General features: G+C 40.6%; 1 long non-coding RNA gene across 2 annotated transcripts; it reads right to left on the bottom strand.

The window, feature by feature from the left end:
- Positions 1-5,986: 5,986 nt before the first annotated feature.
- Positions 5,987-54,679, bottom strand: LOC128045789 (uncharacterized). 2 transcript variants are annotated; one of them, XR_008199157.1, is made up of 3 exons: positions 54,542-54,679; positions 51,348-51,425; positions 5,987-6,223 (listed from the first exon to the last, which is right to left on the bottom strand). It is a non-coding gene; the product is annotated as an uncharacterized LOC128045789 (long non-coding RNA). The 2 variants fall into 2 exon arrangements; XR_008199158.1 differs by lacking the exon at positions 5,987-6,223 and adding an exon at positions 21,261-21,319.
- Positions 54,680-68,392: the final 13,713 nt, after the last annotated feature.

Raw genomic sequence — 68,392 nt, forward strand, 5'->3', positions numbered from 1 at the left:
GACAGAGGAGCCTGGTGGGCTACAGTCCATGAGGTCGCAAAGAGTCGGAAAGGACTTACCCACTAAACAACAACATCTAGGTCCACAAGCAGTGGTTAAGATTATGGGCAGAGAGACGTCATTCAAATTCTGACTCTGTCACTTGTTATGAACTATTGACCAAATTATTGAACTTTTCTATGCAGTTTTCTCACCTGTAAATAACAGTAACTATCTCATAGGATTGCCAACTGAACGCAATGAGATAACACATGTGAAATACAAGATATATAATAATGTTCAACGAATGCTGTCTTGCATTTTTCTTTAAAGGATCATAATCAAAGCTTGGCTTTTCATTATGACACAGGTACATCTCCTCCCTCGTCTGCTTATCAATTATTTATTTATTTATTTCTAACCCTCTGAATTAAGTGGATGTCCTAGATTGATGTTGAAAAGTGGTTCAACAAAAGCAGAAAGAAAGTTCCAGTCTTTCCATCCTGAGTGAGGACTATGGCTGGCCATAGCAGAGAGGGCATTTGGGCTGCTGGCACAGAGAGGAGGAAGAGGAAAAGAACAAATAAAGCCCCTGTTCTCAGGAAGTGTAGTTAAAGTTGCTCTGTCGTGTCTGACTCTTTGTGACCCCATGCACTATATAGTCCATGGAATTCTCAAGGCCAGATGAGGAGCCAGGAGTCATGCTTGGAAAAGAGGCTCACCAAAACCGAATTGGCCTAAGAGAAAATGCTGACTATGTAAGTGCTAGAAGGGAAGTTCTTCCTTTACTGCATGTGATGCAGAGATTCGTGTGGCTCAGGGAAGATTTTCTGATGCTCTGCCATCACCCTCACCTGTTCCTTTTACCCCCATGCTATCCCTGCCCACCCTAGCCACCACAGTAATTGCCCTAAAGCATTACTTTATTTTCATCTCTCCTCAACGAAATATCTGTGACACCTACATGATTAAGTATAGACTTCTTCCTTTTTTTTTTTTTTAACATAGACTTCACGTCTCCAATATGAATCCAACTTACCACCATGGCTCCCTGACATGTACCAGATTGCTGACTCCTTGTCCTCTGAACTTATCCTGAGCTCGGCCTCCTCTACATCTTTCTTTATTCTTTCTTCTCTACTCAAGAATGTCCTCTTGTTATTTCCTATCTCAGGGCTGCTTCTTCCTTTGAAACCCTGAAGTGAAGTGAAGTGAAAGTCGCTCAGTCATGTCCGACTCTCTGCAACCCTATGGACTATAGAGTCCATTGAATTCTCCAGGCCAGAATACTGGAGTAGGTAGCCGTTCCCTTCTCCAGGGGATCTTCACAACCCAGGGATTGAACCCAGGTCTCCTGCATTGCAGGTGGATTCCTTACCAGCTGAGCCACAAGGGAAGCACAAGAATATTGGAGTGGGTCAGTCAGTCAGTCCAGTCACTCAGTCATGTCCGACTCTTTGTGACCCCATGAAGTGCACGCCAGGCCTCCCTGTCCATCACCAACGCCTGGAGTTCACTCAAACTCATGTCCATCGAGTCGGTGATGCCATCCAGCCATCTCATCCTCGGTCATCCCCTTCTCCTCCTGCCCCCTATCCCTCCCAGCATCAGAGTCTTTTCCAATGAGTCAACTCTTCGCGTGAGGGGCCAAAATATTGGAGTTTCAGCTTTAGCATCAGTCATTCCAAGGAACACCCAGGGCTGATCTCCTTTAGAGTGGACTTGTTGGATCTCCTTGCAGTCCAAGGGACTCTCAAGAGTCTTCTCCAACACCACAGTTCAAAAGTATCAATTCTTCTGCGCTCACCTTTCTTCACAGTCCAACTCTCACATCCATACATGACCACTGGAAAAACCATAGCCTTGACTAGACAAACCTTAGTCGGCAAAGTAATGTCTCTGCTTTTGAATATGCTATCTAGGTTGGTCATAACTTTTCTTCCAAGGAGTAAGCATCTTCTAATTTCATGGCTGCAATCACCATCTGCAGTGATTTTGGAACCCCCAAATATAAAGTCTGACACTGTTTCCACTGTTTCCCCATCTATTTCCCATGAAGTGATGGGACTGGATGCCATGATCTTCGTTTTCGGAATGTTGAGCTTTAAGCCAACTTTTTTACTCTCCTCTTTCACTTTGATCAAGAGGCTTTTTAGTTCCTCTTCACTTTCTGCCATAAGGGTGGTGTCATCTGCATATCTGAGGTTATTGATATTTCTCCCGGCAATCTTGATTCCAGCTTGTGCTTCTTCCAGCCCAGTGTTTCTCATGATGTACTCTGCATATAAGTTAAATAAGCAGGGTGACAATATACAGCCTTCACGTACTCCTTTTCCTATTTGGAACCAGTCTGCTGTTCCATGTCCAGTTCTAACTGTTGCTTCCTGACCTGCATACAGGTTTCTCAAGAGGCAGGTCAGATGGTCTGGTATTCTGATCTTTTTCAGAATTTTCCAGTTTATTGTGATCCACACAGTCAAAGGCTTTGGCATAATCAATAAAGCAGAAATAGATGTTTTTCTGGAACTCTCTTGCTTTCTCCATGATCCAGTGGATATTGGCAATTTGATCTCTGGTTCCTCTGCCTTTTCTAAAACCAGCTTGAGCATCTGGAAGTTGAATTTTGAGCATTACTTTGCTAGCGTGTGAGATGAGTACAACTGTGCAGTAGTTTGAGCATTCTTTGGCATTGCCTTTCTTTGGGACTGGAATGAAAACTGACCTTTTCCAGTCCTGTGGCCACTGCTGACTTTTCTAAATTTGCTGGCATATTGAGTGCAGCATTTTCACAGCATCATCTTTCAGGATTTGAAATAGCTCCACTGGAATTCTATCACCTCCACTAGCTTTGTTCATAGTGATGCTTCCTAAGGCCCACTTGACTTCACATTCCAGGATGTCTGGCTCTAGGTGAGTGATCACACCATCGTGATTATCTTGGTCATGAAGATCTTTTTTTTTTTTTTTTGAAGATCTTTTTTGTACAGTTCTTCTATGTATTCTTGCCATCTCTTTTTTTTTTTTTTTTGCCACCTCTTCTTAATATCTTCTGCTTCTGTTAGGCCTGTATCATTTCTGTCCTTTATTGAGCCCATCTTTGCCTGAAATATTCCCTGGGTATCTCTCATTTTCTTGAAGAGATCTCTAGTCTTTCCCATTCTGTTGTTTTCCTCTATTTCTTTGCATTGATCGCTGAGGAAGGCTTTCTTATCTCTCTTTGCTATTCTTTGGAACTCTGCATTCAGATGCTTATATCTTTCCTTTTCTCCTTTGCTTTTTGCTTCTCTTCTGTTCACAGCTATTTGTATGGCCTCCCCAGACAGCCATATTGCTTTTTCACATTTCTATTCCATGGGGATGGTCTTGATCCCTGTCTCCTGTACAATGTCACAAACCTCAGTCCATAGTTCATCAGGCACTCTATCTATCAGATCTAGTCCCTTAAATCTATTTTTCCTTTCCACTGTATAATCATAAGGGATTTCATTTAGGTCATACCTGAATGGTCTAGTGGTTTTCCCCACTTTCTTCAATTTAAGTATGAATTTGGCAATAAGGAGTTCATGATCTGAGCCGCAGTCAGCTTCCGGTCTTATTTTTGCTGACTGTTTAGAGCTTTTCTATCTTTGGCTGCAAAGAATATAATCAATCTGATTTTGGTGTTGACCATCTGGTGATGTCCATGTGTAGAGTTTTTTCTTGTGTTGTTGGAAGAGGGTGTTTGCTATGACCAGTGCGTTCTCTTGGCAAACTGTATTAGCCTTTGCCCCACTTCATTCTGCATTCCAAGGCCAAATTTGCCTGTTACCCCAGGTGTTTCTTGACTTCCTACTTTTGCATTCCAGTCCCCTATAATGAAAAGGACATCTTTTTTGGGTGTTAGTTCTAAAAGGTCTTGTGGGTCTTCATAGAACCATTCCACTTCAGCTTTTTCAGTGTTACTGGTTGGGGCATAGTCTTGGATTACTGTGATATCAAATGGTTTGCCTTGGAAACGAACAGAGATCATTCTGTCATTTTTGAGATTGCATCTAAGTACTGAATTTCGGACTCTTTTGTTGACCATGATGGCTACTCCATTTCTTCTAAGGGATTCCTGCCCACAGTAGTAGATGTAATGGTCATCTGAGTTAAATTCACCCATTCCAGTCCATTTTAGTTCTCTGATTCCTAGAATGTCGACATTCACTCTTGCCATCTCCTGTTGAACTACTTCCGGTTTGCCTTGATTCATGGACCTAACATTCCAGGTTCTTATGCAATATTGCTCTTTATTGCATAGGAATAAAGAAGAATATATTGCAGCATCAGACCTTGCTTCTATCAGCAGTCACATCCACAGCTGGGTATTGTTTTTGCTTTGGCTCCATCTCTTCATTCTTTCTGGATTCATTTCTCTACTGATCTCCAGTAGCATATTGGGCACCTACTGACCTGGGGAGTTCCTCTTTCAGTAGCCTATTATTTTGCCTTTTCATACAGTTCATGGGGTTCTCAAGGCAAGAATAGTGAAGTGGTTTGCCATTCCCTTCTCCAGTTGACCACATTCTGTCAGACCTCTCCACCGTGACCTGCCCATCTTGGGTGGCCCCACACGGCATGGTTTAGTTTCACTGAGTTAGACAAGGATGTGGAGTGGGTAGCCTATCCCTTCTCCAGCCAATCTTCCCAACCCAGGAATTGAACCAGGGTCTCCTGCATTGTAGGCAGATTCTTTACCAACTGAGCTATGAGGGTCTTCCCCTAATCCTATTTCCTCAAAATTCCCTTATTTGAAATTTATCATTTGCTGCCTGAGGTTAAGGTTCTTTATCATTTTTCCCCCCATTTTTTAAATTGTTAACTCCTTAAGGGTAGGTGCAATGTTTTACTCTGGATGGTATTCCCTGCGAGCACTTAATAGGTACTTTAGAAAAGATTGTTGAAATAACACATGCTGGAGAAGGTGTGGAAAAAAGTGAGTTCTCTTACACTGTTGGTCAGAATATAAGTTGGTGCTACCACTACGGAGAACAGTATGGAGGTTCCTTAAAAGCTAAAAACAGAGTTCCCATATGATCCAGTAATCTCACTCCTGGGCATATATCTGGACAAAACTATAATTGAAAAAGATACATGAACCACTATGTTCGTAGCAGCAGTATTCACAACAGGCAAGACATAGAAAGAACCTAAATGTCCATTGACAGATGAATGGATAAAGAAGATGGGGTACATATATAAAATGGAACATTACTCAGCCATAAAAGAGAAGGAAATAATGCCATTTGCAGTAACATGGATGGACCTAGAGGTTATCATAGTAAGTGAAGTAAGAAAAACAAATACCATATGATATCATGTGGAATCTAAAATATAGCACAAATGAACTTATCTATGAAACATAAACAGACTCATAGACAGAGAACAGACTTATGATGGCCAAGTGTGTGGGGGGATGGAGCAGGAATTTGGGATTAGCAGATTCAAACTATTATATTAATATATATGATGGAGAAACTACGTCCTACTATATATATAGCACAGAGAACTCTGGTCTGTGATTGGTCTGTGATTGAAAGTGAGCAGGCACAGAGGCCTTTCTGTCTCCCATTTCTTGTAGGCAAGACCCCAGCCTCCACAATCTTCCCTGAGTTGCAAAGGGCAGATTCGAACAGTTGCTAATCAAGTTATTGCTGTTGTTTAGTTCCTAAATTGTAACTGACTCTTTTGCTAAGCCATGGACTGTACCCTGCCAGGCTCCTCTGTGCATGGGATTTCCCAGGCAAGAATACTTGAGTGGGTTGCCATTTACTTCTCAGGGCATCTTCCTGACCCAGGGATTGATTCCATGTCTCCTGCATTGGTGGGTGGATTCTTTACCACTTAGCCATCTGGAAGCCCAACATCAACTGTACTTCAATTTTTAAAGAAAGAAATGATCACTGAATGGAGTCAAAGCTGAATAACCCTTCTTTCCCCACAAGACCTTATTCATATTTATTCTCCAAACAACACCCAAACAGAATTGATTAAAAAGCAGAAAACTGAGGTTTGAAGAATGAAAACTCCCAGAGAGGGTTTCAGGGTGGAGTGGAACAGAAGGAAATCTGGTGGTAATTCTGCTTGTCATTCTATCTGTTTAGTCTCTCTCATCTCAAGGCTATGGTGACAGCCTGGAATGAATTGAATCCTGAATAGCAACTGCAGGTCTGCAGGCCTGGGATGAAGTACCATGTCTCTTTAACTCTTTCTTCAGAGAATTCTAAAAAGGGGGGGAAAGAGAGAAAAAGGAAATTTAGTCCACAGAGAATTGCAATGCCAAGACCACACACAGTTTTAAAATTCAATGCTTTCTTTCTCTGAAGATATCCAGGTCGGTTTGTCTCTGCTGTTTTTCATCATATAAATTACTTTGCTTGAAGGGCAAGTGGGAGTAAATATAGCAGCAGTATCTCTGATGTAACATTTACTGACCTGGCTTTGACACGTCCTTGACATTGTCCTTTAGAAAAGAAAGAGAAAAAGAGAAACTGTCTCTGCTACTGTGTGTAAGAGAAACTCCCATTCTCAGCCATCATCCGAGTATGAGAGACTGATAAATATGAAGAATAAAAATGAAAAAGTGAAAGATGCTGATACTTTGTCAGCTTTCCTGTGTTTGACTGTCCCTGGCAGGTGGGCCAGTGCCAGAGACAGTCAATCAGCAGTATTTACCAAGGTAGGGGTAGCCAGATGCTCATGCTGGAAACCAAGCACAGTTCAAGTTCCCATTCTGAACCTGCATTTTAAAAACATCCTGCCTAAAAAGTTTTGTAGGTTACCGAGTCCCATTTTCCCCTTACTCTTTCCAGTCTCTCTCTCTCTTTTTTTTTTCCTTAAAGCAATGACTTAAGGATATCAATGATGAAACTTTACTTTTTTATAGAGCTGCAATACACATCTAAAAGAGAATTGTGGGATTTCCCTGATGGCTCAGTGGTAAAGAATCCTCCCAATGCAGGAGACTCGGGTTCGATCCCTCTGAGAAGATCCCACATGTCTCAGACCAACTAAGCCCAATAGCCACAGCTATTGAGCCTGTACCCTAGAGCCTAGGAGCCGCAGTTACTGAAGCCTGAGCGCTCTAGGGCTCATGTTCCACAACAAGAGAAGCCACTTCAATGAGAAGCCTGAGCAGCGCAAGTAGACATTAGCTCCTGATTGCCGCCACTAGAGAAAAGCCTGTGCAGGAATGAAGACCTAGAATCGCACCCCCACTCCAAAAAAAATTAAATAATTGTGGCTCTCTCTGAGGAGAGGACTGGATAAGTGGGTGAGTAAGTTCAGGGTTGGGGGTAGGGAGGAGGGCAGAGGGGAGAACAGCCCAGAAGTCTTTTCTCTATGCTTTCTGATTACTTTACAAGGAGAATATTTAGTGAATTACATTTTCTTTTTTTTTGTTCAGGCCACAAAGCCTGTGGGATCTTAGTTCTCCCAGCTGGGATCAAAGAGTCCCCGGCCTTGTTCTCAAACACTGAATCGTCAGATAAGTTCCCCATGTGTAATTTTTTTAAGTAGGGAAAAGGACAGAAAGGATGGATTGGGAAACAGTTCACCTGTGATTTATACATGAAACTTCATTTGGACATATTATGAACTCTCAATTAACCCCAATAAAATATGCTTGGTAGATTAACTGTGATTATCTTACTCCCAATGTCTAGCATACAGTTTCAACTCCTTTTGTTTTTTAATTTTGCACCTAATGTAAAATTTAAATTATGTACCACATGAAAATATGTTATTTATAATAAATACATACATATACGTGCTTCTGTCTATCCATTTATGTTTATTAATTGCTTTCTTTGAAAAAATATATATTTATTTATTTGGTTGCATTGGGTCTTATTGCACCACGTATGGTCTCTTGTGGCGCACTGGCTTAGGACTCTTCCTCGAGACACGTGGGATCTTGGCAACCAGGGATCGAATCCATGTCCTCAACATTGGAAGGCAGAATTTTTAACCACTGAACAGTTACTGACTCCAAACTCCCTCTGCTCATTGCAGGACTGGCCAATGAATGGGAGAGGAGGTGTTGAGGCAAGGTATTCGACTTTATTCAGAAAGCTGGTTGACCAAGAAAACGGCAGACTAACTCTCAAAATAACCATCTTATCTGGACCTGGATGTCAGGTTCTTTTATAGATCGGAGATGGTTGGGGGAGGTGGCCATTAATCTTGGAAATATCTCCTAGAATGGCAAGCCTCAGGCAGGGAATGTGTTAATTTCTTCATTCTTGCCATCTAAAGGGAGGACAGGGTTCTGAACAAAGGCACTTTAGTTTACCAGTCAGGCAGAAGGGCATGATTCTCTGAGACAGACCATTATGTATGATTATAATAACAAAAGCAACAAAAAGCAAGTCAAAGAAACAATTCCAACATGGAGTCAGAATTGGCTTTTCCCTGCAACAGACCACTAGGGAAGTCCCTACTTTCTTGTTTTCTTGATAAGATAGAAATAAGAGAACCTTGTGATGGTACTGCTGGCAATGCATTCCCACTGCCACCCCCATTTTAAGACCACTGGTCAAATTAACAGAACAATGCTGTTCTAGGAGTTAAGGTATACATTAATGTAAACAAAATAGCTCATGCAGTGCCTGGCATAGGCTATTTGCTCTATAAAATATAAAAATTGGGATCCTTTCTTTCTTCCCCCTTGCTCATGGAAAAGGACATGGTTGAAACAAAAGAACTTCACTTTGTAAGCTTCTGGCCTAGGAAAGTCAGAGCTAGGGAGGGTTTGATATTATTTCACCAATCCCCCTCATCTTAAGACAAATATGCTGAGGGCCAGAGAGAGTTGCTGTTTAATAAAGTTTACAAATCCTCTGAGTGGCAATGCCAGGTGTCTTTTTCTTCCTTTTTTCTTTTTTGGCTGCACCTAGCAGTTTGCAGGATCTCAGTTTGCCAGCCAGAGATTGAACCTGGGCCACAGCAATGAAAACCGGAAATCCTAACCACTAGGCCAGCAGGGAACTCCCCCAAGTGTCTCTTTTATTTCTTTATCTTTTCCCTGTCAAGTGTCTTAATGTAGTCTTCTAAACTTCCATGTGTACCTCTGGCTCATTTCTAAACTACATGACTGAGCGACTTTCACTTCACTAATTTTTGGGCTAACTGTCTTCTCTCTTTCCTCATCTTAGTATGGCTAAGTTTAAAACTATGATCTTACACTTTTATGTGCTATAGGAGGAAAACTTCACAAAAGCTAGAAATACAATAAAAGCTTTAAAAATTAATTCAAGTGACTAAGCTCAAGGCATCCTGGCTTCTCCCGTAGCATAGTATGTATACATAGTGAACAGCAGGTAGGGCTTATTATTACTGTCATCATCCTCATCATCCTTATCATCCTCATCAGTTTGGCTTTCCTGTAAGTGTGAATAGGTTTTCAATGATATGTTTCAAAGGTCTAAGCAGCTTCTCTTGTCCTGAGTGAGAGACTGAGCCAGCATCCAGGTGGCTTCTAAGAACAATATCTACCCGACAACTCCGGTGGCTTTGCGTTGCTGAGCCCAGAGAAAATGTTGGGAAGGTCTAGCAGAGGGAGCTCCCAGCCCTCAGCGTGATGCCTGGGGCAAGCTCCTGGAAAAGTTTACCTAATTTCCACCTAGAAAAACAGCTCTCCTCTGGAATTCAAACACAATTTAGAGAGGACAGAGAGATTCACAGCCTGGGGCCCAAGTCTGCCTGGTGCCAAAACAACCACAAAATTCTGCTTCACAGCTTGTGAAGCACTATGAAAGGCAGGGGGCCTGAGTCACAGGCCGGCTTTACAAAGTTCACCAAGTCTCATTTTACCAATTTAAAACAAAACTGGAAATAAGGTAAAGACGAAGGGAAAGACACTAATAGGATTTGAGAGTCCAGTTGTCCTAGACAGCAGGTATATTGACATTTCTTATCTCAGTTTCACAACCTCCCTGGAAAGAAGATTCATCACTATTTTTTTAAAAAAAAACTGAAGCTCATAGGCCAAGCAGCATGCCCAGGTTTACAGAGCAACCAAGTGGGAGAACCAAAAAGTGAGTCTAGGCCCTTTGAGCTCTAACCTTGTGAGTGCACCTTCCTCAGCCCCACATGAAGCAACCAAATTCCAGAGCGTTTTATGAGCACCCTGCTGAAGGTCATGCAGCTAATAGCAGGCAGGGCTGGCGTCTGCCTGTAACTCAGTTGTCAGGCTTCAGGTGGTTAGTCTGTGTTTAGCGAGATGTCTTGTTTGCTGATGGGAAACAAAGATGTGGTGAAAGAAAAGGAGACCAATACATAAGCTGACTTGTTTAGATTAGTTAATTTGGGTTGGAGCTGTGGTTTGCAGGGAGAGGGCCCTAAACTAAAACATCACAGTATGAAATTACAGATCAAATGAAGAAGTAGGAATGAAATGAAGTAAATCCTGGAGCCCATGCTGACCAGAAAACAAAACCAAATTTCTCTTCTCAGTCTTAATCAAGTCTTTTTTTTGAATTGGAGTATAATTGCTTTACAATGTTGTGTTACATTCTGCTATACAACAGCATGAATCAGCTGTATGTATGTACATATCACCTCCCTCTTGAGCCTTCCTCTCACCCCTCCCTTAACCAAGTCTTTAAAACAACTTATATTTTTGAGTGAAATGATATATTTCCATAATAAAAAAAAATCAAGAGATTCAAAATATGAAAAGGTAACATGAAAAGTCACTTTTCCCCCCTCCTCTGAGCCCTTCACCTGCCCGCGCCCCTCCCCCTTTTCTACACAGCTAGCCTGGCCACCACAGAGTATTCAGAGACCTTGACTCAGCCTAAACACAGAGGATTCTAGGTGTTAGAAGAGAATGCTCTTTACAGGGTATCAACTGCAGAAAAATGCACAACCTAAAATTTTTGAGTTGTGATCTTTGGAACATGGAACAGCAGACTGGTTCCAAATAGGAAAAGGAGTACGTCAAGGTTGTATATTGTCACCCTGCTTATTTAACGTCTATGCAGAGTACATCATGAGAAACGCTGGACTGGAGGAAGCACCAGCTGGAATCAAGATTCCAGGGAGAAATATCAATAATCTCGGATATGCAGGTGACACCACTCTTATGGCAGAAAGTGAAGAAGAACTAAAGAGGCTCTTGATGAGAGTGAAAGAGGAGAGTGAAAAAGTTGGCTTAAAGCTCAACATTCAGAAAACGAAGATCATGACATTCGGTCCCATCACTTCATGGCAAACAGATGGGGAAACAGTGGCAACAGTGGCTGACTTTATTTTTCTGGGCTCCAAAATCACTGCAGATGGTGATTGCAGCCATGAAATTAAAAGACACTTACTCCTTGGAAGGAAAGTTATGACCAACCTAGACAAAATATTAATAAGCAGAGACATTACTTTGCCAACAAAGGTCCATCTAGTGAAGGCTATAGTTTTTCCAGTAGTCATGTTTGAATGTGAGAGTTGGACTAAAAAGAAAGCTGAGCGCCAAAGAATTGATGCTTTTGAACTATGGTGTTGGAAAAGACTCTTGAGAGTCTCTTGTACTGCAAGGAGATCCAACCAGTCCATCCTAAAGGAGATCAGTTCTGGGTGTTCATTGGAGGGATTGATGTTGAAGCTGAAACTCCAATACTTTGGCCACCTGATGCGAAGAGCTGACTCATTTGAAAAGACCCTGATGCTGGGAAAGGTTGAGGGCAGCAGGAGAAGGAGACGACAGAAGATGAGACGGTTGGATGACATCACCGACACAATGGATGTGGGTTTGGGTGGACTCTGGGAGTTGGTGATGGACAAGAAGGCCTGGCGTGGTGCGGTTCATGGGATCACAAAGAGTCAGACATGGCTGAGCAACTGAACTGAACTGAACTGAACTGAACTGACTACTACAGCCCGGGAGACAACTTCTCAGAAAACTGAGGAACAGTTCCGGACAGGTCAAGGGAAAGCCAGGGTATATGAGATTTTTATTGTTCTTTTGTTTGTTTGTTTTAGGTTTGTTTTTGGCTGTGTTGGGTCTTCATTGCCGTGCAGGCGTTATTCTAGTTGCAGCAAGCAGGGGGGCTACTGTATAATTTCAGAGCTCAGGCTTCTCATCAAGGGGGCTTTTCTTGCTGTGGAGCAAGGGCTCTAGGGCACATGGGCTTCAGCAGTTGCGGCTCCTGGGTTCTAGAGCACAGGCTCAAGAGTTGTGACACGCCGGCTTAGTTGTATATCCTCCTGCATTTTGCAGGCATATTCTTTACCACTGAACTACCAGGGAAGCCCCTGTTTTTCTGTTTTGTTTTAATATTTATTTGGCTGCACCAGGTCTTAGTTGTAGAACATGGGATCTTTGATCTTCACTGCAGCATGTGGAATCTTTAGTTGTGGCATGTGGGATCTAGTTCCCTGACCAGATATCAAACCCCAGCACTCTGCACTGGGACTACGGAGTCTTAGTCACTGGACCGCCAGTGAAGTCCCAGGGCATATGAGTTTTTTGCTGGAAACATGTAGTCAAACATCAAAAGATTACTGCTAATCACAAAGAACAGATATTACAAATTGATGATTTTAGCAGTCTTCTATTTTGGAAAGATGCAAGGATCTGGCTTCATTGAAAGTACTCCTTAGATATGCATCTTAACTAAGGCCAATATCCAAGGCACAGAATGCTTCCTGTTTTTCTTGATCCTGAATTCCCCTCAGGGCACACCCTCACTGCTGCAGTGGCTGGAACTGGGATGGCTGGAAACACTTCCTATTCAAAATGATGTGATTTGAGGAGTGGGTTAAGGCCCAGTGTTTTGTCCAAAATATATCTTCACTGGCCTGGTACCACATTCCCCTTTAACCCAGCCAGAAATTCCCCCAAGTGAGGGCTAATCCTCATGTTAAGCAAGATGAGGACATTACTTCTAGAACTACCCAAGAATAGGGTAACTCTCAAGCTACATAATTTTGCCTAAGTTATTCCTGTTTATCAACCTAATTTATATTCTCTGGTTATTTTGTTCTCTCTATTTTCTTCTTCAAAAGACTCTCACCAAGGGGACTTCCCTGGCGGTCCAGAGGTTAAGACTCTGTGCTTCCAAAGCAGGGGGTATGGGTTTGATCCCTGGTAGGGGGACCTAAGGTCCTGCATGCTGCATGGCATGGGCAAAAACAAAACAAAAAGACCCTCAGCAAGGCAAATATGAGTTTAGGATTTTAAATATAATAGATCTCCTCACATTTTCCAAGAAGCCAGCTTGACACAAACTCGATTTTGCTTATGGGTGAACCGTGAGGGATTTATGATCAAGGCCTTCCGAGTGCCTGGTTACTGACCTCACAAGAGCATAATTTATGAGGACCTTTTACCTTCACTCCCTTTTTACCAAATAAAACAACAAAAAGAAAAAGGTGAGGACATTGTTTTAGGCTGCTACTGATAGGAGAAATTGAAACAGGCACCACAGTAACCATTTGCATGAGCTATTGTAGGACAGGAGATCCCGGTAAGGACACAGAACTAGCAAGCACCAACGAGAATTCAGGAAAGCTCCAAAGGAGAGACTAGACACCAGTCAAAGTGTCCTCCCAGAATCCTTCTCGCTGGAATCCATCTTGGTTGAGTGATGTGCACACCACCAGGAAGGACCCTGAGTCAGAATGGCTGGCAAGATGCAACCCAGAAAGGAAACTAATTCCATCACCATAAAACCCAAGACTGTGACCCATGTGGCAGAGCAGTCCTCCTGGGTACCCCTTACCCTCCTACTCTCCCCACCCCCAGCGCCCTTCCCAATATTGCTTCTTGCTTTGTCGGCATGCGAGTCTCCTCAGACAACTCATTTCTGAGTGTTAAACAAGAGCCCACTCTTGGGCCCTGGGTGGGGCCCCCCTCCTGCAACACTATCAACCCTCCACTGTTAATCAGGTCTTCTTTAAGCTTATAATCAAAATAGCAAAGGAGGTAGGCCTTACACCTGTTTTGTCTGTGCCTTTCCAAATTGGAACGAAGCCTTTGCCTAACTTTGCTGCTCTTTAAAGAGTCTGTCCTGTTTTTACCACTCTTTGGCAAACTCCTCTAACAAATTATCTGCCTGGCAATTACATTCACCTCTTAACTTGCAATAATTTGGTTTTGACCTCTATTGAAAATGTAATTAGGGGCCATTATCTATTCCTGAATGAGTAGATTCAAATGCCCCTTCTCAGTCTTTACTGAATCCCAGAGTCCCCTGTTGAATTTTGTTATTGCAAACAACACCCTAAAAGATGGTTTTTTTAAAAAAAAAAAAATTAAAATAGCTAATTATAGGGAATTCCCTGGTGGTCCAGTGGTTAACTGCTGAGGGCCTTGGTTCAGTCCCTGTTCTGGGAACTAAGATCCCACAAGTCAAGCGACATGGCAAAAAAAAAAAAAATTATAGAAATAGCATAGATGCTTTAATATTGTTATAAATATAAGGCAGAAAAAGTCACCCACAATGCCACTATACCCCCAAAGACAAGCATTTTTAAGAAGATATGTTTACAGGGCACTAGCTCAATACATTATAGTTCATCTTACAGAATGTTATGCAACATTTGAAAACAATGAAATAAATCCATAGGTATGAAAAAAGAAAACCTTCCATAGTAATTAGTGGAAGTGAAAAATATCATGATGCATTGTACATATCATGCAATACCATTCGTGTATTTTCATAGATGAATAGATGAAATAAAATTATTTTTATTTTAAGGCAGGGCAAGAACTTTTCTTTTAGGACAAGAACATTTTTAAACACAAAATTCTCTCCTGCCTCCAGCTAATTTGGAGATACTTTAGATGCTCCCTGAAGCATCCCAGAGAGAGATTAAAACAATTAGGATTGTTTGGTATGTTGGGTTATATGGGAAGCATTGCCTAGTAGAGTGGAGATAAACCTTCTCAGGTTGCACTGTATGGATAAAATGTCATTAATATAAATATTCTTATAAATTATATAAAATTTCTAAAATTGGATATGTTCTGATATAATGCTACCGGTCATAATTCTAATTATGATCTTAAAATGTTGTACATCATAGAATAACTAAATTTCTTTGTCAATTGCATTGTAATCAGATCTCTAGCTATACCTTTAAAGTCTTTTGTCCTTCTAAGACATAATTCTGATGTCTTTGCAAAAATGCCTCATCTACAGGAAGATTCATAGAATTTTTTTAAGACTTATTTTTAAAGATATTTATTTATTTTTGGCTGTATCAAGTCTTAGTTGTGGCTAACAGGTTCTTTTCAGCATGTGGACTTCTCTCTAGCTGTGGAAGGCAGGCTCAGTAGCTGTGGCGTGTGAGCTTAGTTGCCCCGTGGTATGTGAGACTCTTAGTTCCCTGACCAGGGATAAAATCCATATCCCCTGCATCAGAAGGTGGCTTCTTAACCACTGTCCACCAGAGAAGCCCCTTAACTGAATTATTAAAAGGATATTCTACATTTATTTCTGATGTTTATCACAGTAATCTATTTTTGGATACAGATTGGATGCCTCATGACCTGCAACCAGAAGATTATTCACATTGCAAAAGACATCAGATAAAGGACTGTCCACAGCCTTGTTGGAAGGGGCCATATCAGGCCTTCTCTCTTAAATGCACTGAAACTCCTGTTTCTGACACCCTCTTATACTGAGACCAGCAGTACGAGACCAGGACAAAAAGAAGACGACATCTGAAGTAGACAGCTTCCAAGATGCCGAACTAGACCTGTGTAATAATTACTTTGAGACTTGATCACACTTTCAGTTGTGAACTAAACATTACTTTCTTGAGCTCAGGCTTATGCAAGTGTCAAAAATCAACCCAGTTGCTGGATTTATGGTTGATTACCTATGTCCAGTATTCCTGGGTTACCTTGGTGGATCTCTCCTCTCCAAGGTTCTAATTGGAAGGCCCTTATCAATTTTAGCTTCAGTTCAGTTCAGTCGCTCAGTCATGTCCGACTCTTTGCGACCCCATGAATTGCATTTTAGGTTAGAAGAAAGGAATTCTAGTACCATGCAAGTGACTGATGATATCACTCTTATGAAGTGGGACACTCTTACATTAAACTCTTATGTTTGATCTATCTATAAATATTCCTTTTCACTAGATGTTAAATATATTGAATAGCTCCTAACAGGACCCAATAGATTTATGGAACAAATTTATGGCCTTAGCTATTCCCAGGTTGGTTAGGAAGATAAACAATTGGTTTTCCTTAGGCTCAAGGTCACCTATGGGCAGCCTTGAAAATAGTCCCTGCCAACCTGTCTTTAATTCAGCCTGCTAGTTTCAATTGGGCTACTCAGGTGGTGCTAGTGGTAGAGAACCTGCCTACCAATACAGGAGACTTGAAAGATGGGTTCGATCCCTGGGTTGGGAAGATCCCCTGGAGGAAGGCATGGCAATCCACCCCAGAATTCTTGCCTGGAGAATCCCAGGGACAGCGAGCCTGGTGGGCTACAGTCCATATGATTGCAAAGAGTCGAACACGACTGAAGTAACTTAACATACATACCAGTTCAATTAGTGTTCCAGTGGTATGATTATTTGGTCATGATATTTGTTCCTTCACTTGGAATAGAATATGTCATTATTTATAAAGAGGCATCAACAAAATTCACCCAGGAAGCTTTAAATGGTGCAGTCACCATCTGCAGTGATTTTGGAGCCCCCCAAAATAAAGTCTGACTCTGTTTTCACTGTTTCCCCATCTATTTCCCATGAAATGATGGGACCGGATGCCATAATCTTCGTTTTCTGAATGTTGAGCTTTAAGCCAACTTTTTCACTCTCCACTTTCACTTTTATCAAGAGGCTTTTTAGTTCCTCTTCACTTTCTGCCATAAGGGTGGTGTCATCTGCATATCTGAGGTTATTGATATTTCTCCCAGCAGTCTTGATTCCAGCTTGTGCTTCTTCCAGCCCAGTGTTTCTCATGATGTACTCTGCATAGATGTTAAATAAGCAGGGTGACAGTATACAGCCTTACTCCTTTTCATATCTGCAAACAGTCTGTTGTTCCATGTCCAGTTCTAACTGTTGCTTCCTGACCTGCATATAGGTTTCTCAAGAGGCAGGTCAGGTGGTGTGGTATTCCCATCTCTTTCAGAATTTTCCACAGTTTATTTTGATCCACACAGTCAAAGCCTTTGGCATAGTCAATAAAGCAGAAATAGATTTTTTTTGGAACTCTCTTGCTTTTTTGATGATCCAGTGGATGTTGGCAATTTGGCATCTGGTCCCATCACTTCATGGGAAATAGATGGGGAAACAGTGTCAGACTTTATTTTTTGGGGCTCCAGAATCACTGCAGATGGTGATTGCAGCCATGAAATTAAAAGACACTTACTCCTTGGAAGAAAAGTTATGACCAACCTAGATAGCATATTCAAAAGCAGAGACATCACTTTGCCAACAAAGGTCTGTCTAGTCAAGGCTATGGTTTTTCCAGTGGTCACATATGGATGTGAGAGTTGGACTGTGAAGAAGGCTGAGTGCCGAAGAATTGATGCTTTTGAACTGTGGTGTTGGAGAAGACTCTTGAGAGTCCCTTGGACTGCAAGGAGATCCAACCAGTCCATTCTGAAGGAGATCAGCCCTGGGATTTCTTTGGAGGGAATGATGCTAAAGCTGAAATTCCAGTACTTTGGCCAACTCATGTGAAGAGGTGACTCATTGGAACAGACTCTGATGCTGGGAGGGATTGGGGGCAGGAGGAGAAGGGGACGACCGAGGATGAGATGGCTGGATGGCATCACTGACTCGATGGATGTGAGTCTGAGTGAACTCTGGGAGTTGGTGATGGACAGGGAGGCCTGGCGTGCTGCGATTCATGCGGTTGCAAAGAGTCGGACACGACTGAGCGACTGAGCTGAACTGAACCATCATTGGGCTTCTCAGATGGCTTCCGGCTTGCCAAGCAGATGACGTGGATTCGATCCCTGGGTTGAGAAGATGCCCTGGAGAAGGAAATGACAACCCACACAGGTATTCTTGCTTGGGAATTCTACGGACAGAGGAGCCTGGTGGGCTACAGTTCATGGGGTCGCAAAGACACAAGTTAGCAACTGAGCATGCACCCATGAAACCAAGTCATTAGTTTGCTCAGTTAAGAAGTTTCCATGATGAGGAAAGCAGTCCTACAGGGGCAACTTGCACTATCACACACAGTGAATGTTGTGTTTTTATACCTGATGAGTCTTCTAATGTAACCTGCCTTATGACACATATGAAAAATCAAATTTCCACTCTGAATGGTCCTCTTCCCAGTTTAAGTGAAACGTTAGGAAGATGGTTTGATTCAGGAGGGTGTTGGCTTAAATCTTTGCTAATGATAGTTACTCCTGCATTTTAATAACAGTTCGTGTAACTTAAAAAAATTGATATAGTTTCTTGCCTTTATGTTGTGTATCACCTACTCCCATTTAGAAGATATCCAAACAATTTGAAACTATTAATCACATCTATAGTCTCTATAAAATAATGGACATGCACAGTATACATGCAAGGCAAAATTGGCATAAGTCCTATTGGACCACTTGAAATTAACTATCAGTCCTTGCCAGACATCCTACCAATACAACTCCTCTAAGAGAAAAGAAAGAACTGGGGTATTAGGAACCAGCATTGAGGAACATGGTATACCAGAGGAGGTAAGTGACCATCCTAGCATCAAGGAACTAAATATTTGATCACCTTTTGATTAATTATCAGAAGAGAGAACTGATGAAATAGAGTTATTATTAAGACAGGACAAGAAAAATGTTAAACATAAAATTCTCTCCCTGCCTGTTTGAGCCACTACCCCTTCCCCTTTAGCGTACCTTGTGCACCTGCATTATACATTAACTAGATCCCCTTAGAAGACACAGGAATGCTTATTCACTAAAAAAAGCAATTTCCTCCTGGCACCAACAGGTAACACCTTAGGAGAAAACATTCTTTTCTCAATCCTGTAAGGGGTCACAATAAGCCACTACTCACCTTGTTGGACTATGAAAACTGTCAATATATTACTGTGATGTATAACCCTTTGTCTCAAAAACTTACATATTTATATATGCTTTGACCTTCAAGATGCAGAATAGTCCTCAGAGCTCTCAGAACGCTGCATGTATGCTAAGTTGTTTCAGTTGTGTCTGACTCTTTGTGACCCTATGGACTATAGCCCGTCAGGCTCCTCTGTCCAAGGGATTCTCCAGGCAAGAATATTGGAGCAGGTTGCCATTTCCTTTATCTCCTGGGTAATAATCTGCAGGTTGGCCTGAATAAAATTTTCCATTTCTTTCTTAAATCGACTACTAATTTTTTTCATTGTCATTCTGGGATATGCATGCAAAATTTCTGGAAGGACACACAAGACACTATCAACAGGGATGGCTTCTAGACTCTAGAAAATGGGAATGCCAGCTAGGAAAAAGGATTTTACTTTTTTATTTATAGTTTTCTGGGTTAATTGGTTTTCTGTGAATTTATGTAATGCATTTTAAAATGTATTTATAGTGTATTTAAATATATTTAAAATACTAACATTTAAAACGAAGTTATATGTCTGCACAATTTTTTGAAATGAATAAAATAAATGTCCACACATGTATCATGTGAAGTTTTTCAATTATAAAATTAATCAAAATAAATGCATTATGTTTGAAAGGCATGTGAAGGCTAGATTTTATTTCATTCTACATGAATTCATAAGATTGCATAATTTTTGAGGATTGATAAGCAAACATAAATTAAACATTACTTACTAATAGTTTCAGTTCAGTTCAGCCACTCAGTCACGTCCGACTCTTTGCGACCCCATGGACAACAGCACGCCAGGCCTCCCTGTCCATCACTAACTCCTGGAGTTTACTCAAACCTGTGTCCATTGAGTTGGTGATGCCATCCAACCACTTCATCCTCTGTTGTACCCTGCTCCTCCTGCCTTCAATCTTTCCCAGCATTGGGGTCTTTTCAGATGAGTTGGTTTTTCACATCAGGTGGTCAAAGTATTGGGGTTTGGCTTCAACATCAGTCCTTCCAATGAATATTCAGGACTGATTTCCTTTAGGATGGATTGGTTGGATCTCCTTGCAGTCCAAGGGACTTTCAAAAGTCTTCTCCAACACCACAGTTCAAAAGTATCAATTCTTTGTTTCTCAGTTTTCTTTATAGTCCAACTTTCACATCCATACATTACCACTGGAAAAACCATAGCTTTGACTAGATGGACCTTTGTTGGCAAAGTCATGTCTCTGCTTTTGAATATGCTGTCTAGGTTGGTCACAACTTTCCTTCCACGGACCAAGCGTCTTTTAATTTCACGGCTGCAATCACCATCTACAGTGATTCTGGAGTCCCCCAAAATAAAGTCTGTCACTGTTTCCACTGTTTCCTCATCTGTTTGACATGAAGTGATGGGACCAGATGCCATGATCTTAGTTTTCTGAATGTTGAGTTTTAAGCCAACTTTTTCACTCTCCTCTCTTGCTTTCATAGTAGTTTAAATAATTTCAGAAAAAAATTCTCCAAAATTTTGTCAAAATTGTATAGCAAAATTTCATATTTGATTTAGAATATGATATTTTATTTATTTATGACCTTGTGGCTTTCAGGATCTTAGTTCCCTGACCAGGGATAGAACCCATGTTCCCTGCAGTAGAAGCACAGAGTCCTAACCATTGGACTGCCAGGGAATTCCCTGGCATGTGATATTTTAATGTTTACGCGATACTACAAAGGACCTCCAAAGGTAACAATGTCTAGAGTACAAGAGGTTCTTACAAAGGACCTGAGGGTACTTCTCTGATGGTCCAGTGGTTAAGAATTCACCCTCCAATGCAAGTGAGACGGGTTCCATCCTTGGTTGGGGAAGTAAGATCCCACCTGCCACAGGGCAACTAATCCCGTGCACCACCACAAAGACCCAGCACAACCACCATGAACAACAAAGGACCTGTGTAGCATTAACTCCAAACTATATTCAAAAATAATCAATATATATAATAATTTGTATCTAATTCTGCCTATGATATTTGACAGAAGGCCATTTGCTGTGAAATAAAGAATGACTTGCTGTGAGAGGAGATTGTTGAAAGCAGCTCACTCCTTCTTTCCGAATAGACAATCTATGCTTGCACTCTCCTTGTCAGGGTCACCACTGTCCTCCCTCCTTACCTTGACTTTGGAACTCAGGTCCTTTCCCAGGCAAGAGACCACTCCTGAGAAGCAGTCGTATGTCTGCTGGTGAGCCACACAAGGTCTGTTTTCTTTTCACCCTCCTCATCAAGAAAGGTATGTTTTTCAAAAGGTGGATTGTATTGTGAGTTATAGCTCAATTAAAAAGAAAATAATTTTCATGCTGGAAGAGGAAGGACAAACATAGGTAAGAAACTTGAAATACCACCGTGGGGAGCTTATTTGAGATATTTCGCCACTTTGAACAAACTAAAATTTCTAATCCCGATACCAAGAGGTAGTGAAAGAAATAGCTAATATTGCCAAAACCGCAAATAGAAGTATTATAAAAATTGACAATGGAAAAAGTATCAGAGGGTAAAACGGACTGATTTTCGAGAGTGACAAAGGGCTTCTTTTAAAGACAGAGGATACAATCTAGATGTCCATTGACAGATGAATGGATAAAGAAATTGTTGTACATATATACAATGGAATATTGCTCAGCCACAAAAAGGAAAGAATTTGAGTCAGTTGTAATGAGTGGAATGAACCTAAAGTCTGTCATATGGAATGAAGTAAATTAGAAAGAGAAAAACAAATATTGTATATTAACACATATATACAGAATCTAGAAAAATGGTGCTGATGAATCTGTTTCAAGGCAAGAATAGAGATGCAGGCATAGAGAATGGACTTGTGAACCCAGCGGGGGAAGGAGAGGGTGGGATGGACTGAAAGAGTAGCGCTGACATGTATACACTACCATGTGTAAAATACAAAGCTAGTGGGAAGGTGCTGTATAACAGGGAGCTCAGCCTGGTTCTCTGTGACGACCTAAAGAGGTGGGGGCAGGGGGGTGGCTGGAGTAGGCAGGAGGCTCAAGAGAGAGGGGATATATGTATACTTACAGCTGATTCACACTGTTGTACAGCAGAAACTAACACTGGAAAGCAATTATCCTCCAATTAAAAATAAATTTAAAAAAATAATAAAGGATTGACCAGACCTGCTTAGTTTAAAATAGTTGCCTATTTAGAGAGTAAGACTAGGGCATAGAGCAGGTTGATTTGTTTGTCTGTTTTCATTATAAACATTTGGTACTACTTTTAAATTAAATCTATATAATAAATTTTACCCTCCAAAAAAGTTTTTCACATGGGAAAATATGAGACCTTAGAAACTATGATCGTCAAATCTTCAATGACCCCTGGAAGATTTGGGATAGATTATTACAAAATGTTTAATGAGCACTTAAAGGAATTGACCTTAAGTGCCAACTTGGATCCACTATGGACAAGTTTGTTTATTCAATAAACATTTATTGTCTACCTACTTGATCCCAGTCACTGTGCAAGGCACTAGCAAAATGAAGCAGAAAACAAAATAGCACCTTTCTGCATCTTGTGGAATTCCAGTGAAGAAAACAAACAATAACAACAATTACAGCATAATTACAACTTGTGATAAGTGCTATGAAAGAAAACACAGGGATTCGTGTGAGAACATGATTAGAGGAACTAGCTTCATTGCAGAAGAGGGCAGTGCTACAGAAATTCTCTGTGAGCCAGCGGCATGTAATCTGAGCCCACAGTTGAATAGAATTTAGGTAAGAAGTATTGCTACAGAGACAATCTGAAAACCACAAGTGAAAAAGGCATGAGGCAGCAATAAACCTGGCATGCAGAGGAACAGAGGAAAAACTTAGGTGGCCATAGGTCAGAAGGCAGTAGACAGAAGGCAGAGTGCAAGAGCGAGCCTCTCCAGAAACCTAGGGGCTGTATCACACAGGCACTAACTAATGTTGTTTCCTTTTTTGAAGCGATTACTGGGAAGGTAGATTAAAGAAATCCAATTTTGTTTTCAGTGAGACGATTAATCAATATGCTTGGGACAAACCAGTTATCCAACAACCAAAAAACTGAAAAGGTTAACTACTTGGTTGTGTCCAACTTTTTTTGACCCCATGGATGGTAGCCCACCAGGCTCCTGTCCATGGGATTCTCCAGGCAAGAATACTGGAGTGGGTAACAATTCCCTTCTCCAGGGGATCTTTCCGATTCAGGGATTGAAACTGCCTCTCTTGCATCTCCTGCACTGGCAGTCGGATTGTTCACCCCTGCACCACCTGGCTTCCCACGAAGGGTATGTTCTCAAGCAGTGAGGCTCCGCAACAGAAGCAGATCGCGGAAAAGCTGTCAGCTTAAGACTGTTTTCAGACCACACTCTTCACGTCTGGACGTCAAGTCCTTCCTTGAAGAGTGATCTGCATCTCCTTATCCATCTCACCACTGCATTTAGAACACAAAGGCACCAAGAACCTACACAGTTTTGTTCCTGCCCCCCTCTCTTCCACTTGCTTCTATTGAAAATTCGTTTCAGATACACTGCTGCTACTGCTGCTGCTAAGTCGCTTCAGTCGTGTCCAACTCTGTGCGACCCCATAGACAGCAGCCCATCAGGCTCTGCCATCCCTGGGATTCTCCAGGCATGAATGGAGTGGGTTGCCATTTCCTTCTCCAGTGCATGAAAGTGAAAAGTGAAAGTGAAATCGCTCAGTCGTGTCAGAAACACTAGCCACCTTCTTTTTTTTTAATTTTTTAATACAATTTTTAGAGGCTACTTTCCACTTAAGTTATTTAACCTTCCTGTTTGTTGAAGCTTATCCCCTCCTCAGGGCTTTTGTGTTAGCTATTCCTCTTGCCTGAAATGTCACACTTGCCTGAGTTACCTCCTTCTAATGCTACCTGTTAACTTTCCTTATTACTTCCTAACTGGTGGCCCTATTTCACTTTCTCATGCACTTAAGTAAAATTATCTAGATTGCTTGTTTATATCTGTCTCATCAACTAGAACATAAATTCAGCAAGGCTGTGGATCTGATCTGTTTTATTCAATGCTCAATCCCAATTAGTACCTGGAACACAGTAGACCTTCAAGAAATATTTGTTAGTTTGAATCAGACGTGTAGAAATGTAAGTTCAATGATACTATAGATAGCTAGCTATAGTTATAGCTAGTCAAACATTTTTACCCAAATAATACTTATTAGTATATCAAAGTTAACCTGAAGGGAGATCTCTAGTTGGCTGACACAAATCTGTCTGGTCTTGTCAAACAGTTAAAAGTCAATGATTTCTGTAGACACAGATGATGAAATCATCCAAATTTCTGATGACACAAAGCCGAGAGTTCTGAAATCACCTAAGCCACCCCCTCCAGGCTACAGTTCATGGGGTTATAAAGAGCCAGACATGACTGAGCAGCTACCATTTTCAAGCTATCTTTCCAGCCCCCCAGACACACCCCTACCCTCACCACATATAAGGAACAGGCTTGCTCCCCGCCCTTTAGGGAAGCCAGCAAGCAAGGAAACCTCTTGTTTGTTCTCCCTCCTATTGTTTTGGAAGGGCCCAATAAAGCCTTGCTTTTAGAGAAAAAAAAAAAGCTGGGAATATTGGTGGCTGACACACTGGATGACAGGATTCAGGTTCAAAAGCACCTGAAAGTCCATCAAAAAAAGAATGAATAAGCATGTATCTTATACAATGAATTGCTGCACAGCAATGAAAATGAGTGAACTGCTGCTATCTGCAATATGAAAAACTTTACAAAGATGATATCGAGGGAAATAAACCAGACACATAAAGAATATACATTGCATTATTCTATTTCTGTATATTTCAAAACCAAGGGAAACTATTCTATGGTGCTAAAAGTCAGGATTGGTTCTCTTGAGGAAGGAGGAAGGGAGCAACGATGGGGGGAGATGGAGAAGGCTTTTGAGGTGCTGCTAGTGTCTATTTCTTGACCTGGGCAGCGGTTATATGGATGTGCTTATTTTGCAATAACTCACTGATCTGTGTACTTACGATTTGTACATTTTATATGTGTAATGTACATCAGTTTTAAATTGAAGCATAAAAGAGACGTGGGAAATCTTTTTTATTAAAAGCTCAAAGTGCAGTTCCTAATTTTGAATTAAAGGATTTTAATATTTTGCCACTTAGAATTATAATTGGTATTGATTTGCAGTAAATAATCTTTATTATGTTTAGTTTCCTTTGATTTCTTGTTTCACAGAGGTTTTCTTAGAATGGTTGCTGAATAAACTGCAATACCACTGCAGGGATGTGGAGTGAAGAGTATTCTCATGTAGCTGCTATTATAGCCTTTTTGGCAAGCAATAGCTGCAACAGCTATTATTTAAAAAATGTGACTCAGCAATCTCAGTTCTGGGGATCTATCCTACTCAAATAAAACCACTAGTTTCAATAGTTTCAATTGTTTGGTTTTTCCCCCCCCCCCCAGCCATGCCATGCATGGCTTGTGGGATCTTAGTTCCTCCATCAGGGATCAAAACCCATGCCCCATGCAGTGGAAGCACAAGTGCTAACCACTGGACAACCGGGGAATTCCCTCAATAAAACTACTGAAATAAAGACAACGAAGTTCTATGTATGTTCTATGTATGTACAGCAAAGTTCTATGTATGTTCTATGTACGTACAGCGAAGTTCTATGTACAAGGATATTTTGGCGCACTGTTTCAACAGGCAACACACACACACACACATTATAAATATGATGGGGACTTCCCTGGTTGTCCAGTGGTTAAGACTTTGTCTTACAATGCAGGGAGCATGAGTTCGATTTCTGGTAGGGGAGCTGAGATCCCACATGCCTCTTGGCCAGAACATCAAAACATAAAACAGAAGCAATATTGTAACAAATTCAATAAAGACTTTGAAAATGCCCCACATCAAAAAAAAAAAAAAAAAACCTTAAAAAAAAATACTATGCATGCCATCAATAGGGGAAAGGTTGCAAAAATTTTTTACTATATCCACATTCGTTTTTCAAACTTTAAACTTTTTTTGGTGTATAGCTGATTAGCAATGTTGCGGTACTTTCAGTATATCCACATTTTGAAATATCCATTAAAGGACTTCCCTGGTGGTTCAGTGGCTAAGACTCCATACTTCCAAAGCAGGGGGCATGGGTTTGAATCCTGGTTGGAGAACTAAGATCTCACATGCCATTTGTTTCAACCAAAAAACGAACATAAAATAAAAGGTTTGTGTACTTCAAAAAGAGAGAGAGACGCATCCATTAAAAGGGATACATTTGTACTCTGACAATTGATTTAGAGGGATTTTAGATGAGAAACTATTTAAAATAAAAAAAGAAAAAGAGAAATCACTTTTTTAAATGACAAAAAACCTTATATTGAATATGTGTACATTTGTATTTGTCTACATTTAATCATATGAGACTATAGAGAATTGTTAACAATTAGATTGATAAAATGGTTATTTGTGGGGTCAGAATTGATGGGGTGACAAAGGCTGGGCAAAAGGAAGTCAGGGAGAAAAAAAAATTAAGAACCAAATTATTTTTTGGAAAGCTCTATATGAACCAATAATCTCACATCACAGGTGAAAAATCAAATGCAGTCATAGGGACACTAAGAGATTATATTGTGTCCAAATCAAAGAACATAATAATCACAGTGTACTTTATGCTGTTCAGATCAAATCTAACATATTGTATATGTTTCTGTATAAAATACTAAAAGTAAAACAAATATTCCGCCCCCCCCACCCCCGCAAAGAGAACTATATTTTCTTGTTATAAGACAATTGGTTAAGAATCAGGCAAGCGTAGCTTCCAGTTTCTTTTCAGCCACTTACTTAGCTATGTGACCTTGAGCAAATTACTTAATTCCTCTATGCCCTAGTTTCTTCATCTGTACAATGAGGATAATTATAGCTCCTGTCTCTCAGGATTACTGAGGATAATAATATACGCATGCCAGGACCTGGTGTCTAGGTGAAACTCAATAAAAATAATTAATGTTGTCATTGTTATTAGAATAAATATTTATTGTGAAAATTAGAATTTACACATAAGCAAACAGAAAACATAACCATAAGTTGCCTTCCAGAGTTAACTATTGTTAATTTTTGGATATTTATGCATTTATCAACGTGATCTGAAAAATCATCAAATCAAAGGACATAATAATCAATAGCTGGTGATAGCTTAGGACGAATTAGCAGTCACCAAATGTTTAAAGCAGGGTGACAATATACAGCCTTGACTTGCTCCTTTTCCTATTTGGAACCAGTCTGTTGGTCCATGTCCAGTTCTAACTGTTGCTTCCTGACCTGCATACAGATTTCTCAAGAGGCAGGTCAGGTGGTCTGGTATTCCCATCTCTTTCAGAATTTTCCACAGTTGATTGTGATCCACACAGTCAACGGCTTTGGCATAGTCAATAAAGCAGAAATAGATGTTTTTCTGGAACTCTCTTGCTTTTTCCATGATCCAGCGGATGTTGGCAATTTGATCTCTGGTTCCTCTGCCTTTTCTAAAACCAGCTTGAACATCAGGGAGTTCATGGTTCACATATTGCTGAAGCCTGGCTTGGAGAATTTTGAGCATTACTTTACTAGTGTGTGAGATGAGTGCAATTGTGCGGTAGTTTGAGCATTCTTTGGCATTGCCTTTCTTTGGAATTGGAATGAAAACTGACCTTTTCCAGTCCTGTGGCCACTGCTGACTTTTCCAAATTTGCTGGCATATTGAGTGCAGCACTTTCACAGCATCATCGTTCAGGATTTGAAACAGTTCCACTGGAATTCTATCACCTCCACTAGCTTTGTTCGTAGTGATGCTTTCTAAAGCCCACTTGACTTCACATTCCAGGATGTCTGGCTCTAGATTAGTGATCACATCATCCTGATTATCTTGGTCATGAAGATCTTTTTTGTACAGTTCTTCCGTGTATTCTTGCCACCTCTTCTTAATATCTTCTGCTTCTGTGAGGTCCATACCATTTCTGTCCTTTATTGAGCCCATCTTTGCATGAAATGTTCCCTTGGTGTCTCTAATTTTCTTGAAGAGATCTCTAGTCTTTCTCATTCTGTTGTTTTCCTCTATTTCTTTGCATTGATCGCTGAAGAAGGCTTTCTTATCTCTTTTTGCTATTCTCTGGAACTCTGCATTCAGATGCTTATATCTTTCCTTTTCTCCTTTGCTTTTCGCCTCTCTTCTTTTCACAGCTATTTGTAAGGCCTCCCCAGACAGCCATTTTGCTTTTTTGCATTTCTTTTCCAGGGGGATGGTCTTGATCCCTATTTCCTGTACAATGTCACGAACCTCATTCCATAGTTCATCAGGCACTCTATCTATCAGATCTAGTCCCTTAAATCTATTTCTCACTTCCACTGTATAATCATAAGGGATTTGATTTAGGTCATACCTGAATGGTCTAATGGTTTTCCTCACTTTCTTCAATTTGAGTCTGAATTTGGTAATAAGGAGTTCATGATCTGAGCCACAGTCAGCTCCTGGTCTTGTTTTTGCTGACTGTATAGAGCTTCTCCATCTTTGGCTGCAAAGAATATAATCAATCTGATTTCGCAAGTCAGAAAGCAACAGTTAGAACTGGACATGGAACAACAGACTGGTTTCAAATAGGAAAAGGAGTACATCAAGGCTGTATATTGTCACCCTGCTTATTTAACTTATATGCAGAGTACATCATGAGAAATGCTGGACTGGAAGAAACACAAGCTGGAATCAAGATTGCTGGGAAAAATATCAATAACCTCAGATATGCAGATGACACCACCCTTATGGCAGAAAGTGAAGAGGAGCTAAAAAGCCTCTTGATGAAAGTGAAAGAGGAGAGCGAAAAAGTTGGCTTAAAGCTCAACATTCAGAAAATGAAGATCATGGCATCCGGTCCCATCACTTCATGTGAAATAGATGGGGAAACAGTAGAAACAGTGTCAGACTTTATTTTTTTGGGCTCCAAAATCACTGCAGATGGTGACTGCAGCCATGAAATTAAAAGACGCTTACTCCTTGGAAGAAAAGTTATGAGCAACCTAGACAGCATATTCAAAACCAGAGACATTATTTTGCGGACTAAGGTCCGTCTAGTCAAGGCTATGATTTTTCCTGTGGTCATGCATGGATGTGAGAGTTGGACTGTGAAGAAGGCTGAGCGCCGAAGAATTGATGCTTTTGAACTGTGGTGTTGTAGAAGACTCTTGAGAGTCCCTTGGACTGCAAGGAGATCCAACCAGTCCATTCTGAAGGAGATCAGCCCTGGGATTACTTTGGAGGGACTGATGCTAAAGCTGAAGCTCCAGTACTTTGGCCACCTCATGCAAAGAGTTGACTCATTGGAACAGACTCTGATGCTGGGAGGGATTGTGGGCAGGAGGAGAAGGGGATGACCGAGGATGAGATGGCTGGATGGCATCACGGACTCGATGGACGTGAGTCTGAGTGAACTCTGGGAGTTGGTGATGGACAGGGAGGCCTGGCGTGCTGTGATTCATGGGGTCACAAAGAGTCGGACACAACTGAGCGACTGAACTGAACTGAAATGTTTAAAGGGCTTTTTACAGAAGAGGGGTAGACATATTCTATGAGGCTGCAAATAATCACAGCAAGAGGCAAGGGTTACAATGAGAGCTGTCCAGCAACGGAATGGGCTGCCCCACACCATAGGGGAGCTCCTTGTTACAACAAGAATAGTTTTAGCTGGCGACCATTTGTCAGAAAAGTGATGAAAGAGAGGTCAAGCTCAATGGCTTCTAAAACTTTTCCTAACATTTTATGACCAAGAAATACTTGCTGGATGTATACATATGTGATTCACAGCCTACATATGACAATTTGTGTGGTTCTTACTATTTAATACTAGGTGGTAAGAACAGTTCCAAATATATCCCATGAAAGTTAATAGGAAATTCCTAGCATAGGTCAGGTAGTACCTCTCCGTCATAGAAAGCTGAGGACGTGCAATTCCACCAATTAATCCCACTCAATATGGAGAAAGAAATCAAAGGCAAGCCTGGAAGGAGTTTATATCTTATCTTCAGGTACTGTTTGTCTGCTTTCTTAATACTTGGAGTCTCTTCCTGGAAAAAATTTCTGATCTGGCAAAAATTCATAGTAATTATTTAGGGGAAAAGAAAAAGAAGAAATAACAAAAAATAGATTAATGTAGTTGGGAAAAATTTTAAGAACATGGTGTTGATGGGAGAGAAGACTAAATTCCCTATAAGACCCACCCAAGTGCTTTTGATGTCTGACCAATTATTATCTTATTATTCTTCCTGCTATAGATACAGCCACAATTTATGTAACAGGATGTTTAAAAAGATTAAAGAGAAGCTGTAGTAGGGTTCTAAGATGATAAGAGTCCCTAGAAAATGTATTTATGGACGTTTAGAATATAAGTTCCTGTATGTTCTTAGAATAAACCATCTATTTGTTTTTCTTTTTTTAAAGAAACAAGTCAAATTTGTATTTCAATATGGCTGCTTCCTGTCCAGAAGTGATATAGAAATAATAGAGCAAAGAGAGCAAACAAATAATACAGCAAAGAGAGGATGGTGGTATTCCGTAATCCGTGATCTGTGCTGGTTTTTAATCAGGTTTGACTTTTGGGTCCAAAATATTTTATCCCTATATTACATAAATGTTTTAATTCATCTGTATTAAATCTATTCATGGGGAAACAAATTATTCTGAGACTTCCCTGGTGGTCCAGTGGTTAAGACTCCACACTTTCACTGTAGGGGGCACCAGCTCGATCCCTGGTCGAGGATCTAAGATCTTGCGTGCTGCACAATGTAGCCAAAAAAAAAAAAAAAAGAATTATTCTATTGTTCAAGCAGGAGAGCTGTGTGGAGTTTGTGATTCCAGTGACTCAACCTGAACATAATGAAAGTTAAAGAAACAATTTTTGGTAGAGGATTTTGTGAATAGAAGTTGAGATGAATCAAACTGATTTTCTGTTAGAAGAGTGTTACAAAGGTGTCTCAAACATAAAGAATGACTCATTGATATTCAAACCTCTGCCATGTGGGCGCTCTCTTATTTTACAACATAAATTGGCACTGGGTACCCCATAAAAGGGCTTTAGGGAATGTTCTCAGAATTTCTGATAGTAGTCTTATGTAAATTGTTTGCTAATGTCAACTCTTTTTCTTAGGAACCTAGGTCAATACCTTGGGTGGGGCCTTCTCTGGTGGTCCAGTGGTGAAGACGCCGCACTTCCAATGAAGGGGACACAGGTTCGATCCCTGGCCAAGGAAGATCCCACATGCCTCAGAGCAACTAAGACCATGTGCCACGACTACTGAGCCTGTGTGCTGCAACTACTGAAGGCTGAAAGCTCTAGAGCTGTGCTCTGCAACAAGAGAAACCACTGCAATGAGAAGCCCATGTGCTGTAACTAGAGAAAGCCCACATGCAGCAATGAAGACCCAACAATCAAAAATAAATAAATAACTGATTTAAAAAACACCTACTGTGGGCTTGCACACTCTCCCTCTGTACATGTGTATGTATTTACTTATTTATCATTTCTTTCTGAAATTTTTTTCTGTTGTGAGTAAGATATAGACATGATACCATTTTCCTCTAAGTACTTCAGTGTATATTTCCTAAAAACAAGGACAATATCTTTCATAACCACAGTGCAATTATGGAAATTAAGAAGTCAATACTGATTTAATAATATTATCTAATCTATAAATTAATTCAAATTTTGCTCGATTGTTCCAATAATGTCCATTAGAGTAAAAGAAAAATACAGATCATACATTGCATTATGTCAAGTATCTTTCAGTTCAGTTCAGTTCAGTCGCTCAGTCGTGTCCGACTCTTTGCGACCCCATGAATCGCAGCACGCCAGGCCTCCCTGTCCATCACCAACTCCCGGAGTTCACTCAGACTCACGTCCATCGAGTCAGTGATGCCATCCAGCCATCTCATCCTCGGTCATCCCCTTCTCCTGCCCTCAATCCCTCCCAGCATCAGGGTCTTTTCCAATGAGTCAACTCTTCACATCAGGTGGCCAAAGTACTGGAGCTTCAGCTTTAGCATCATTCCTTCCAAAGAACACCCAGGACTGATCTCCTTTAGAATGGACTGGTTGGATCTCCCAAGTATTTTTAGTCTCCTTTAATCCGGAAGAAATTTTCCACATTCTTTCTTTCATGACCTTGAAATATTTGAAGAGTTACACGTCAGTTATTTTGTAGAGAGTTCCTCAACTTGGGTTGATGGATGTTTCCTCATGATTAGCTTTAGGTTATGCATTCTAAGCAGGAATAACACAGAAGTGATGTGATCTGAGTATGTAATATCAGGAGTTGAATTGTTCTTTTTTTAAATCATTTGTTAAGGTACAGCCTGCCAGGTGTCTCTATTCTAAATTACTATTTTTCCTTTAAAGTTAATTATTTCATAGGGAGATACTTTGGGACTACATAAACTTTTTGTTTCTCACCAAACTTTACCCACTAGTTTTAGTTTCCATTGATGACTCTTGCCAGAGTCAGTATTACTATGATTGCCAAATGGTGATTTTTATAATTCTATCATTCCTACTGTATTTTTTAGTTGGCACTCTACCACAAGGAAAAATGTTCTCTTCTCTATGATTTGTTTGCCAATTTATTTATACCATTATGATTCATAGAGTCTTATTTTATTCAGTGGGTATCTGTTATTGACACTATTATGATGCTAAAATTGTCCCTGATTTGCATAGCGGTAGTCCTTTCCAACTGGCCTTTTGACATGTCTCCAAAATTCTTTAAGCTTCCTGGCTTTATGACACAATATATTTCAGGTTTTTCTTGTATTTTCCTAGCCCGAGCCCTGAAGTAAACCTAAGAAATCCTGGTTTCTGTAGTGGAGAAGAGTATTTAGAAAAGTTCAGGTTCTAAGTGTACTATTTCATCCTGGTGTGTCATAACTTGTAGGCTCTCTCAGAGGACAGGCTCAGGCTCTCTTGTTCTCTCTCTCTCTCTCATACACACACAATTATAAAACAATGTGTTCTTATCAATCATTCCAATTCCAGCCCAGTATTGCAGGGTTCATTTTAGCCTTCCCCCTTTTCATGTTACAGCTCACTTCTCTGGCAGTGAGAAATCTGTGGAACCAGTCTTGACTACTGCACTTAGCCACCCCTGCATGTAGTCGCCTGATTCTCTGATTCACTTTGGCATAATCTCCTGCCATTCTAAAGCCAACCTGTACACACACACTGATGACAGGTCCCAAAGCACCCGAAACCACTGGTGTCTGTGCTACGTTGCCAGTGCTCATTGAGGTATGGTGCTGCCTCGGCTCTTTTTTTTGGAGTAGGGGGTGCCTGATACTGGCCATTACAGACTCTTAAAACAGAAATTCCGACTGGCAAAATCACTCTTCAGCCTCAGTTTCTTCCACACAGTGACACAGCTGATCTGGAAGGGCTCACAGAGATTTTATGGAATGGACTCTTGGGTTTCACATGCCCTTGATTTTAGTTCCCTTTCCCTAGGGTTCAAATATGAATCCGGTCTGTGCCCAGAATCACTCTTCTTTCCCAACCCTACCTCTCTCCTGTTAATGGGCTCTCTCTTCTTCTAATGAACTCATTCTTAATACTTCACATACATGGAACCTTAGCAGCCAGGCCCTTCGAACATATCAGAAGGCATCAGCTTAAATTCTCAGAACAACTCATTTGTCATTTCTTAAATTATTTGCATCAACAGTTTAATTCAGAAACTCTCTTGAAGACAGAAGACAATACCACAGAAGCAATACAGAAATGAAAGGACTGCAATTTCCATCCCAAGAATCTCATCCAAGGAAAAGAACTCTCTCGTGATTCGCCTGGCTGGTGGGGACTGAAGGGAACCTGGAGAATTTTCAGTATGAAGACTGCCCTGGGCCATATTTATCACAATGACACTATTGTCCTGCCGTGCCTCTTGGAACACTACCATCAGGAAGCGAATGCTAAACTGTTTTCCCAGAGGTGCTAATGGACACCTAATCTATCATTCCTTCATTGCTGTTGCCAACTGCAGGCCTCCGGCCAGGTTAGCAAAGTAGTCTGTGGCTATGAGGCTGAAGGGTATTAACTAATTTGTGCATAAAATAAGCCCAAGCATAATGACCTTGAGGGCATTAATATTCTCTCTCTATTGAGTTAACTGGTCATAGACTGGGTGGTGGTGTTGTTCAGTCACTCAGTCGTGCCCGACTCTGCAACCCCACGGATCGCAGCATGCCAGCTTTCCCTGTCCTTCACCATCTCCTGGAGCTTGCTCAAACTCATGTCCATTGAGTCAATGATGCCATCCAACCATCTCATCCTCTGTTGTCCCCTTCTCCTCCTGCCTTCAGTCTTTCCCAGAGTCGGGGTCTTTTCCAATGAGTTGGCTCTTCAGACTGGGTATGTTTGAACATTTCCTTACTAAATGGATATTTAATAACATGCAATTACTATGAGTTGAGATAAAATCTCCTTGTTACATGGAAAATGTGCATGCAGATAATTCTGAATTAAATCCAGAGTATATTAAATCTTCAGTATCATAGACATTAACAATAAGCTCTTTACCATGGATATTGAAATTGTTTCCTTTACTAGAACGTAAGCTTCATGAGGGCAGGGAGCTTTGTCTTGCTCATTACCCTATTCTGAGCGTGAGTATGCCTGACTTAAAGTTGTGTGTGTGTTAGTCGCTCAGTTGTGTCTGACTCTTTGCGACCCCATGGACCGTAGCCTGCCAGATTCCTCTGTCCATGGACTTCTCCAGGCAAGAATACTGGAGTGGGTTGCCATGCCCTTCTCCAGACTTAAAGTTGAAGCTCAATAAATATTTGTTGAACAAATAAAAATGTTTGGTGGCATAATAGAAGAAAAATTTAAATTATTAAACTCTATCCTCACGAGGGGAAATGGGAATTGCATGCCTCCTCTCAGATGGTGAAGAATCTGCCTGCAATGCAGGAGACCCAGGTTCGATTCCTGGGTCAGGAAGATTCCCTTGGAGAAGGGAGTGGCTACCCACTCCAGTATTCTTGCCTGGAGAATTCCATGGACAGAGGAGCCAGGTGAGCTACAGCCCATGGGGTTGCAAAGAGACACAACTGAGCGACTGACACTTTCTGAAGACATAAGAAATTGTTCAAAACAGCAACAATAACAACAGAACACCATTCTAATGAGACATATCTGTGGGATGAATTCCCTTTATAAGCAGGTTAAGAGCTTTAGTTTAGATTTTATGTTGTTTCTGTGATCTAACATTTGCCCTTGAAAGGTATGTATATGTGTTTGCATCTGTGTTCCAGCAGTAACTGGCTGGTCAGTTTTAAGGATAAAGAGACATATTTGCTACTTACAGTGGTGAGGAGACTTAAGTAGGAATCATATTTGGAGGACCCATGTGCCCACTTGGACAATTCTGTGAGAGATACCTGAAGCATTTGGGTTTTGTGGACTAAATAACTGAGACTCAGAGAATGAGCCACTGGGAACAGCAAGAGAAAGTTACTGGGATGAAACCAACTCCTTGGGTACTGGTTAGAGCTTCCCAAAGTAGGTGGACAGCCACACAGCAGAGGTTAGGAAATGACAGGGTTCTCAGACCCAAGAGTGTTGTAGAAAGATTATAGAAGGGGTTATCTACATGTCAAGCATCTAGGAAAGATGCAACTAGTGTCTTGTTTGCTTTCCTGGGACTATAAGAAAGGTACTATGCAGCACTCCCATTGGCACCCTAAAACTAGGATCTATAAAAAATATCTAGCGATCAACTACAACAAATCTCATTTTATTCTTCAGCTCTGGACTTCCTCTTATGGAGGTGGTGGTGGTGTCAGGGCATTTAATTATGCTGGCCTCCCTTCTACAGTCTTTTTGCAGGTTCACTAGACTAAAACCACTTCTGCAATGAGAGATTTGCAAGTGAAATATGGACTTCATTCTGGAAGCATCAAGTCTATGTTGCCTAAGTTTCTAATTAATGAGATTAAACCGAAGTCTGGATTGGACCTCCATGAAGGCAGCTCAAAATAGAGCGCCTATCACAGATTTTGCATTGGTTAAAAAATTTTTCTTTCCTACACTGTGATTTCTTTAAGTTACTCCAGTCAATCACTAAGTCTGATAGACCTGTACTTCCTTGCGTAGTGGAGGTATGGAGAATAAAGGGATGAAACTGTACAGAGAAGTGTGCTGTGCCTCACTTTTATTTGGATGCTGCACCCATCACAGGGAACAACAGTCTGAAAAGAAAACTATCCAGGAGTTCGGGACAGTGATCTACATTGAATGGTGACTCATGATGGAGGAACTAGCTGGTGAAGAGCCTAGGATGCAGTGGGGACCTGGGAGAGTGTGTTAATTCCAACTAGAAGAGGAACAACTCAGAGGGACATGAACCAGTTCCCTCTCCTTCTTCTCCACATACACTAGAGTAAGGAGAGGGTCGCGATAATTCTAACAATAATTGTGATAACCCCTGTTCTTTCACACAGGCAATATGACTAGCTGTTACCTTGGAAAGATGTTATTAGGGGGTGGAAGATGACTATATTCTTCAATATCTTTCCCTCAGCCTAAAACAGCTTTGCACATCATTACTGCTAACCGATCATATGAAGCTTTAGCTAAAATAATCTTATTTTAGAAACTGAACAGTATCTGATCTTCATGGTCTGAGGAGTAAAGAACTTCTGAGATCAGTTGTGTGAAATCTGGACTATCCCAGACTATTTAGGACATATGGTCACCACAACTACATAGGTAAACTCATGGACATGTAATTACCTTCATATTCTTGAAACAGTAACAAGTTTCGGCCTCTCCTAACTTGGAGGCTCATTAATGAAGGATTAGGTTACTTTAACTATCTCTTGAAAACTGAAAAGTAAGGTCTAAGTGGGGGGATGCATTAGATTGGCTATGTCTTCAGTTCTGAGTGGCCTTTCTAGGTAGTCTGAGAGTCTATAGTGGCGGGATCCATATGGGAGAAGGGAGTGGGAAAGTTCCTGCTACTTTTTTCATTTCACTTTCTAATTATTAAAAATGATTCAGGAGGAAAAAAAAATGATTCAGGAGGTTATTTGCTTAGTGAAGATCAACCCTGCTGAAATGTGTTCCTCATGTTTCTTAGACCTAGATAAATGCCCAACTGCTGAACACAGTATCTTCTAAGGGATTATTCTATTATTATATTAAAGATCTACTTGGGGACTTCTCTGGTGGTCCAGTGACGAAGACTGAGTGCTCTCAATGCAGTGTGCCCGGTTCGATCCCTGTGCTAGGATCTAGGGAACTAGATCCCATGTGCCTAAAGTAAGACCCGGCATATCCAAATAAATAGAAATAACAAATATTCTTATAAAAGAGATCAATTTTCAAAATGTTCTGAAATGTGAACTAAGTGTGTCTATACTCTCCTATGATGGAGGTCAGCAAAGGTGAATGTGTGCTTTCACTCTGCTTTAACAGTGATGGCCATACTCCACTTTTCAATGTTTCTGTTGTTTCAGCCTAATGAACTTTTACCCACAAAAGTCCTTCTTTGAACAGTCTGATCAAAAATAAGGTCTTAAAAAAATTTTTTTTTAGATTGTTTACTCACAGCTAAACCTTTAGACAGAAGGCCAACTCCCAGTGGTCAGTTTCAAACAGGTTGACTTTGGGCTGAAGAGATAAAAAAAAAAAAAAACCCCAAAACTCTGTGACTTCCAAACAGACACGTGTGTGACGTCACTATACTTGACTTTGCTCTCCCAAGGTATATCTCAGAGCAGTGCTGTCGGTTTAGGAGAAAAACCTGAATGGGCAATTCTGTCCAGTACTGAAGTGAGGGGTGCAGTTGATGAAGTGCTGGCCCACAGATTTGGGTTGAAGTGGTTAGACCTGCAGGTGGGAGGAGAGGAAGTGGGGAGGGAAAGTCAGTACAGCGATGCTGTGTGCCTCCATGATCCTTTATACACAGTCTTCTGATCCCGAATGTATGTTCATATACTGTGGCTTTCTAGGTGACTTGTGGTAAAGAATCCGCCTGCCAGTGCAGGAGACATGGGTTCCATCCCTGGACTGTGACCATCCCCTGGAGGAGGAAATGGCAACCCACTCCAGTATTCTTGCCTGGGAAATCCCATGGACAGAGGAGCCTGGCAGGCTAAAGTCCATGGGGTCACAAGGAGTTGTATACAACTGAAAAACTAAAACAACAGCAACATGTTTATATATTGCTTTTTCAGTATAGGGTCAAGGGTAAGGTTATAAAGGAAAAATAATTATTGTCTTAAAAGTCTCATTCTTGTGCTTTAGAAAACTAGGCTTCTCTGAGAAAACTAATAACATTCAAATGCATACTTTGTCCAAGTAACTCTTTGGTATTTGAGCAGCCATTAGCAAAGAATAAAGATTTCTGGGGGATATTTCCTGGCAGTTCAGTGGTTAGGACTCAGTGCCTTTACTTGCATGGTTCCTGTTAAATCCCTTGTTGGGGAACTAAGATTTCACAAGATGCAGGGAACAACCGAAGAAATTTAAAAGGGTGGTTTTTTTGGTCCAAAATAGGTGGTAGAACAAAGAAAGGAGACTGAAAAACTATTTGAAAATGATCAAGTTAACTGCTGGTAAAATTCATAGATTAATTGATTGATTTTTGTAATGTCATACTTATAGGTAGGTAATATTTGGTTTTTCCTGTGGTCATGTATTGATGTGAGAGTTGGACTGTGAAAAAGGCTGAGCACCAAAGAATTGGTGCTTTTGAACTGTGGTGTTGGAGAAGACTCTTGAGAGTCCCTTGGACTGCAAGGAGATCCAACCAGTCCATTCTGAAGGAGATCAACCCTGGGATTTCTTTGGAAGGAATGATACTAAAGCTGAAGCTCCAGTACTTTGGCCACCTCATCCGAAGAGCTGACTCATTGGAAAAGACTCTGATGCTGGGAGGGACTGGGGGCAGGAGGAGAAGGGGACGACCGAGGATGAGATGGCTGGATGGCATCACTGACTCAATGGACGTGAGTCTGAGTGAACTCTGGGAGATGGTGATGGACAGGGAGGCCTGGCGTGCTGTGATTCATGGGGTCGCAAAGAGTCGGACACGACTGAGCGACTGAACTGAACTGAATATTTTGAGAACACCCAACTATTTGGAACACAGTGCAGGGACTAGATATAAATGAGTAAATAGCCATCAAAAAGCACACACACCTTGCTCCTTAGGAGTTTCAAGTGCCCTCATCAGTTCAGTTCAGTTCAGTTGCTCAGTCATGGCCAACTCTTTGCGACTGCAGCATGCCAGTCTTCCCTGTCCACCACCAACTCCCGGCATTTGTTCAAACTCATGTCTATTGAGTCAGTGATGCCATCCAACAATCTCATCGTCTGTCATACCCTTCTCCTCCTGCCTTCAATCTTTCCCAGCATCAGGGTCTTTTCAAATGAGTTGGGTTTTCACATCAGGTGGCCAAAGTATTGGAGTTTCAGCTTCAGCATCAGTCCTTCCAGTGAATATTCAGGACTGACTTCCTTTAGGATGAACAGACAGCAGAGTTTGTTCAGATCATCTAGAACAGGGGTCCACAGCCCCCAGGCCATGGTACCGGAACCAGGCCTCACAGTAGGAGGTGAATGGGAAGGAGTGAGCGAAGCAAAGTTCAAGATGCTTTGCTTCGCTCACTCACCTGCTGCTCCCCACCCCCAACTCCCATGCATGGAAAAATTGTCTTCCACGAAACAATTCCCTGGGGCCAAAAAAGTTGGGAACCACTGATCTAGAAGACAGTGCAGTTAGCTGGAGCTATTCAGCACAGATAATAACTGCTGGTTATTAATAATAATGGTAAAGTCCCTACCATTTATTGAGTGCTTATTATGGTCTACTGGGTACTGCTCTGCATAGCAGGTACAAATGTTATTCCCAATTTATAGTTAAATTTACAGGTAAAATCAAGGCACAGATTAAGTAACTTGACATGTTGTACTTAATAGAAGCAAGTTCAAACCCACCTCTGTCAGACTTTAAAACTTAAGTCTTACCTGTTTTGTTTTATTGCTGTATATTCTAATCCTAATTTTTTCTTAATATATTTTCAAAAAAAGACAAATCTATATTCCACATTGATTAAGAGCATGCTGCTGCTGCTGCTAAGTTGCTTCAGTCATGTCCGACTCTGTGTGACCCCATAGATGGCAGCCCACCAGGCTCCCCCGTCCCTGGGATTCTCCAGGTAAGAACACTGGAGTGGGTTGCCATTTCCTTCTCCAATGCATGAAAGTGAAAAGTGAAAGTGAAGTCGCTCAGTCGTGTCTGACTGTTAGCAACCCCATGGACTGCAGCCTACCAGGCTCCTTCGTCCATGGGATTTTCCAGGCGAGAGTACTGGAGTGGGGTGCCATCGCCTTCTCCGGATTAAGAGCATAGGGAACTATTAAAATGTTTTAGGACATTATGAATCTAACATATATATATGTTGGTATTTTAAAAGCTTACTTATTTATTTTTGGCTGTGCTGGGTCTTCGTTGCTGCTTGAGGACTTTCTCCAGGTTTCGCGAGTGGGGGCTACTCTCTAGTTGCAATGCTCGGGCTATTCACTGCGATGGCTTCTCTTGTTGCTGAACACTGGTTCTAAGGTGTGCAGGCTTCAGTAGTTGCGGCACGTGGGCTCAGTAAATGGGGCTGCTGGGCTCTAAAGCACAGGCTCAGTGGTCGTGGTGCATGGGCTTAGTTGCTCTGTGGCATGTGGGATCCTCCGAACCCTGGGATGGAACACATGTGTCCTGCATCGGCAGGAAGATTCCTTACCACTGAGCCTCCAGGAAAACCCTGTTGGTATTTTAAAAGTAAGTGTTAAATATCTAGAAATTTCTATTATATGGGAGAGAATGGACAATGCCTTCATTTATTCATGTGTGGGTTCAAGGAAGGTTTGATTGCATATCTTTTATGTTTGTCTTAACCATTCCTTAAAGGACCTACTTTATTTAAAATTCCTTCACCTCTGGGGTAATTAACTCATCAAGATTTGCTTGAGAATTTTCCTGGTGTTAGCACTCGAAGTCCTGCACGCCAAGAAACCACTCCCTCAGTCCTTGGAAAATCAGGATGGTTGTTCCTGTTAGCTTCACATGTGGGTGCTTTAAGGTTGTTTTTGAATGGTGGTGATAGGATCTAATGGGCTTGAGTCCTCTCTTGGGGAGAAAGACAGAAGTTGAGTTTCTGTTTTTCTGGGAGCACCTCAAGTGATGAAGAAACTTTTTCCTGAACCCTCATTTTATTTTTATCACTTTTATACTTTTCTTCTGCATCCTGAACTAAAAATCTATCTCAAAGACGCTTCCATTCACATTTCTTACCCTACCACACGACTACAAAATGGAATGAACTTAATTATTTCCCCATGTGATGACACATTACATATTTAAAGAAATCAATCATGCCCACCCCCAGTCTTTCCACCTTCAAACAACACATCTCCTAACAACTCAACATTTCTTATATTATTTTACCATCATGATTACTCTCTTCCAAATACAGTTTGATCCTGTGCTTAGTTGTTCCATCTTATCTGACACTTTCCAACTCTTTCGACTGGAGCCCACCAGTCTCCTCTGTCCATGGGATCATTCAAGTAAGAATACTGGAGTGGGTTGGTGGGTTGCCATCTTCCTCTTCCAAGGGATTTTCCTGACCCAGGGATCAAACCCAAGTTTCCTCTGTCTCCTGCCTTACAGATGGATTCCTTACCTGCTGAGCCATTGGGGAAGCACAATATTGTCATTTCTAGAAAGCTAATCAGCAGAGTATGTCACCTCCTTTGTCCAGAATCTATACTTCCTTTATTATTATTTTTTTTTTTAGTAAAAGGTGAAAGATTTATTTGGTCTTATGCTTCCTTTAATTTAGCTTAATATCATAGTATTTTTCTTGGCAATTATTAACTTAGATTGAGTTCCTATCTACTCAAACTTTCAAGCATTTTTCTCATGTGCTTCTGCTACACTGTATTGCTTATCTTGTACATGCAGTTATTTTTTTCTAGCTTGAAGTAAAGCACCTTACATTTAAGTCTGTTAAATTTTCAACTGCCTGCCTCTGCCTGCTTTTCTAAAATCACCCATTTCCAGTTTTGTTTGACTTACAGGTTTGATGAGCATATTTTCATGTCAATAATTGAACTGTTAAAAGGACAAGGCCTTCACTGGGATCTTTCCTTATGTTTATATTAATCCACTAATTAGTCTTTAGTTACAATAATTCAATTATTTGAAATTAATCTAATTTATTAGCAACAATGGAGAAGGCAATGGCACCCCACTCCAGTACTCTTGCCTGGAAAATCCCATGGACGGAGGAGCCTGGTAGGCTGCAGTCCATGGGGTCGCTGAGAGTTGGACACGACTCAGTGACTTCACTTTCACTTTTCACCTTCATGCATTGGAGAAGGAAATGGCAACCCACTCCAGTGTTCTTGCCTGGAGAATCCCAGGGACAGTGGAGCCTGGTGGGCTGCCGTCTATGGGGTCGCACAGAGTCAGACACAACTGAAGCGACTTAGCAGCAGCAGCAGCAGCATTAGTAACAGTGCATATTTACAACTTCACCCCATATAAGACCAATGTGGTAGGAGAGTGAAGTAACAATAGAAAACACTCTTTGATGATGAAGTATTTACTGCTTCTGTCAAAACTGTGGAACTGCTTTCTAGACCTCATGTTTTTTGACCAAGGAAGGCATTTCCCATCGTAATTCTCCACTTTATTTACTGGGCTTGGCACTGAGTAAGTTTTAGTTATTAAAGAAGATCAAATCTTCTATCAAAGAACAAAGATTTGGCCTTGTTAAAGATGTTCCAAAAATATATCACAGATTTCTTAGGTAAGTCCAAAAGAGGAGTTACAAATAGGCTTAGAAATACACACAGAGACTTCCAAATGTATTCCTTTAAAGGAGAGGACACTTTTCAAAAGGGTAAGTTTCACTGTGTTTGTTAAGCCATCAAAGACAGTTTAACCTAGTAGTCAAATACATTAGCTTTGACCTGGTTCAATGCCCAGTTCTGCCACTTGCCAGCTGTTTGATTTGGGGCAAATATATCAATGCCTTAGCTCAGTGCCTGGCATCTAGTGAGAGCTATAAAAATAAAATTAACTATATTTATTAAGCATCATTTTATGCTAGGCACTGCATGAAGTGCTTAACATGCTGTCTCATGTTTTTTTTCCAAACAATTCTATGAAGTGGACACTTTTGTTATCCCTAGATCAAAGGTGAGAAAAATTGAAATGGAAAGATTATGCAATTCGCTAAAGTTAAACATGGAAAAGAAGATATATATATATAAGTCTCTCTGACTCCAGACCAGGATCCCAAACACAATTCTATCCTGCCAGTCCCTGAATATTGATAAAACCCTCACTAGGTCTTAAAACTTTAAGAGTATGAATAGGAAGGATACTGACCAGCAACCAGATAGGCAGCTTCCAGGAGCCGAAAAGGTCCTCCAGGGCAAAGTTTTACTTTGATGATTCACTGGGGTGAGGTTCTGGCCCTCAGTACTATAGGCTTAGAAATTCAATTTATTATAGATTGTGGATTTATCTCCCAGAGCATAATCAAGCTTCCAGAAACTGGTATTCAAAATCAGAGACCAGTTTATTCACATTGAAAGTTATGAATAAAAACAGAATAGCCAACGGCTAAAACATTTGTGTCCTGTAACCAGCACCTGAGAATCAGATTCTAAGGGCAGGCTGCTTGCTGAGCATGGAATCAGATATGAGGGTGTCTGTTTTATGTATGAATGTTTGATAGAACCAAACTCATCCAGCTCCAAAGAGGTAATTTACTTGTCTCTAGAACTGAATAGGCCAATATAACCTCTCACTCAAAAACACTGGGATAAACACTACCAGCATTTGCTTCTTAGACCCACTTTTCTTCCTGTTTTGTGTTCTTTTTTCCTTTGGTGGCGTGGGGGATAACCAATTCTTTCCTGATTTTAGGTTAATTTTTTTTTCAGGTTACAGCGTAATTCTTCTTTTACTAAGATTTTAATTTTTATATTTATTTATGTATTTATGTATTGCTACACTGCATGACTCGCCAACCAGGGACTGAACCCATGCCCTGGGCAGTGAAAGCGTGGTCCTAACCACTGGACTGCCAGGGAATTCCAAGTGTTTGAACAACAATTCGCTGGTCCACTATACATTGATTTGAAGGTTTATATCTAAAAGAGCCACTTTAGTTCCAAGTTCTTGCTGGGGAGTCCTCTCTCTGAGGTCCAGAAGTACTGACAGCAACAATGAAAGACAAGAGCCCATCCCTCTGGTGAAAGCTGTTTTCTCCTCGCTGAAGATCTTGTTGGTTGGCTTTCTAGCTTCAGAAACAAGACAGTATTGCTGTCCGAGGTTGAATGCCAAAGAATTGATGCTTTTGAATCATGGTGTTGGAGAAGACTCTTGAAAGTTCCTTGGACTGCAGGGAGATCAAACCAATCAATCCTAAAGGAAATCAACCCTGAATATTCATTGGAAGGACTGATGCTGAAGTTGAAACGCCAATACTTTGGCTACCTGATTCAAAGAACTGACTCATTGGAAAAGACCCCGATGCTGGGCAAGACTGAAGGCAGGAGCAGAAGGGGATGAAAAAGGTTGAGATGGTTAGATAGCATCACTGGCCTAATGGAGATGAATTTGAGCAATCTCTGGGAGAGAGTGAACAACAGGGAAGCCTGGTGTGCTGCAGTCCATGGGGTCAAAAGAAGTCCAGCAACAACTAAAAACTGAAAGATAACACTGTGTTTTGTAGCTAGTGAAGGGAGAGACTGCTTGGAGGAAGATTTACATAGTTCTGCAGACTCCGCTGGCTGTGCCAGCTCTGGGTGAGTTGGGTGCACACGGTGTTAAATGATTTGTTTTTTCTTGGCTCTTTGCTGTAGGTCCAGGCAGCTACATCAACAGTAGCCTTCCTACTCCCATGCAGAGCTTCCAGAATGCCTGGGAGTCTCCTGCTGAAAACAACATGGAATGCTCGGAACTAGTGAAGATAAGGCTGGAAGCTCTACTGGGTAGAGAAATCAGCACTTAAAGGAGGCATGATCCAGCAATCCCACTGCTGGGCATATACTCTGAGAAAACCATAACTGAAAAGGACATATGTACCCCAGTGCTCATTGCAGCACTATTTACAATAGCTAGGACATGGAAGCAACCTAGATGTCCATCAATAGGTAACTGGATAAAGAAGCTGTGGCAGATATCCACAGTGGACTATTACTCAGCCATAAAAAAGAAAATATTTTAGTTTGCTCTAATGATGTGGATAAACCTAGAGCCTATTATACAGAGTGAAGTTCAAAAGAGAAAAACATCATACATTAATGCATATATATGGAATATAGAAAGATGGTACTGATGAGCCTATTTGCAGGGCAGCCATGGAGACACAGAGAGGACAGACTCATGGACACAATAGGAAGGAGAGGGTGGGACGGATTGAGAGAGTAGGATGGAAACATAGACATTACCATATGTACAATTAGATAGCCAGTGGGAGTTTACTGTATGATGCAGGGAGCTCAAACCTGTGCTCTGTGACAACATAGAGGGATGGCATGGGGTGAGAGGTGGGAGGGAGGCTCAAGAAGGAGAGGACATATGCACATCTATGGCTGATTCATGTTGATGTATGGCAGAAACCAACACAAGACTATAATTATCCTTCAATTAAAAATAAATAAAGACTTAAAGGAGGGACGCTGTGCTCAGAATCTTTGGACCCAGGGTAACTGCAGAGTTTAAAGTCAAGTAATGGATACCCCAACCTACTCCAGTATTCTTGTCTGGAGAATTCCACGGATAGAATTCTATAGTCCATGGGGTTGCAAAGAGTTAGACATGACTGACTAACACTCTCACATACAATGGATGCCTCACTACCAATGTGTGCTACATGGCAGCTGTGAACAGCAGGTGACAGGGGAAAGGGGTGTGGACAATTTCCTCTCTTCTCCTTGTGCAGGTGGGGACTTTACACATCTTCAGGGCACAGGGGAAAGGAAGGTGGTCCTGCCAGTGCAGTATCTTCCCAGCTCTAGACCACTGGGCTGCCACATTGGGAAGGTACAAGAATGGGAACCCCTGACTTTCAAGGCCTACCATTCCAGTTCTGTTCTGCAGGATGGGAAGAATCCGGGTCTACCAGACCCCAAACTTCCAGTGCATAAACACAGGACACTGGATAGACTCAAAAATAGCCACAGCCTCTCCCTGGAGAGATCTCTAAATGGTGCTGGGAGAGGGGCAGAGTGAATCAGGAAGTCAAGATACTGCTACTGATTCTTTCCACTGAAGGCCAACCAGGGGACTAGACTGTCAGTCCACCCACTGCAAATATCATGATTCATCATACCAACTTTGGGCTTCCCAGGTGGTGCCATTAGTAAAGGACTCCCCTGTCAATGCAGGAGACACAGAAGACATGGGTTCAATCTCTGGATCAGGAAGATCCCCGGAGAAGGAAATGGCAACCCACTCCAGTGTTCTTGCCTGGAGAATCCATTGGACAGAGGAGCCTGGTGGGCTATAGTCCACAGGGTGACAAAGAGTTGGACAGGACTGAAGCACTTTAGCACACATACGCACCTTTCCCCGACAATCATACATTAAACTGAAGCTCCCACCAGTGTCCAGGGGTTAACTGAGTAGAAGACCTGGCCCCTTTATGACTCCAGATTCTTGCAAGGAGTTTGTTTTCTGAACATTCCTCTCTGTACACTCCCCTCTGTCTTAATTGGCCCTACCCATTGAGGTATATTCCAGATCTTTCTCCTGTATCTTTGGCTTGGCTCAAGCCTCTGAACCCTCCACAGAGGAGACTAAAAGCAGGGAGATGGCCAAAATAGGCAGTCAGGGAAGAGCACAGGCATTCCTATTGCATCTGCTCAGTCTCTCAGCAACCCTTGTGTCAGGGGACTACTCAAGTTTCCAGGTTGAGCCCAGAGAGAGAGGCTCCCCTTCCCCACTCCCAGCGTGAGACATAGGGCAACGTTTCTCAGAGGCAGTCTTCTGAGTGCTGAAAGTCATAGATACTGGTGATGAATGTGGGTGTTATCCAGCAGCTCCCTTCTGGACATAATTCCTCGGAGCTGTCCCCTGGCTCTGTTTGAGGCAGGGTCTGATTGGCTGTACTCTCAACATAACTCCTTGTCCTTTCTCTCATTATCACTGGTTCTCACAGGAGTTGTTGCTCCTGGTTGCCACAGGTAATACCTATTATTATTGTTGCTATTTTTAACATTCTTGAGAACCAGCATTCAGGGCTGCAAGATTTCCACAAAGCCAGGCAGTAGTGACAGGCGACCACTTTGGCAAGGCTTGCTTAACTGATTGACTCAGAAACATCTGTTACGTATTGGCACGTGCAATGTGAATGTGCAGCTTGATGATGTGGAGGGAAACAAAGGTGAATGAGAAAACAAGATTCTCTCTTTCAGGGGGGTTACATTCTAATGGAGGCCTTTTTTGTTATTGTTTAGTCACTGAGTCCTGTCTGACTCGTTTGTGACCCTGTGGACTGTAGCCCACCAGGCTCCTCTGTCCTTGGGATTTCCCAGGCAAGAACACTAGGGTAGGTAGCCATTCCCCTTTCCAGGGGATCTTCCCAACTCAGGGAACCTGCATCTCCTGCATTGGCAGGTGGATTCTTTACCAATGAACCACCAGGGAAGCCCAATGGAAACCTAGGTACATCTATAAATCACTGAAATATAAGGTGAGGACAGAACGGCAGACAACAGCTGTATTCTCCAAATCTGGAAAAGTTGAAGGAGAGCATTTTCAACTATCAGGCCATCAGGCAGATGCCTGCTCATCTCCTGGGGTTGTCTAAGAAGGCATCACTAAGGTTAATAAAGTCAATTGTAACATGTTAAGCACCATAAAGTAAATATTTCATAATGCCCTATGCACCCAGGGCATGTGTATATAAAAGGGGCTCAGTATTTCATCACTTTCTTTTAAATGGATCTTTTAAATTAATGAAATGTGTTACTACCCTTCACCTCCCTTTTATGCAAGGAAAAGAAAAATAGATGCAAGAAATAGAACCTGCACTTCCCTGTTCCTCAGGGCAACTAACAAGAGAACAAACAGCGTTCAGTACCAAGAATAAAGTTGACTCATACTCTTAGGCTCTCTCTCCTTTTAGAGTGCATTGATTGAAGACTTGGAACATTCATTCTCTTAGGGAAACAGACCAAGTCGCCAAGGGAGAGAGGGTAAGGAGGGAATAGGGAAAACGAGGTGAAGGAACAGGAGGCAGTGGCTACTACACTGCCTTTGACAGTCTCTTCATCCCCACAGAAAAGACTGTTCCAGGAAATTTGTATTCTAGGCAGAGTGATAAGGATGAGTAGAAATCATATATATTCTGGCCCAACATCCTAGGGGAAGAAAGTAAGTCTTGTGACAACATGAGTATCTTTGTGGCCTGGTACCAGCCCAAGGGGCTTCCCAGGTGGCACAGCAGTAAAGAAACTGCCTGCCAATACAGGAGACACAGGAGACACATCCCGATCCCTAAGTTGGGAAGATCCCCTGGGGGAGGAAATGGCAACAACTCCAGTCTTCTTCCTGGAAAATCTCATAGACAGAAGAGCCTGGTAGGCTACAGTTCATGGGGTTGCAAAGAGTTAGACACGAATGAGCACCCATGAGCACATACCAGCCCAAGGTCCGCAGGTCTAAAAAACTTAAAAACAAAATCAACAAGAGTATAAAGTCTAATATAGAGAATTAGAAGTAAAGAGAAGAGGTGAACATTTCCCAAAGCAGGATTTCTATGAGTGCCATTAAATAACCTCAGGTCAAGAGATGAGAGCCTAAAGTCCAGGAAGGGCCCAAGGTCCATGTATAGGACAAGGACATCATATGTCTTCTACAAGTGCACCTCAAAATAGTGGCATGAAGAAAAATAGCACATAGACAGCTCTAACACTGGGATCCTGGCTTTCTAGATAAAGGAAGTAAAAAAGATGTTTTGTCCTCCAGTAAATTCACTTTTTTCTGTATCATTGCCTTTGCTATCCTTTTTCCTATTCCTATCAGTTGTCTTTACACTATTTAAATATTCATGTTTGTTTTTATAAAAACTACTTGAGGGCAGGGATAATGTGTACCTTTGCCTTTGATGGAAACTAGCTCAGTGCTTGTTCTTATTAGGTCACTAAGAAATGCTGTTTGATTTAATGTTATAGGAGAATTAGACTTCAAGAGTCAACAGCTGCAAGGGCTGGCAATCCATAGAATTTCCATGAGGCAAAGCCACATTTGGCAATTACAAGGGCATACCAGTGAAGTGAAGAGAAGCGTCAGATTTTGCAATAGTTCTGCAAATAAGATAGATTTTCTGGAGTGGCTGTATTCTCAGAAAATTATGTGCTGAATGCCAAAAAGTAATCCAGTTTCTCACTTTTATAGAGATCATGCAAGATATAATCTCTGCCAGATTCAAATGGAAAAGGGTGACATTTATAAGTTTTCTTAGCACTATATAGCATTATGCTAGGTATTGCACACGTAGAATATTTTAAAAAGTAAGATGTTATTACTGCCTTCAAGCTTAAAATCTTAACATAGAATCAGTGTGAATATACATAAACTAATCAATGTTTACACTGGAGAAGGAAATGCCAACCCACTCCAGGACTCTTGCCTGGAAAATCCCATGGACGGAGAAGTCTGGTAGGCTACAGTCCATGGGGTCACAAATAGTCAGACATGACTGAGTGACTTCACTTTCACTTTATAAATTAAACATTTTAGCACTGCTATTGGAAAATGTTTCCTAAGATGCTATCCTTTAGATGAGTCTTCAAGACCCCCAATTTTTGTGGGTCTTTACTCTGAGGCTTCACAAAGCTATTCTGTGGGCATTTGAAATATAATAAAGTTTATTGCTTTAAACCCCACCCCACTCCACCTTACTCACACCTATTTATATTTTGAGATAGCATTTCATATACTTCGTGTAACAATGTGCTTAGCTCTTAACTTCTTAATGCTCTAGCCTTTGAGCTTGAATCTATAACCCTAACTTGCAGTTTAAGCTTCACTCAAGAACACAGATTCTTCCTGCTAGAAGAGCATGAGAAAACTTAGTCACCAAAGATTCAGTCTCAAAGGTAATTGAGTTTTAAGGAGGTTCCTGCCTTATACCTCTAATCCCCAGAACTAGATTTCTTGCTGGTAATTTCCCCTCCCATGAATAGAATTACAGTCCCCAAAACTATATTCTTTTCAATGGGGTCTCTGTTTTCTATGATTTTTTTGGATGCCAACTTTCTGCACACCTGTTCTGTTCACGTTGTCTAGTTCTTGCTCGGATTAACACCCTGAGTCTTAGATTCATTTTAGACTTTAACCATAAGTTAAAACTTTCTGTATGGTCCTCAGGGGCTAGCTTTGGTGACAGAGTGACTAAGAAGGCAGTAGCTCAAGGGTCTCTCACTTCAAGTGTTTCTGGTTGCAAGGCAAGAAGAGCAAGTAAGAGGCTGCAGCTCTGTGACTGGCTCATAGTCATCAACTTGTTCATGTTCCAAACACTAGAATATATGATTTCTGCTTTAAGCCATGAGGCAAGAAAAGAAGTATTTTAGGGAAAAGGCTTTTTACAGCATTAAGTGGATTAGATAGCAAGATGATCAAGATACCTTAGCAAGATACTAAGATATTTATCAAGAAACTATATTCCTTCTGGAGAAGGAAATGGCAACCCATTCCAGAATTCTTGCCTGGAGAACTCCATGGACAGAGGAGCCTGGAAGGCTAGAGTCCATGGGATTGCAGAGTCGGACACGACTGAGCAACTAACACTAGCATTTACACAGATCAAACGAGATAACGCAAGCAAAGCAACCAGCACTGTTCCTGGCACTCCACAACCATTAGTTCTTTTTCCTCTGCATATATATTTTACAGTTAAAGTATTTTTGCATACATTAACCCCCAAAACCTTCTGAATTAGGTGTTCCCCCAAAGAATAGAGACTTGAACCCCAAAGGAGCTCATCTGAAAAACCACAGGGCTGAGAGTCAGACTCAGGTCTTCAGACACCAAAGCCAGTTCCCTTTCCCCTACACTCCAGACTGTTCTTATTGCATTGTCCTAAATTTAAGATTGTGATGGCCTGTACTGGAATGTTAACGATGGGATGGCGATCAAAGACTGATGTGAATTCCTGGGTAGCAGAGCTTTGTAAAAAAACCTTTATCTCTTTCAAGGTACATCTATTTTCACATTTTAACATTTCTTAAATTGAGACAATTGGTCTTTTTCAGTTTTTTTTTACCTCTCAGCAGGAGGAAGAGGAGGAGGAGGCAGCATGTAGTTGCTATTGTCCGCTCATCCACAAACTTGGTTGTTATTCCTGATGGCAGGACAGGATAAATAAAATCCACGGACATTTTAGTAAAAATAAATAAATAAATAAATAAAACAAAACCAAAACCATTTAAGCACCATTTACACAAGAAATATGAATCCTAATTGTTGTCTGAAAACCTTCCCTTAACACCTTTTGGTAAGATCAAGAAAGTACCAGCATCAAAACTTGTAGATTGGATATCAGGAGCTTGGAAGAAAATTACAGAAAAAAATGGTGGAACCCTGCTTAAGGAATGCTGCAGAAGACAGACTCTGAATGTGAAGACTGAACTACTGTAACATCCATTAGTTTCCCTTTTATTGATGTGCTAGTGTTTCTTATTGTCAGTCCCTAAGTTGCGTCCAGCCATTTGTGACCCCCAAGGACTGCAGCATGCCAGGCTTCCCTGTCCTTCACTGTCTCCTGAAATTTGCTCATATTCATGTCCCTTGAGTCGGTGATGCAATCTAACCATCTCATCCATTCTCTGCCACCCCCTTTCTCCTTCTGCCTTTAATCTTTCCCAGCATCAGGGTCTTTTCCAATGAGTCATCTCTTCACATCAGATGGCCAAAGTATTGGAGTTCCAGCTTCAGCATCAGTCTTTTCAATGAATATTTGTGGTTCATTTCCTTTAGGATTGATTGGCTTGATCATGCAGTCCAAGTTACTTTCAAGGGTCTTTGCTAGCACCACAATTCAAAAGTATCAATTTTTTGGCACTCAACCTTCTTTATGGTACAACTCTCATGCCTTGTCCTGGCAAAGGGGCTTGCATAACTCAGTGAAGCTATGAGCCATGTGGTGCAGGGCACTCCAAGACAGACAAGTCATAGTGGAGAGTTCTGACAAGATGTGGCCCACTGGAAGAGGGAATGGCAAACCACTCCAGTGTTCTTGCCATGAGATCTCCATGAACAGTATGAAAAATGCACTAGTGTAACATACGATAAAAATACATGCTCAAAGAAACTTAATAAGGTCTTTAATAAGGGCTGCATGAATAGAAAGCATTGCCCCATTGATTAACTTGTGGCATTCTTTTCTTTGTTAGCAGTTTATAAAATAATGATGTGCTCTACAATTGGTGGTGTCTTAAATTTGATGAGGATGGCCATGCTGTATTTGTATAAATGCTCCACAGTTTATACAGTTAGCTCATTGAAGTCATCTTAATAACCTTGTGATATTAGGAGCAAAATATTAACATCAAGATTCATTGATGGGAAAAACAAGGCAGATTAAATAATCTACTTAGCCCGCTATAGATCAGGATAAGGACTCCAAATTCAGTCATCTAGAATAAGCCTAACACTCTTTTTTTTCCCTCTAAAATTTCAAGGCTTCTATTAGTCTAAGAGTTAGCATTAAAAAAAAAAAAAAAGAGAGAGCAGACCTGACGAGAATGAATGTAATAGTTCAGGATGAGCATTAAAAATGTCTCCCTTTTGACAAGGGAAGTAATTGTCACGGCTGTAACAGTGATATATCACTCTTACAGCCTAGAACTGTGTACTAGCACACAAAAGGTGTTGGATAAATAATAGAAGTTGTATCACTCAGGGTAGTTAATGCTAGCTATCCTAGCAGTCAAACCCTGAACTCTTAATGGCTTAACGAGCAAAATTATATATCTCACACTTTGCCCTACATCTAGCCCAGGTTGGCAGGCAGTGAAGATTGCATTGTTCCATTCCACACCTTCGCTCAATTAACCAAGATGACTCAGGATCTACCATCTTGCAGCTGTACATGTGGAACATGTAACTCCTGAGGTCACTGTGAGGGGGTGAGAGGGTCAGAGGAGGCACGTTGGCTTATAACTTCCTCAGCCTGAAAGTGGCGCAAGACTTCCTTCAGGATATGAGCCAGAAGCCATTACCTGACCCTAACCTAGCTGAGGGAAGGCTGGGAAAAGCAGAGCAGCGAAGGAATATTTGGTGACTGCAGTCTATTCTACAATAGTCCTATCACTATTTCCTTGAGGACAAGAATGTTTTATTTACCGATACTCCCAAATATCTAGAATAGTATCTGGCTTATACTGTTCACGAATAATTACTGAATTAATAAATCAGTGAATTAGTAAGTGGCATATCATGTTGGTTTTCCTTGTTTCAACCCTGAATCTACTCTGAAAAGTTTCTAGATAGAATTAGATACTCAACTTCAGGTTAATATTTCCAAAACATCTACAGTCAACAAGCAGGTGATCGGGTAAGGATTTATTTGAAGTTGGCAAACTCATTCTCAAAGCAATTATTAATAGATCACATGAAATCTTTTCTATAGGAGCTTAATGATTCTTTAAATTTACCAAAATATTAGGAAACCACACTAAAGGCCAGGTAGGTTTCTTGGTTTCACTTATAAATGAACACAGACTGCAATCTTCATAAAAATGATTGCTTAGAGAGTGCAAAATAATTAGCCCTGATGATACGAATTCAGATTGGGGTGATATGAAAAGGCGAGCAGTAGTCGGGCACGGGGAACTGAACAGTAAATAACAGTCCTTTTGGCTCTGATTCAACATCTAATCTTAGTATCACCTGCCTGGTCAGGAAGGCAGAGAGTTCAACATTGATTTTCACAAAGGAACCTAAAAGTGATTATAAGAAGCGATTCATCATTCATCCAACAAATGTTTATTAAGCACCAAATATGCGCAAAGCACAGTGCTTCATGGAGATTCAGGTTCAAAAGACAGATAAGATTCCTACTTTAATGGAAATTAAAATCTAATAGAGAAGACAGACAGTGAACAATTATTATCATTAAGCATGACACAGGTTGTAAAAAGGGAAGAACCAGGTGCTACGGAGTGATAAACTGGGGGGCTTCTTCCTTTTGAGCAGTAAGAAAGTAGGATTAGGCAAGCTCTCCTCAAGAAATTGAGGTTTCAACTTAAACTCAAAGGATAAAAAGGATTTGGTGTCAGACAAATGAGGGAAGAATTCCAGATGGAGGGAATACCTTGTCTTCACAACCCTGCTAGGAAGTCACTCAGGATTAAATGCTTTATTATATAGCTTTATTATATAGTGGTAGGAGAACAAAGCGATTTAAGCAATGTTCGAAAGACACTGTTAATTAGGACTATAGGCTATGTTCCTTACCTTTCAGGGCAAGGCATAAAATTGTCTCCCTTTCCTGATTCAAAACAGTGGTTGAGCCAGTCACTCTTATAACCCACCAGGCACATCAACCAGCCACAGACTAGACTGATTTAACCGATATGAATTTGCAGCTTGTTTCTTGCTATGCAGGATGAGAATGAGCCCTAAATGGTTTTCATGCAGGAAGAGGGTGGGGTGTAGTGGTGGAGAGAGGAGCTTCATTGGTGAGAGCCAAGTGCTAAAAGCAGCTGCCTGTGACATTTCCGTCAGCAGGCCTCCCTCCTTCATTGTGTTATGAGACACACATCAGATGTTCTGGTTTATGATTTCAGCTTCAGAGAACACAACCCTCTGAGATCTAAGCTCATGTATCTCTCCCTGGCATGCTGCCTGTTCATTAACTGAACACTAAGGTCCATTTGAGACTGACAACTAAATGCTGAGACTATTGGAACCCCTTTTTCCTACCTTCAAGGAGGTCTAGGATCCTATGGAGTAGTTAAGTGTTAGGCCCAGATGCCTAGTTGCTGTACTTGCTAGAAAGTGACAAAGCACAGACTACCAAAAAGATTCTGTCCAGATGCCAGAACCATGTCAGATACAAAGTCACATACAGCTGCTGTCTTCTCCAGTTTGGATAAGCCAGAGGACAATGTATTCTCTCTCCTTTCGAAGACAGAGTAGGGACTAAACTCATGGAGGTCTCAGGTAAGCACCACATTATCCATTAGTAGACCAGACAGACCTACAGAGGGCCAAGACTTTGTCTTTTCATATTGTGTATACCTCCCCAGGTAAATTAAAGTAGAAAGAACCTATTATTTACTGGGGAGATAACAGAGGAAAGCCTTTATAGGCTTCTTTGATTCAACAGCAAGATCCTGATTTGACTGAGATGTCAGCAAATGAAATATGTTTGCATACTAACAATCTCCAAAAATTAAAAAGTTTCTGATATTCTGATCATTTAAAAATATGTTACTGTAGAGATTTCCATAAAGTATTTGTGCTGAAAACTGTTACTTGCTTCCAAAAATGCTGGGTCAGATAGTCGTTCAGATTACTTCCCCAAATTATCTCATGCAGCTATGAAAACCAATGTAAAATAAATGCCAAATTGTTTTCTTTATAAAGAACAAGATTACAAAAAAAAAAAAGACAAGATTACATAATGATGACAATAATCTGTTCTAATCTAAATGACAGCAGTCTCTGAGCACCAAGGCTGCGTGCTCTACCTTTGGGAAGCCACATTTAAATGATTTTGTGTCAGAAATCTTTTCATAACCAGATATTAGACCCAATTTGAAGCGACTTGAATTATGGATTTGCTTTGAAAGGAGTGTGATAAAGTAAGCAGTGAGGTTATATCAGGGCTTCTTAGTATATGTTGTTACCTTTTATAATCAGTCTGTGATCTTGAGGAAGGTAGATGGGTAAAAAGGGAGGATATGAGATAATTAAATCAGTATCATGAAGTTGTATTTATAGATTTTACTTCAGATGAACTATTCTGAAGATAAGTACAGTATATGAGTAATTCTGGGGGGTGGGGGGAGGGAAGCGACAATTCAAAAATAGGAAGAAAACAATTAAAAAATAATATGTTACCATGTTCTTGAGATATAGCAAAATCCTAAAATGTTTCCATCTCTTTTCTCAAACTTAAAAGAACACAGTTGCCAACTGTTCAGTTCAGTCCTTCAGTCCTATCCGACTCTTTGCGACCCCATGAATTGCAGCACACCAGGCCTCTCTGTCCATCACCAACTTCTGGAGTTTACCCAAACTCGTGTCCATCGAGTTGGTGATGCCATCCAGCCATCTCATCCTCTGTCGTCCCCTCCTCTTCCTGCCCCCAATCCCTCCCAGCATCAGGGTCTTTTCCAGTGAGCCAGTCAGGTGGCCAAAGTATTGGAGTTTCAGCTTTAGCATCAGTCCTTCCAATGAACACTCAGGACTGATCTCCTTTAGAACGGACTGGTTGGATCTCCTTGCAGTCCAAGGGACTCTCAAGAGTCTTCTCCAACACCACACTTCAAAAGCATCAATTCTTCGGCGCTCAGCTTTCTTCACAGTCCAACTCTCACATCCATACATGACCACAGGAAAAACCATAGCCTTGACTAGATGGACCTTTGTTGGCAAAGTGATGTCTCTGCTTTTGAATATGCTGTCTAGGTTGGTCATAACTTTTCTTCCAAGGAGTAAGCGTCTTTTAATTTCATGGCTGCAATCACCATCTGCAGTGATTTTGGAGCCCCCCAAAATAAAGTCTGACACTGTTTCCCCATCTATTTCCCATGAAGTGATGGGACCAGATGCCATGATCTTAGTTTTCTGAATGTTGAGCTTTAAGCCAACTTTTTCACTCTCCTCTTTCACTTTCATCAAGAGGCTTTTTAGTTCCTCTTCACTTTCTGCCATTATGCAATAAGCAGAAAGGAAGAAAGATGAGATAAAGATAAAGATTCTAGGAATTAGAAAATCCAATTATTGTTTGGATTAGAAATACTATCTGTGTACCCTAGGATAACTTCAGGCTTTATTTTTTTATGTATGAAATGAAAGGAATTGGGTTATTTCTAACTCATCCTCCAGCTTGAATAGTGCATGATTTGATCTGACAGGCAAACTCTCCCAGTTTATCATCCTTGTTTACTCAATCTCAAATTTAAAAAAAGAAGTCACTTACCACAGATTCTTAAAACAAAATAGCTCTCTCTATATAGAATGTATTCCTTTTTTTGAGAGTCATAACATGACTTAAAAACTCTATTGATAAAAATTATCCAACTAAAGATATAAAGAAAATAAATGCCACCCTATTATCCCATCACTGAGGAAAGATTTTCTTAACATTTTGAGTTATAATTTTCTAACATTACTTTTGCGCCTGTACTTTTACACATATTTACTTAAAAAGAAAACCGTCATAGCTTTGTACTTAGTGTTTTGAAAACTGCATTCCTTAATAATATATCATAAATATTTTGCATATTTTTCTAAAGCATGAATGTTTTTCATGGCTGCATTCGCAATCCATCATCTAGAAAAATCACAGTTTAACTCACTTATTCAACATCTAGGTTATGAATAGTCTTTATTATAAATTACACCATACTGAACAAATTTGTACAAGAAAACCTGATTATTTCCTAAAGATAAATTCTCATAACTAGCATTATTTCTACTAGCAACGTTATGAGAGTGCTGGTTTCCAGTTCCCTTTGAGAGTTATGAAACTAATTGTAACTTAAATATATCTTTGCCAATATGCCTTGTGAAAAACTCTTATTAAAGTCCTGGATTTTATAATTCAGAGACATTCTTATCGATATCCATATCTGGTTATTATTCAATACTTTTCTGTATTTTGCTGTGGTCACTTGCATTTCTTTTTTTCAGTTAAATATCTACTCTAGTCTTTGGCCCATTTTCCCACTCACCACTTTTCTTTTTGAGATGTTCTCAAATGCCTCATTGTTTTTGATGGGGTAGATTTTAGAAGGTGCCCTGCAGATTCAGGGAGATTCAGGTTTTTTTAATTTATTTACTTTTTATTGAAGTATAGTTGATTTACAATGTTTTACTTTCAGGTGTACAGCAAAGTGATTCAGTTATATATATATGTCTATATATATATACTTTTTCAGATTCTTTTCCATTATAGGTTATTACAAGATATTGAACATAGTTTCCTGAGCTATACAGTAGGTTCCTGTTGCCTATCTATCTTATATATATATATTAGTATGTATCTATTAATCCCCAAATCCTAATTTATCCCTTCCTGCCCTCCTTCCCTTTTGGTAACCATAAATTTGTTTTCTATGTCTGTGACTCTATTTGTTTTGCAAATAAGCTCATTTGTATCATTTTTCAGATTTCACATATAAATGATATTGTGATACTGGTCACAACCTACAGCATAATGACTTGATTTACATACACCATAAAATGATTATCCCAATAAATTTAGTGAGCATCCATCATCTTATATAAATACAAAATTAAAGAAATAGGAAAAAAATGATTTCTTTGTGATGAAACTCTTAGGATTACTCTCATAAGAACTTTCATATATAAATAAAGCAGTGTTAATTATATTTACCATTTTGTACATTACATCCCTAGTACTTATAATTGGAAGTTTGTTCCTTTTGACTGCCTTTGTCTAACTGCCTCTTCTCCAAACACCCTGCCTCTGGTAACTGTAAATCTGATCTCTTTTTCTGAGTTCGTTTTTGAAGTATAATTGACCTAAAACACTACCTTAGTTCCTGTTCTACCACATAGTGATTCAATATTTCTGTACATTTCAAAATAGTCACATGATAAACCTAGTTACTACCTGTCATCATATACAAATACTACATTATTATTGACAATATTTCCCACTCTGTACATTTCATCTCCATGACTCATTTTATTTTGCAGCTGGAAGTTGGTACCTCTTAATCTCCCTCATCTACTTCTCTCCTCCCCACTGGGAACCACATATTTGTTCTCTAAATTTATGTCTCTGTTTCTATTATGTTTATTTTTTTAAGTTCCACATATAAAAGAAATCATACAGTATCTGTCTTTTTCTGATTTGTTTTACTTGGCATAAGACCCTCTAGGTTTATCTATGTTGTCACAAATGGCGTTATTTCATTCTTCTTTATGACTGGGTAATATTCCATTGTGTGTATACCGTAAGACTCAGTTGTTTTTGAAGATCAAAAATCGCCAAAATTATGGTCCCAGATCAAAGCTTCAATTAATGTTCTGTCTTTTACAGTTTTCCTTTTATCTATCCACAAATAATTTTATAATTATGTTTCACTTTTTAAATCCCAAACCTACCAGTAAATAATTTCAAGACCCTATCCTGAAGCACCTTTTCCATTAACATTTTAATAATGAAATACTCTTAAGGAGACATTAAGACTTCATTAATTTTTTGCATTGAACAGTAATAAATTTTAAACATTGGTAAGCTGGGCTGGAAGAAGCACAAGCTGGAATCAAGATTGCCAGGAGAAATATCAATAACCTCAAATATGCAGATGACACCACCCTTATGGCAGAAAGTGAAGAGGAACTAAAAAGCCTCTTGATGAAAGTGAAAGAGGAGAGTGAAAAAGTTAGCTTAAAGCTCAACATTCAGAAAACGAAGATCATGGCATCTGGTCTTATCACTTCATGGGAAATAGATGGGGAAACAGTGGAAACAGTGTCAGACTTTATTTTTTGGGGCTCCAGAATCACTGCAGATGGTGATTGCAGCCATGAAATTAAAAGACACTGACTCCTTGGAAGAAAAGTTATGACCAACCGAGATAGCATATTCAAAAGCAGAGACATCACTTTGCCAACAAAGGTCCATCTAGTCAAGGCTATGGTTTTTCCTGTGGTCATGTATGGATGTGAGAGTTGGACTGTGAAGAAAGCTGAGTGCTGAAGAATTGATGCTTTTGAAGTGTGGTGTTGGAGAAGACTCTTGAGAGTCCCTTGGACTGCAAGGAGATCCAACCAGTCCATTCTGAAGGAGATCAGCCCTAGGATTTCTTTGGAAGGGATGATGCTGAAGCTGAAACTCCAGTACTTTGGTCACCTCATGTGAAGAGTTGACTCATTGGAAAAGACTCTGATGCTGGGAGGGATTGGGGGCAGGAGGAGAAGGGGACGAGAGAGGATGAGATGGCTGGATGGCATCACTGACTCGATGGACGTGAGTCTGAGTGAACTCCAGGAGTTGGTGATGGACAGGGAGGCCTGGTGGGCTGCGATTCATGGGGTCGCAAAGAGTTGGACACGACTGAGCAACTGAACTGAACTGAACTGAACCGAAGCCAATACTGGATCAACTAGAAGAATACACATTGCAGGTGTTCAATTTTTAAATGTACAGCCTCCTAGACTAGATCAAAATTATGATGGCAGAACAGAAATATTACATTCAGGTATTTGACAATTTGACTCATTTTATGTGAGTGGATTGGCTAGGTAAATAGAAATATAAACACCTTGGAAGCGGCTCCCATCTAGCCATTTCATTAGAACTTTTTGAAAGACCAAACAAAAGGCTTTCAGTGTTCCTGACAAATGTGATGCTCTCTTAGACACCTCAGAAAAAACACTAAGCTAGAAACAATGGAAACCCACAGAACCCCCTTAGCTGGACTCTGACTTACTGGCTGAGCAGGTTATTGTTGATAGTTTATCATTCCAAAGAACAACCTGTAACACCATGTACAGAATCACAAAGCACATCTTTACATCGTTTATTGCCCTTTTACCTTTTTCTGAGCCTATATAGGTTCTTTCCTGAGCATATATCTACTCTTATTCTCTTTATTCTTAATTTTTTTGGTTGTTGTTTCATGTGTATATTTATAATTTATTTTTTAGAAAAGGTAGAAGTTTGCGATAATTTTTTGATTCTGTAATAAACAGCACCCTGTTAACTTAAGGAAATCAGTTCAAGGTCTTTTCTGGAGCTTTTTGGGGGGGCTGTGTCGGGTCTTAGTTGTGGCATGTGAGATCTTGCATTGTGATACATGGACTCTCTAGTAGTTGTGGAGCGAGGGCTTGGCTGCTCTGCGGCATGTGGGATCTTAGTTCCCCGACCAGGGATAGAACCCATGTCTTGCATTGCAAAGTGGTTTCTTAGCCACTGGAACACCAGGAAGTAATTTCTACTTCCTTATCTTTTTACTATAACTTTAATATTGAAATGTGTTGGTCATAATATTGCATTGAATTTAATGTGCCCAAAGAACAATAAATCTTATAAATTAGAAATTGTTAAATGAAAAAAGGAGAAGTGCAGAATAGTATATTACATTATGCTACCATAATATGCATATATTAAAAAAACTATGGGGCTTCCCTAGTAGGAATTCAACAAATATGGAGTGAATAAATGGATGAATTAAGTACAGTGAATGTCTTAAACATGCACTTGGATTACTAAAGCTTTGTGGAATCTGTAAGTATAGCAGTGGTATTGCTAAAATGAATGTGCCTAAATGGTAGCAAACTTTCTGTAAACGTCTTCAGAAACAACAGAAGTGTGGAACAACTAGAAAAAGTGCTTTGGTTAATAGAAGAACAACATTTTTATAATTGGTTCTAGGCTAGTGCTTTAAACATTCCTAAGTAAACAAAGCTAGATTATCTTCCATCCGCCTAAATCTATGAAATTACTACTCATTGGAAAAAACACCTCTTGTGATCTAGAAGAAGATGCATTAACTCTACTATTAAAAAGTCAGGTCCCAAGCTTATCTAATGGCAGTTTTATCAAACTTCCTGTCACTGCTAAATGGTAAAATATCATAACTGCATGAAAACTAAATGGCTTTTTAAGAAGAAAAACAAAGACATTCTGAATTGAAGGAAAAAACTATTGTCATTTTGCTAGATTCTAAATTGAACCAACCTATTACTCTTTATTACAAGTGATAGGGGACTTTTATGTATATAAATATATCAGTTCAGTTCAGTTCAGTTGTGTCCGACTCTTTGCGACCCCATGAATCACAGCATGCCAGGCCTCCCTGTCCATCACCAACTCCCGGAGTTCACTCAAACTCATGTCATCGAGTCGGTGATGCCATCCAGCCTTCTCATCCTCTGTTGTCCCCTTATCCTCCTGCCCGCAATCCCTCCCAGCATCAGGGTCTTTTCCAATGAGTCAACTCTTCGCATGTGGCCAAAGTATTGGAGTTTCAGCTTCAGCATCAGTCCTTCCAATGAACACCCAGGACTGATCTCCTTTAGGATGGACTGGTTGGATCTCCTTGCAGTCCAAGGGACTCTCAAGAGTCTTCTCCAACACCACAGTTCAAAACCATCAATTCTTTGCGCTAAGCTTTCTTCACAGTCCAACTCTCACAACCATATATGACTAATGGAAAAACCATAGTCTTGACTAGACGGACCTTTGTTGGCAAACTACTATCTCTGCTTTTCAATATACTATCTAGGTTGGTCATAACTTTCCTTCCAAGGAGTCAGTGTCTTTTAATTTCATGGCTGCAATCACCATCTGCAGTGATTTTGGAGCCCCCCAAAATAAAGTCTGACACTGTTTCCACTGTTTCCCCATCTATTTCTCATAAAGTGATGGGACCAGATGCCATGGATGGAATTCCAGTTGAGCTATTTCAAATCCTAAAAGATGATGCTGTGAAAGTGCTGCACTCAATATGCCAGCAAATTTGGAAAACTCCGCAGTGGCCACAGGACTGGAAAAGTTCAGTTTTCATTCCAATCCCTAAGAAAGGCAATGCCAAAGAATGCTCAAACTACCGCACAATTGCACTCATCTCACATGCTAGTAAAGTAATGCTCAAACTTCTCCAAGCCAGGCTTCAGCAATATGTGAACCATGAACTTTCAGCTCTTCAAGCTGGTTTTAGAAAAGGCAGAGGAACCAGAGATCAAATTGCCAACATCCGCTGGATCATGGAAAAAGCAAGAGAGTTCCAGAAAAACATCTATTTCTGCTTTATTGACTGTGCCAAAGGCTTTGACTGTTTGGATCACAATCAACTGTGGAAAATTCTGAAAGAGATGGGAATCCCAGACCACCTGACCTGCCTCTTGAGAAACCTGTATGCAGGTCAGGAAGCAACAGTTAGAACTGGATATGGAACAACAGACTGGTTCCAAATAGGAAAAGGAGTAAGTCAAGGCTGTATATTGTCACCCTGCTTATTTAACTTATACACAGAGTACATCATGAGAAATGCTGGGCTGGGTGAAGCACAAGCTGGAATCAAGATTGCCGGGAGAAATATCAATGTCAATATCAATATATAATATACATATCATAGAGCCACAGCTATTGAGCCTGTGTTCTAGCGCCGGTAAAGCCTCTGCCTGCAACACGGGAGACTCGGGTTTGATCCCTGGGTCAGGAAGATCCCCTGAAAAAGGAAATGTCAATTCACTCCAGTACTCTTGCCTGGAAAATTCCATGGGCTACAATCCATGGGGTCGCCAAGAGTCCGAGATGACTGAGCGATGTCACTTTCACTTTGTCATATATATATGGCATATATTTATTGTCCTGGCCAATATTTTTCTAAAAAATTATCCAAGGTAGAGCAAGCAAAATTCAAATCAACATTTTCATAGTATCTCTTACACAGTGAAACTAATCAAGGATTTATACCAAATACAAAGTTACTTAAGGCTCTGTTTGCCGCTTTATATAGGATAACCAACTGTATTGTGCTATCACTCAGTCATGTCCAACTCTTTTTGACCCCATGGGCCCAGGGCCCTCTGTCCATGGGATTTCCCAGACAGTGGGGTAGAGTGGGTAACCATTCCTTTCTCCATGGGATCTTCCCAACCTACGGATCAAATCCAGGTCTCCTTCATTGCAGGCAGATTCTTTATCATCTGAGCCAACAGGGAAGCCCAGCTGCATACTCAGGTCAAGTCTTGAGGGTGAGCATGAATCTAAAAAGTGACAGTTTATTGGAGTCAAAATAATAAAGAGAAGACATTGGAATTCTAGTTATTCTTGTTGAGGGAGTGAAGGCTGAATTGTGGAATTTATGGGAACACAAATTTTTAAAGCATTTTACCGGAAAAATACAGTAAGACTCCTATGTATGAACTTTTAAGTCGTGCATTTTCACAGATGTGAATCTGTCCAAAATGTTCACATGTCCAAAATGATGCAAATTAGTTCACGTGTCTGGCTTACATTGTCATTGTCACATGTGGACATCCTCTACAAGTGGTGTGCTTTTGTGTACTTTGCCATACAGTATTGCATAGAGTACAATAGTACCGTAGTACAGTATCTTTTGGGCTTCTCAGATGGAACGAGCGGTAAATAACCCACTTGCCAATGCAAGAGACATAAGAGATGCGGGTTCGATCCCCAAGTTGGGAAGATCCCCTGGAGGAAGGCATGGCAACCCTCTCCAGTATTCCTGCCTAGAGAATCCCAATGGACAGAGGAGCCTGGTGGGCTACAGTCCATAGGGTTTCAAAAAGTCAGAAACGACTGAAGCGACTTAATACACATGCACAGTACCTTTATTTCAAGCCCAGGATGTTTGGAAGCAAGCATAAAAGCAGCAGGGATATAGCTGATAGTACTGTACTTTTCAAGGTATTGTAAGATTTTTAAATGTTTTATTTTTTGAGTTTGTCTTTTATGTATTATTTGTGTGGAAAGTATTATAAATGCATTACAATACAGTACTATATGGTTGAATTGATTGCATTAGTTGAGGACCTAGGCTAACAAACTGGATCTACAAACTCGCTCTCAGAATGGAACTCATTTGTATACCATAAAGACAATCGGATAAAAGTAGTTTTACATTAAGCAACTCTACACAATATGCTAACAACAGTGCCTGGCACAGAGGCTGTGTTGTATAAATGTTAGCTGCTTTTTACCATCTGACACCACTTTGAAATATCAACCAATCTGTATTAGCCATATACATATAGGTTTATATAAAGCAATCTGTGTGATACCAAGAGAAGAAACAGTCCCTGTTGGAAGAAGTTTATAGAGATACACTATGAAGGAGAAAAGAAAATTAAATTGTTCCAGAAAAAATAATTTCTTTGAGGTAATGTCCTTTGCCAGTTCAGCTTGAGTTCTGCATCAAAGGCTGAGAAAAGTTCATAGCCTATTCTTTCCCAAACAAGCTTAAAACAGAGATTACTGATATTTAAAATAAACAGAAATAAATTATACAGTAATAACGTATTGCTTTTTGACAATTCTCATGTCATAAAACTTAACTGAATCAAAACTCCATAAATAATTTGAATATAAGAATAAAAAATTCATTTTTTGGGATCTTCCCAGCCCAACATTGAACTCATATCTCTTGCACTGGCAGGCGGATTCTTTACTACTGAGCCACAAGGGAAGCCACAGGCTTTCTTAATCTACCTTAAAACATAACCTTTCCTTTCCTCCCCTCAGCTTTGAAACTTAATTTGCTTTGCTGACCTGAGGAAAAGCTTTCTATATTAAAAAAAATGTATAAATTACATCACAAAATGTTCATATGGCTATCTAATACTCTCAAGATATTTCCTGAATCCTGCGACTTCTGCATTCTTAATCATAGATAACACATTAGAAGTTTGGAATGCCTGAATTTTAAAGTATAAAGACTGCATGCATTTTTGTTTGAAGTCCTTAAAATTTCAGGAGAGCCACTTACAGCCTAGAAGAGTCCTTCCGTTGGATAGGCAAAGCCTATAAATATGTAATGTTTTAAAGAGAGAGCAGAGATCTAAGTCTTCCAGAGGAGGGAGAGCAAGATACGGAACCTAATTATCAAGTCAAAGCTTTTTCCAAGATAATCATGTGCCCCTGGGAAGAAAATAGGAAACGAAACATTACACTTAATTTGGATTTGGAGGTGGCCTTCCTAAGCAATTTATTAAAGTGTAAACAATAATTATGTAGAAAGAACCTGGTGAATAAATATAATTATGAGACTTATTAATTCACATTAATTAGTGGGGCAGCTAAACTGGATTACATCGAGGTTTGAGTTATATAATAGAAATACTAAAACTAAAAACTCCCTTGTTAGTCTATCTGCTTTTCTTTCATCTCCATGTTACTCTGTATACAGCTCACCTGCTACGTGGCGGAAGCGCTTTCCATGAAGAAACAGCATGTACAATGGCTAAGGCTCAGGGTTGGGACTATAAAACAGCCATCTAGTCCCTTCCCGCCTCTTACCTTCCTCATCCCCATCCCTCCCTATGACCTCAAAACTTTAGATAAATGAAATAGTCCAGCACTTAAGAGCACAAAGCTACGAATTAGACTAAGGTTTACATCTCAGCCTTATAGTAATTATTACTATAAAATTACTCACTTTCTGACGAAGCATACGAATAGCTTAATAACATACATGTAAGTTTGGGGGAATAGGATAAGATTTTCCTAGATTATTGGTGGAAGGTCTTTGTTAAGCTTAGTTGCAGCCAACAAGAACTCTTCCAGTAAGTCCCAGAGTCCTTTACCTCACTTAACCCACCAGATTCCATAAGTGAGCCTGGTAATCAACATAGTCTGCATTATATATTCCCATGTTATGGCTAAAGCATATTTGGGCTGTATTTCATGCATATGTCTCATCTGGGCTGGTCAATGAAATGACTAGCAAACCAGAGGGGACACATATGAAGTTGGAAGGCTCCAAGATTAATCTATCTTTTCACTGGAAACAGGAGCAAAAAACTCATTATTGTAACTTCTTCAGATCCTGGTTCCTGGTGATGTGGTTATGGCAAGCATCCCTGAGACAAAACAATGACAGAGTGGTGGAAAAACAAAACAAAACAGCTGCAGTAGAATGGCACACTCTGAGCTTGGTAAGAGTTAGTGTACTTCTGGTTTGGGGACACTTAGTAGACCAGCTATCCTGGAGGTAGGTATCATGGAACAAAGGATATTCCACTACAAGATATTCCAGTTTCTTTTTTGCTACTAGATTAGAAGTGGTAAACAATAAGAGGCATTATGTTTATGAAGACTTTAAGGGGGCTATCTAAAAGCAAGATAAAATTAAAATCCTCAGCCTGAGACCATGAGTTTGAGACACTAGAGAGAAAATAACTCATCTTTAAGCAGTTGGTTTGGACTACAGGGCTGAAGGCTGTCCACTGCAAAGAATGAAACAGACCATTTCAGTTACTGTGGCCATGGTGACCAAAATGGAACCATGGACCTGGGATAGGAGAAAACTGTGGATGAAGTTATAAGGCAATCCACAGGGTCTCTTAAACTTGAATCCTGATCTGCCAAAGATCATAATAATGGAAGGAGATTCTTCTCATAGGGAAGGGACTGTCAAACCTTTGTCATGAAAACTTTTGTTCTAAGATTTTCCTTGAAGATCTTTCTTAAGTCATCACTGACACCATGGGGAGGATCTTGGGGCATGGAAGGAACACTCCCCCTTTTGCCTGCTTCTTAAATACTTCAGCAGAGACCAGGCTGGAACAGACTATCCTGCTGCAATATTTGTTTGCCCTATTCCCCATCTGCCTACCCATTACTTACTTTCTAACCCCCTCTACACACACAATTTTGTTTTCCACTTATTATTAAAAATAGTTCGGAATTTAAAGAATTCTATTTTCTTTGAATTACTGAATAACGTTATGTAGAAATGTCAGGTAAACTTGTACTGTTAGTGCTATATGGGAAAATGTTTCATTCGAAAAACATGAACTCCGATGTCTAGATAGATATGAACTCTTTCTCCATGCTGCTCACCATTTTTCACTATCTTGGTGGGGGCGGTGGTGGTTTAGCTGCTTCAGTTGTGTCCGACTCTTGAGACCCCATGGACTGTAGCCTGCCAGGCTCCTCTGTCCATGGGATTTCCCAGGCAAGAATACTGGAGTGGGTATTTCCTTCGCCAGGGGATCTTCCCAACCTAAAGGATGGAACCCGGATCTCCTGCATTGCAGGCAGTCTTCACCAAATGAGTTACCCAGGAAAGTCTTTACTATCTTACAGTGAGCTGATTACCTTTTCTTAGTTCTTGAGGGCTTTTCAATTTGAATCTGATTTAGATGAAACATGACTGAAGTTCAAGGGTAAGTACAGTGATGTTTCAATAAGCAGACTAACAAAACATGAATATTTACCTTCATTTTGGGGTCTCCAGGAAAACCTCTTTGCCTGATTAATACTAGGAAGCTCCATGGCAGAGGCCATTTCCCCAGCATCAGTGAGGTGGATCCTCAACACTTCTTAACTCCTCTAAGTCCAAACCCTAAGAAGGTAAATCCAGAAGTGCCACCTCACCTGTTCCATGTTCCAGGTTTTCCTTTTTTTTT

The sequence above is a fragment of the Budorcas taxicolor genome, chromosome 3, assembly GCF_023091745.1.
Source record: "Budorcas taxicolor isolate Tak-1 chromosome 3, Takin1.1, whole genome shotgun sequence".
NCBI lineage: Eukaryota > Metazoa > Chordata > Mammalia > Artiodactyla > Bovidae > Budorcas > Budorcas taxicolor.